The 58,490-nt window shown below is 34.5% G+C and overlaps 5 protein-coding genes, 2 non-coding genes and 2 pseudogenes across 12 annotated transcripts; 6 read left to right on the forward strand and 3 right to left on the reverse strand.

Moving 5' to 3' along the window:
* The first annotated feature begins 1,430 nt into the window (after positions 1 to 1,430).
* Positions 1,431 to 9,960, forward strand: LOC116116701 (nucleolar MIF4G domain-containing protein 1-like). 2 transcript variants are annotated; one of them, XM_031402750.1, is made up of 13 exons: positions 1,431 to 1,736; positions 1,848 to 2,327; positions 2,430 to 3,240; positions 3,328 to 3,395; positions 3,777 to 3,859; positions 4,736 to 4,835; positions 5,071 to 5,156; positions 5,605 to 5,687; positions 6,157 to 6,284; positions 6,376 to 6,477; positions 8,016 to 8,309; positions 8,392 to 8,514; positions 9,515 to 9,960. In XM_031402750.1, the coding sequence occupies exons 2-13, from the start codon at positions 2,250 to 2,252 to the stop codon at positions 9,896 to 9,898; spliced, it is 2,340 nt and encodes a 779-aa protein (XP_031258610.1). In that variant the 5' UTR covers positions 1,431 to 1,736; positions 1,848 to 2,249; the 3' UTR covers positions 9,899 to 9,960. The 2 variants fall into 2 exon arrangements, with proteins under 2 accessions (XP_031258610.1, XP_031258609.1); XM_031402749.1 differs by having other exon boundaries at positions 1,431 to 2,327.
* Positions 9,961 to 11,770: 1,810 nt separating this feature from the next.
* Positions 11,771 to 14,124, forward strand: LOC116116710 (nucleolar MIF4G domain-containing protein 1-like). Its single transcript, XM_031402768.1, has 3 exons — positions 11,771 to 12,376; positions 12,459 to 12,581; positions 13,600 to 14,124. The coding sequence occupies exons 1-3, from the start codon at positions 12,065 to 12,067 to the stop codon at positions 13,981 to 13,983; spliced, it is 819 nt and encodes a 272-aa protein (XP_031258628.1). The 5' UTR covers positions 11,771 to 12,064; the 3' UTR covers positions 13,984 to 14,124.
* Positions 14,125 to 14,722: 598 nt separating this feature from the next.
* LOC116116702 (double-stranded RNA-binding protein 1-like) lies at positions 14,723 to 23,729 on the reverse strand. 5 transcript variants are annotated; one of them, XM_031402753.1, is made up of 11 exons: positions 23,459 to 23,729; positions 22,530 to 22,589; positions 22,348 to 22,407; positions 22,114 to 22,173; positions 20,681 to 20,785; positions 20,505 to 20,564; positions 20,326 to 20,385; positions 17,559 to 17,794; positions 17,243 to 17,462; positions 15,887 to 16,054; positions 14,723 to 15,437 (listed from the first exon to the last, which is right to left on the reverse strand). In XM_031402753.1, exons 1-11 carry the CDS (start codon positions 23,694 to 23,696, stop codon positions 15,094 to 15,096), a joined length of 1,611 nt encoding a protein of 536 aa, XP_031258613.1. In that variant the 5' UTR covers positions 23,697 to 23,729; the 3' UTR covers positions 14,723 to 15,093. The 5 variants fall into 5 exon arrangements, with proteins under 5 accessions (XP_031258613.1, XP_031258612.1, XP_031258614.1 ...); XM_031402752.1 differs by having other exon boundaries at positions 22,530 to 22,634; XM_031402754.1 differs by lacking the exon at positions 22,114 to 22,173 and having other exon boundaries at positions 22,530 to 22,634.
* Positions 23,730 to 25,024: 1,295 nt separating this feature from the next.
* Positions 25,025 to 29,730, reverse strand: LOC116116575 (5-methyltetrahydropteroyltriglutamate--homocysteine methyltransferase 1). Its single transcript, XM_031402641.1, has 12 exons — positions 29,587 to 29,730; positions 28,711 to 29,064; positions 28,518 to 28,605; positions 27,885 to 28,012; positions 27,388 to 27,779; positions 27,132 to 27,295; positions 26,963 to 27,043; positions 26,697 to 26,863; positions 26,498 to 26,603; positions 26,102 to 26,352; positions 25,778 to 25,979; positions 25,025 to 25,691 (listed from the first exon to the last, which is right to left on the reverse strand). Exons 2-12 carry the CDS (start codon positions 29,058 to 29,060, stop codon positions 25,323 to 25,325), a joined length of 2,298 nt encoding a protein of 765 aa, XP_031258501.1. The 5' UTR covers positions 29,061 to 29,064; positions 29,587 to 29,730; the 3' UTR covers positions 25,025 to 25,322.
* Positions 29,731 to 37,617: 7,887 nt separating this feature from the next.
* LOC116116743 lies at positions 37,618 to 37,724 on the forward strand (annotated as a pseudogene).
* A 485-nt stretch (positions 37,725 to 38,209) lies between these two features.
* On the forward strand, positions 38,210 to 38,294 carry LOC116116746. Its single transcript, XR_004125858.1, has one exon. It is a non-coding gene; the product is annotated as a small nucleolar RNA snoR53Y (small nucleolar RNA).
* A 940-nt stretch (positions 38,295 to 39,234) lies between these two features.
* Positions 39,235 to 39,325, forward strand: LOC116116733. The gene has a single exon (XR_004125846.1). It is a non-coding gene; the product is annotated as a small nucleolar RNA SNORD96 family (small nucleolar RNA).
* A 3,104-nt stretch (positions 39,326 to 42,429) lies between these two features.
* On the forward strand, positions 42,430 to 47,001 carry LOC116116576 (annotated as a pseudogene).
* Positions 47,002 to 47,508: 507 nt separating this feature from the next.
* Positions 47,509 to 50,920, reverse strand: LOC116116574 (5-methyltetrahydropteroyltriglutamate--homocysteine methyltransferase 1-like). Its single transcript, XM_031402640.1, has 11 exons — positions 50,547 to 50,920; positions 50,349 to 50,436; positions 50,095 to 50,222; positions 49,598 to 49,989; positions 49,342 to 49,505; positions 49,173 to 49,253; positions 48,907 to 49,073; positions 48,708 to 48,813; positions 48,312 to 48,562; positions 47,988 to 48,189; positions 47,509 to 47,901 (listed from the first exon to the last, which is right to left on the reverse strand). Exons 1-11 carry the CDS (start codon positions 50,915 to 50,917, stop codon positions 47,524 to 47,526), a joined length of 2,328 nt encoding a protein of 775 aa, XP_031258500.1. The 5' UTR covers positions 50,918 to 50,920; the 3' UTR covers positions 47,509 to 47,523.
* Positions 50,921 to 58,490: the final 7,570 nt, after the last annotated feature.

The raw sequence follows: 58,490 nt of genomic DNA on the forward strand, positions 1-58,490 counted from the left end.
ATGAAAAGCCGCCATCGAGCTTGGTTTGTTTGAGATTATGGCAAAAACTAGCCCATCTCATTGCCTCTCTTCTTCTGAGATTGCTTCTTACTTGCCGGCGAAGAACCACGATGCCCCTCTAATAGTTGAAAGGATCCTTCGCCTTCTTGCTTCTCACTCTATCCTCACATCTAAACTTATCATCAACAAAGTTGGACACCCCAAAAGATTATAGTTTAGCACCAATTTGCAGATACTTTGTACAAAATGAAGATGGAGTTTCTCTTGCTCCCGCGCTCCTCTGAGAAAGTCCTCATGCAGTGCTGGTTTGTTTCCTATTGATCATCAATATCCATGAATTATATTACTTGCTTAATAGCTTGTAATGTAATTATAGTGACAAAATCTCTCTACAGTTATTACTTAAAAGATAGTGTATTGGAGGGAGGATTGCCTTAATAAAAGAGAGAATATTTTCAATCAATCCATGTACAATATTACTGCTTTAGTGATAAAAAGAGTTCTTGAAATCTACAAGGGATTTGAAGCCATTGAAGGGCTGAGCCAATTGGTGGAGGCTTAGGGGCAAACCTTTGCTTAATGTTCTAAGTACGCACAAATTAAGGCCATTAATTTTGACTCGCCTTATGTTTTAAAAGATGCACCATCATCTGGTAGCTTAAAATCAAATGTTGATATAACTTTTCAGTGGATACTTCATGATTGGGGTGACAATCATGCTTGAAGTTATTAAAGAACTGTTACAATGCGCTGTCGGATGCGAGGAAGGTAATAGTAGTTGAATCTATAATGCCAGAATTTCCTAAGACTGATGCTGTAACTCAAAATATTTCTGGAATTGACTTGAGTGTGTTTAATACAATTCCTGGAGCAAAGGAGAGGACAAAGGAGGAGTTCCAGGCATTGACAACAGGAGCTGGATTTGCAGCTATGGAAGTCAATATGTCGTGCTTAATGCTATTGGGTGATTGGGCTCCACAAAAACATGACTTTCATCTAAGCCTATATATACTTTGTTGTAAGATATAGTTAAGGTAAATGGCCTAAATCTAAGCTTTAGAATAAGGCTTCAAGAAGTAATATTAAGTACTTTAGATTTTAAAAGCATAAATTTTTATATGAAAAGATTCTCTGAACCCGCTAACTATAGTGATCCTACCACAAGAACCCTTATGATATCAGTAATTATCACGACCCCTATTGTTTGTCACAGTTACATGAAAAAATTCTCCAAGCCCGCTAACTATTGTTGTTTGTTGGTGTTGATTAAGCGTTGAGGTGAGTGTGGGGTGGGCCGTGGGCGGCTGTTTTGAGGTTGGAATAGTGGGGCGTCGGGGAAGGTAGAGGTGGGGGGCTGCTGCCGATTATAACAGATTTTATACCGTTCAGGACGGCGGGGCCCGTTTTACTAAATAGAAAACTCAAATCCTAATCCCCAAAACTTAAACAAACCCTAATCCCAAACAAAACATAATCCCCAATTCAGACCCAAGCCTTTATTCAAAGCAAATCAACAACCGAATTCAACAATAAAACCAATAAAGATCAATCTAAGTGAACCTAACGCGAGACCAACGCGCCGCCACTCTCGAGGCCGGAAACCGTGGCTTAGCTTCGTCGAGCAAGGCTACCGCTTTACGGCAGCAGAAGCGAAACGCATAAGGCCACAGCTTGCGGCCTAAATGGGCTCTAGTGGCGGTGGCTTTTCAAGCGGAGGCTGTGCTCTGTTGGAAAAGGTCGGGGTATTACGCTTTCTTCAGTTTTGAATTTGCTATCAACTTAAATTACCCTTTAACCCTGATTTTATAAACTTAACTGAAAAAATCTTAACGGTTTACTAACGGCAGGGCTTCGTGACTAGTACTGAACTACTGATACAACCGAGGGGTGCCATATAAAAGTTACTCAGTTACCTCCCTGCTCTCAGGGGTTTTTTGGGTATTTTATCAGATTTAAAGGCAAAAATTATATTCCCAAAATTTGCTAAACCCCTAATTCAGGTCTCATCATAATTGTACTATCACTCTACATAAGATCATCACCGACGGCCCCCACGCGACGGCAGTTACTCGCATTAGGAATTTTATGATTTCTTTTTCTTTCTGTTTGACAATTTATCAATTGAAGAAGCTTTATTGTTAAATAGGAAAAAAGGGTAAGTATATATTTACTGATTCTAATTATCCTTATTGTGTTTTTTGTTTCTGAGAAGTGAAAACATAATCGTTAATTGCGTGAGAGAGAAAAATATGGGTCGTCGTGACATAAGGAAAGAAGCTCGATTAGCTAAGAATCAAAGGAAACATCAAGCTTGGATGGAGCATCAGGTTAAAGAAATTATATTGTTCATCTGTTGTATATATTTTTTGAAATTTGTATTTACAAAATGTATGTGGAATTGTATTATATGATTTTAATGCTTATTACAGAAATCCCAGAAATTAAAGAGAACAAATGAGGATGTTAAGTTGAAACATGGGAAGAAATCGAAAGGTTCATACACGCAGATTAAGTCTGAGGAAAATCAGAGCTTGACGGAATTGATTTTGTCAGAAGAAGATGAAGTGAAGTTGAATTCTGTGGGACAAAATGAGTCTACTTCATCTAAAACAGAGAAACGAAAGAAGGATATCAGTAAGAGAGCTCGGAAAACAAAGTTTGAAGAATTTCTTCAATTGGATGTGCCAAAAGCTAGCATAAGTGCAGAGGAAGATTTGGAATTGGAGAGGAAACTTGCAAAGAGACTCAAGGTGAAAAATGGGAAAATGCGGGGAGAAGATGATGGTTTAAATGTGTTATTCGAAGGAGTTCCATCTGTTTTTGATTCATCAGGGGAAGAGGAAGAAATCCCCAATGCTGAAGAACAACCTGCCAAGAAGAAACCTAAGAAGAGAAAATCATTGGAGCAGGGACTAGAAGGTGAGAATGGTGGTGATTTAATGCCCAAGTCAGAAGAAACCAATGGTGCAGACGTGGGTTTGGAAGAAGTTCCTGCCACGGTAGCTTCACGAAAGAGGAGGAAGAAAAAGTTGTCAGAGCAAGCACAAGACAATGTGGTCTCTGATACTGCTGATACCGTCTCCAATCCTCAGGAAACCCATGATGCAGAGGTGGCTTTGGTGGAAAGTACTGCCAGGGCACCTGCATTGGAAAGCAGTGTAAAGTATGTTCCTCCTCACTTGAGATCACGTGCAGGAAATGAGTCAGAAGAGCATAGTCAAATCCGTAGAAGGGTTCGAGGTATGAAAATTGAGGTTTTGGATGAATTTAAAATTTCTATCTTGAAATTGAAACCTGACATACTTTATATTTTTCAAAATATTTCAGGTCTTTTGAATAGACTCTCTGAATCTAATGTGGAATCAATTACTGGAGAAATGTCAACAATCTTTCTTGTAAGTTGTAATTTTAATTTTATCTTTTTTTGTTTCTCTTACTTTTCTATATAATTTCATCTAGTAATCCAATTGGGAGGATTATGGAATTGTTGTAGTCGACTTACTCTGGAAATGCTATCACCGCTTAAAGGAACTTAATTTTTGAAATTATTATAATCATGTGATCCAGCTTTTTTTATCCATGAGACCAGCATAGGTAGAATACTGTTCTTTGGGTGGCTAGTTTGTAGCTGTGCTGAAGCCAAATAACTGATGTGTTTGTTTGTGGGTGCATTGAAACTTCTAGATCAAATATGCATTTCTATATTATTCAAATACATTGAATGAATTTGCTGATCAAGAATTATAACTTAACTCTTTCATCTTACCTGTTTGCAGTCGGTTGGCCGCAGTGTTGGTTCTAAGATTATCAGTGAGGAGGTGTTGGCTTCATGTTCTAGCGGTCCTCGTGGCAATGAACAGTTAAGAGATTACTTTATATTCTAATTTAATGTCTCCTTATCCCGTCTCTTTATCAATCTCACCTTTAGGAGCCATGAAGTAGATCTGAATATAAATTATTGTCATATATTATTTATTTCTTCTCTAGCTATTGATTTTCTCATATCTCCTGTTTTCTTAAACTGAAGACATATTGTTGGATTAATGACGCACTAATTTGTTATTTCTGCTGGTAACAGATCTGTTGAACTGTTTTATAATGACACCATGTTCTGATATTCCTGCGGATAGATTTTGGCTATATCATGATTCAGTTGAAAACCTTTAAATTACTGTGGTTGGTTTTGATGACATAATTTAGTTGACATCTTGTGGTTCTTTTGGCCTGTAGATAAGTTGTACCGTAAAAACACTTTCTTTTATTTCAAGATCATCAGTGACCACTGTTCTTCATTTCCCTTGTATATGGGTGAAAAGATAGATAGTTTATATGTGGAGAGTAATTTGCAGGACCATCTGTTAGTATCTGAAGTATCAGTAAGAAAATCTAATGTATGTAGATGTATGACATGTCAGATAAAGAAGAATTATCAGTTCTGTTCTACACCATGCACTATGGGATAGTGATGTAGAGAATCAGCCTATTTTTGTGAACTTCTATTTTCCAAATGTTATATGTGAATGTTATTTCAACTTATTTTTATTGGTGAAAAGATATTTTATTCTCGGCAACTGTTTGACAACACTTAGTTAGGCTTATAATTTCACTATGATTGTAACGTCAGGTTATTTTGGTGCATTTTTTGATGTAAAGCTGGACTGCTAATCTATTTTACTGTTTGCACTTGTTATTACAGTTGTACATGCAATTGACCTTTTGCGTGTTCTCTGTTTAGGTATGCTGCTGTTTTTGCAGCTTTTGTTGCAGGCATGGCATGTTTGGTGGGAATTGACTTCAGTGCAAAGCTTATGGCTTCACTTGCTCAGTCTTTTGAGGTTTGTCTTACAAATTTTAAACAATTACATGTCACTATTCAAAGTGGTTTCTTTTGATTTGTAATGATTCTGAAGATATATTAACTATTTTGTGTTTCAAAGGGGAAACCTTACAAGTTTATTATCAATTCAGCTGTTTGCTTGTCAAGAATCTCAAAGTTTTTGTTAGCTTGTTAACTGAATTCTACAAATTAACTGAAAGCAGCCTTTTCTTTTTTTCTTTTTTTTTCCACAGAATGAGTACCTCAAAAAAGACAATCTTTCCTTGCGAAATCTTACTCTTCTGCTCTCCTATTTATGCATATTTGGAGTTTTCTCAAGGTGAGTAATCTGCTTTAATAGGGTTGCCCAACTTTTCTTGGACAACATCTCTTCTTCATAAAGTGGCTCACCTTTGAAAATAGATCTTTAGGATGTGGCACCATGATCATGTTTCTGGCAACTGCTTGGAGTCTCCAACTCCAACAGTTTTAGACAGTGAAGATCTAACTGGAGGAGCATACCCCAGAACTGGTTTAGAACCTAGAATGTCCCCTTTGCTTCAAATAACCCCCTTAGTTAAGTGCCAACTGCTTGGTGTCTGCCACAACATTAGTAGTTAAGTGCCAGAATTAAGCTTCCTTTGGGCATTAATGTTGTACAGTATATATTATGAGCTTTGCCCCAGAATGTTGATTTCAATCTGTTTCACCTAGCATGTCCCTAAATACGGCTTTAAAGTGTTGGACAACCCTAGATTAATAGCTGAGCTTGTAATCTTATTTTTCAGTGAGTTGATATATGACTTTCTCATCATGTTGAGCAAGCGATTGGCAGAGATCGATGTCTCTACTATCTTGACAATTTTGCAATGTAAGCCCTGTTCTCTCTCTCTCTCTCTCTCTCTCTCTGTCTCTCTCTCTCTCTCTTTTCTATTTTTTAATAGAAGTAACAAGCAGAATATCATTTATCAGTTTAAGACCTGTTTTGATTAGTCTTTATGTATGTGGATTTGGCTTCTGTTAATTCTACTCAGCTTATGTTTAAGTTTTTTCTGATCCATGGAGATCCCCTATTGGTAGAGGATTTGCATTTTAAGCTGTAGACCTTCCCCAAACTATTATTTTTACCATTATTTATCCTTTCTACAAGTGGTTACTGCTTCTCATTCTTTCTTTGTTAGTATTATTATTCTTTTTTTGTGCATGAGCTAGTATTTGCATATCGTTATTTATACTAGTATTATGTTCCTCTACTGGAATGGCAGCTTACAAGATTATCATAACTGGTGAGCCAAAATATCTGCTTTTTTTTTTAATTGGAAGTGGTATTGTTTGAACAGGCTGTGGGATAAAAATAAGGGGTGATGATCCTACTGCTATGAAAGATTTTATTCTTAGTGTTCAAAATAGGGTGAACGAGTTGAAGGCTTCCTGTGGAGATGGCCCGAAAAATATAAATGGCAAAAGAGTAAGCTGATTTGGAAAATATCTATTTTTCAAAGTTTTTGTTATTATTTTTGTTGCTAATTTGTAGAAATCCTGCTTTGTAATTTGTGCAGATGGAGTTCATGCTTGAAACCATATGTGACATCAAAAACAACAAAAAAAGGCCTAAGGAGGATACTGTGCAGCACACACGGATAAAGAAATGGCTACAAAAGGTCTTGCTAGTTTGGAGTGGTTCTTTTTTTTTTTTTTTTTTTTTTTTTTTTTAAATCTCCTTTACTTGCTTTAAACTTCCTCTTCTTACCCCATTTCAAATGGCTTCAGGAGTGAGAGGATACTTTGCATTGACCCCTTTACCTATCTAACATTGATTGGGAAGAATTAGCTGTACTTAAGTGTCGTTAAGGGAAGTCAAACTCCTTGCAGACAATCATTCCTAAAAATTATGCCAGAGCTTCTTGTTAGTATTATTACTTACATCATACATGTCTTTGTGTCGAATCTGAAAACTTCAGTCAAGCTGAGCTTGATGCTAATTATTGCTCTTATGTACTTGATAATTTTTTATAGATATAGTTGATGACAGCAATGGAAGAAACAAACTATAAGGTCAATGAAATTACGTAGTGCTTACTGTCAGCTACAGTTTGAGTGAAACAATAGAACATAAATATGTTTTCAGCACTGGCTACTTACATTATGCACAAGGAGGGCACAAGCTCCCTCTTAAATTCAAATTTTCATCCTTAATATTTAAACCTCTTCACAGCTGTGCCCCTCCTCACGAAACTTAATTCACTTAGTATTATTATTTTTTATCATTTCAAGCATCAATTATCTCAATGATCTATCGTCTCTATATGTATTTAGATATTATGTGAGTTTAGCTTTTTTTTTTATTTTTTTTTTTTTTGTTTCATTAAGCTTCTATCAGTCTCAGAATTTTAAATTCTTTGGTGTAGGACATATGGGAAGGATGCAAAGGGTTATTTTAGTCCTTTATCTTTCTATATTTTAGGATTGAGTGTTTTAACTAATTTAGCCTTTCATTAGGATTAGATTAGAATTCTTATTTTATTAGGATTTGGTTTGTGAAGCTTGTAAATACTGTCTTGTATTTGTGGGAAACCTTACTGTAGTTTATTATAAAGAGTTGATAATTGAGAATCGTTTCTTGCTATCTTTTTAATCCCTCCTCTTAACCTATCTAATTTCTATCTATTTTCCTAAATTCCTCTATCATTCCTACTTTCAATATGACACAAATTCTAATTAATTAACTATAATTAACCGTTCGTATTTATGATTCAGTTTTCTTTTTCTTCTTTCTTTTTTAGCTTTATTCTCTTTATAATTATATGATTGATATCTCAATATTTACTAGAGAAAACAAATTTGAAGTCTTGTGGTGAATAACTATTATCTGTTTATACGACTACTAATGTCTTTGGGTCTAATATATAGAGTATGATTTTGATAGCGTCAGGATGTTTTTGAAATATTAACATTTTGAAGGTGCTCCTTTCGGTTTCCCACAAAAATTCCTAGATCTACCGGTAGTTTCAAGTTATTATAGTCTAATCTTTGGGGTAGGAAGGTGATGCTTGTCATTGTTTGACAAAATATTGAGAAACTGAAGTTTTAACTAGCTGCTATTTAAAGTTCTTAAATAATATTTCTCATTTAGTTTATTTGCTTTAGGTTTTGTCTTGCTTTTGTAGTTCTATATTGAAATATGCCTGGATATTTGCAGTTAAGAGTTGAGGGCATTCTAATAAGGGGACTAACGTGGAGCAAGCTTCTTGATCCTGACAAAAAGGGTCAGTGGTGGTTGTCCAGGGATATGGCAGCCCAAACAGAAAATGTGGTAGAGGTTGCTAGAAATATTGATAAAGAGGTTCTTGAAGCCCAGAATATGCTACAGCTTGCTTCTGCTATGGGAATGAATACTGAAAATAGAAAGGCAATCTTTTGTATTATAATGACTGCAGAGGATTACATTGATACAATTGAAAAGCTTTTAAGGCTGGATTTGCCTGCAAAGCAGGTGGGTATCTTGCGTTTTGTTTCTTCATTATTTTTCAACTCCATTTAAGTTTTTCCTTAATTTTGCTTTTCTGTGCCTACAGGACCGAGAGATTATACGGGTTCTTATGGTATGTTGTTTGCATGAGAAACATTTCAATAAATATTACACGGTACTGGCATCCAAGTTGTGTGAGCATGACAAAAACCACAAGTTTACTTTGCAGGTATAACTCTCTACATTCTTGAGTTGGGTTAGGTAACATTATACGGGGTAACAAGCCTATGTCGAAACATGCACAAATACTTTTACTTGTATGGAAAAAATAAATAAATATATATCTGAGTGAGTAGTTTTTGAATCTGCTTGTTACATCAGTTGATCACAAAAGAAATAAAGGAAGAGAATAAGAGGTAATAGAATGTAGGATACGCCCAACTTTTATAAATTTGTGAAGTATTCTTAGTACTGTGTCATTAAATATTACTGAGGTCTTGTCTTTAAATATACAAACAATACGCTATAATTTTGTCAACATATTTTATCTAAAATGAAGCAGACCAAGATATTAAGAACTCTTTATGGGGCCTGGGTCCATTGATATATGTTACAGAAGGTCAATCTATAATGATTAATAGTAAAAGTCATAATTTAATTTAATTTCCATTTACTATGGAGAAAACTCATAGTAGTGCAAATTTGAGGATCTTGGCCTAGCTCAAGTTCACCTCTCTATTGCTTCTACACCCAAGTTTTATACCTACGAAGTTAGACTTACCTGTTGGTTCATATCTTAACTCATGGACACTAGAGCATAATGAGGTATATTTATTAATTCATAAGACATCATTTTAGTTTTGTTGTGGAAGCAGATATGAGGTTGGTTTCTCTCCTTTTGTGAATGCTAAATCTTCTTTACGTTGGTGGGTGATACAAAATGTTTTATAGGGTTCTACCTGTTGGAAGGGTTGTTATTGGGAGGGGAAGGACTGCCTTCAATAGAGAGACCATCACCATTAGACTTTTCATTTTTTAAGAGATCAGAAATCCTTTTTTTTATTAACTTTACATGGTGTGAAGTAGTGAATTTTGGTTAGAAAAAATTCATGTTTTAAGAAAGTCATTGTTAATTACAGCTTTTGAGATTGTTGAGAATCTATTGTTGCGCTCCCATGTTAATTTTTATTTTTCTCTTTTTCAATCTTCCTTTTCTGCTATGATTACAGTATTGCATTTGGGACTACTTCAATGAGCTGGAGTCAATGCCGCTTATAAAATCAATGCACCTAGCCAAATTTGTGGCGGAGATGATCGCATGTTTTAATCTCTCCCTTGGAGTTTTGAAACCAATCGACTTCAGCAACCCCATTGTGCTAACCAACAAAAGAATTGTGCATTTTAGGATGCTATTTGAGTACATATTTGAGTGTCCTGATAATCTCGTATTGAAAATTTTCGATCGTATAGCTGTCAACCCAGATCTTGAAATTCTTCGAGATGGCATCATGCTTTTCATTAAAGAGCATGTTGTGAGAACTAACAAAGAACTGGCTAGTAAATTCAAGATCGCAAAGAAAGCTCTTAAGTATGTACAACCTGTCCTCATGTAAGTTTGATTACAGTATTATAATCATTTATGCCAAGCCTAAATTTTGTAGTTCAAATTTTGCCCATTTAGCTGCCAATTTCTTCCAGGAAGTCGTACTTTCCACAGAATTACCAGCAATCACCAATGGATTAGTTGTTGATTTTGATATAGAAAAATATATTTGATATAATTAATTGATTCTCTCTTTTCTTCTCATTTCATATTTCTGGTAAACAAGTTCATTTTCATCTTCAATATTATTATACCATTTTCCTTTATCATGTAAGATGAGAAAATCTTACGTAAGTTTTCTCCAAGGTGATAAATCCTGTTGGTGAAAATCACTGAGCTCCAAATCAACCCATCAACAAGGTTTTTCATAAAGATTGTGAGCGATTCCAATGGTTGATATGAGGCTTATATTTAAATTTGATTATTGCATTCTAGTGGTTGCTTGTGTCAAGCCCAAGGTTTGGAGTTCAATTTGTCCAGTTTTTTGCTATTTTCTCACACAGCATGACAGCAATGTGCCTTAATAAGTGATTACAAACAATCACTTGAGGATGAGTAGAAAAAAAAAAGATTGTTGGCTTTGGAGATTGGGTGGTTCAGAACCAATTGTCAAAAGCTTTGAATTTAGTTAAGGTTTGCTGGATCTACAAAAGGTCTTGCTAGTTTGGAGTGGTTCTTTTTTTTTTTTTTTTTTTTTTTTTTTTTAAATCTCCTTTACTTGCTTTAAACTTCCTCTTCTTACCCCATTTCAAATGGCTTCAGGAGTGAGAGGATACTTTGCATTGACCCCTTTACCTATCTAACATTGATTGGGAAGAATTAGCTGTACTTAAGTGTCGTTAAGGGAAGTCAAACTCCTTGCAGACAATCATTCCTAAAAATTATGCCAGAGCTTCTTGTTAGTATTATTACTTACATCATACATGTCTTTGTGTCGAATCTGAAAACTTCAGTCAAGCTGAGCTTGATGCTAATTATTGCTCTTATGTACTTGATAATTTTGTATAGATATAGTTGATGACAGCAATGGAAGAAACAAACTATAAGGTCAATGAAATTACGTAGTGCTTACTGTCAGCTACAGTTGAGTGAAACAATAGAACATAAATATGTTTTCAGCACTGGCTACTTACATTATGCACAAGGAGGGCACAAGCTCCCTCTTAAATTCAAATTTTCATCCTTAATATTTAAACCTCTTCACAGCTGTGCCCCTCCTCACGAAACTTAATTCACTTAGTATTATTATTTTTTATCATTTCAAGCATCAATTATCTCAATGATCTATCGTCTCTATATGTATTTAGATATTATGTGAGTTTAGCTTTTTTTTTAATTTTTTTTTTTTTTTTTTGTTTCATTAAGCTTCTATCAGTCTCAGAATTTTAAATTCTTTGGTGTAGGACATATGGGAAGGATGCAAAGGGTTATTTTAGTCCTTTATCTTTCTATATTTTAGGATTGAGTGTTTTAACTAATTTAGCCTTTCATTAGGATTAGATTAGAATTCTTATTTTATTAGGATTTGGTTTGTGAAGCTTGTAAATACTGTCTTGTATTTGTGGGAAACCTTACTGTAGTTTATTATAAAGAGTTGATAATTGAGAATCGTTTCTTGCTATCTTTTTAATCCCTCCTCTTAACCTATCTAATTTCTATCTATTTTCCTAAATTCCTCTATCATTCCTACTTTCAATATGACACAAATTCTAATTAATTAACTATAATTAACCGTTCGTATTTATGATTCAGTTTTCTTTTTCTTCTTTCTTTTTTAGCTTTATTCTCTTTATAATTATATGATTGATATCTCAATATTTACTAGAGAAAACAAATTTGAAGTCTTGTGGTGAATAACTATTATCTGTTTATACGACTACTAATGTCTTTGGGTCTAATATATAGAGTATGATTTTGATAGCGTCAGGATGTTTTTGAAATATTAACATTTTGAAGGTGCTCCTTTCGGTTTCCCACAAAAATTCCTAGATCTACCGGTAGTTTCAAGTTATTATAGTCTAATCTTTGGGGTAGGAAGGTGATGCTTGTCATTGTTTGACAAAATATTGAGAAACTGAAGTTTTAACTAGCTGCTATTTAAAGTTCTTAAATAATATTTCTCATTTAGTTTATTTGCTTTAGGTTTTGTCTTGCTTTTGTAGTTCTATATTGAAATATGCCTGGATATTTGCAGTTAAGAGTTGAGGGCATTCTAATAAGGGGACTAACGTGGAGCAAGCTTCTTGATCCTGACAAAAAGGGTCAGTGGTGGTTGTCCAGGGATATGGCAGCCCAAACAGAAAATGTGGTAGAGGTTGCTAGAAATATTGATAAAGAGGTTCTTGAAGCCCAGAATATGCTACAGCTTGCTTCTGCTATGGGAATGAATACTGAAAATAGAAAGGCAATCTTTTGTATTATAATGACTGCAGAGGATTACATTGATACAATTGAAAAGCTTTTAAGGCTGGATTTGCCTGCAAAGCAGGTGGGTATCTTGCGTTTTGTTTCTTCATTATTTTTCAACTCCATTTAAGTTTTTCCTTAATTTTGCTTTTCTGTGCCTACAGGACCGAGAGATTATACGGGTTCTTATGGTATGTTGTTTGCATGAGAAACATTTCAATAAATATTACACGGTACTGGCATCCAAGTTGTGTGAGCATGACAAAAACCACAAGTTTACTTTGCAGGTATAACTCTCTACATTCTTGAGTTGGGTTAGGTAACATTATACGGGGTAACAAGCCTATGTCGAAACATGCACAAATACTTTTACTTGTATGGAAAAAATAAATAAATATATATCTGAGTGAGTAGTTTTTGAATCTGCTTGTTACATCAGTTGATCACAAAAGAAATAAAGGAAGAGAATAAGAGGTAATAGAATGTAGGATACGCCCAACTTTTATAAATTTGTGAAGTATTCTTAGTACTGTGTCATTAAATATTACTGAGGTCTTGTCTTTAAATATACAAACAATACGCTATAATTTTGTCAACATATTTTATCTAAAATGAAGCAGACCAAGATATTAAGAACTCTTTATGGGGCCTGGGTCCATTGATATACCCCTAATACTGAGGTAATGTTACAGAAGGTCAATCTATAATGATTAATAGTAAAAGTCATAATTTAATTTAATTTCCATTTACTATGGAGAAAACTCATAGTAGTGCAAATTTGAGGATCTTGGCCTAGCTCAAGTTCACCTCTCTATTGCTTCTACACCCAAGTTTTATACCTACGAAGTTAGACTTACCTGTTGGTTCATATCTTAACTCATGGACACTAGAGCATAATGAGGTATATTTATTAATTCATAAGACATCATTTTAGTTTTGTTGTGGAAGCAGATATGAGGTTGGTTTCTCTCCTTTAGTGAATGCTAAATCTTCTTTACGTTGGTGGGTGATACAAAATGTTTTATAGGGTTCTACCTGTTGGAAGGGTTGTTATTGGGAGGGGAAGGACTGCCTTCAATAGAGAGACCATCACCATTAGACTTTTCATTTTTTAAGAGATCAGAAATCCTTTTTTTTATTAACTTTACATGGTGTGAAGTTGTGAATTTTGGTTAGAAAAAATTCATGTTTTAAGAAAGTCATTGTTAATTACAGCTTTTGAGATTGTTGAGAATCTATTGTTCCGCTTCCATGTTAATTTTTATTTTACTCTTTTTCAATCTTCCTTTTCTGCTATGATTACAGTATTGCATTTGGGACTACTTCAATGAGCTGGAGTCAATACCGCTTATAAAATCAATGCACCTAGCCAAATTTGTGGCGGAGATGATCGCATGTTTTAATCTCTCCCTTGGAGTTTTGAAACCCATCGACTTCAGCAACCCCATCGTGCTAACCAACAAAAGAATTGTGCATTTTAGGATGCTATTTGAGTACATATTTGAGTGTCCTGATAATCTCTTATCGAAAATTTTCGATCGTATAGCTGTCAGCCCAGATCTTGAAATTCTTCGAGATGGCATCATGCTTTTCATTAAAGAGCATGTTGTGAGAACTAACAAAGAACTGGCTAGTAAATTCAAGATCGCAAAGAAAGCTCTTAAGTATGTACAACCTGTCCTCATGTAAGTTTGATTACAGTATTATAATCATTTATGCCAAGCCTAAATTTTGTAGTTCAAATTTTGCCCATTTAGTTGCCAATTTCTTCCAGGAAGTTGTACTTTTCGCAGAATTACCAGTAATCACCAATGGATTACTTGTTGATTTGATATAGAAAAATATATTTGATTTAATTAATTGATTCTCTCTTTTCTTCTCATTTCATATTTCTGGTAAACAGGTTCATCTTCATCTTCAATATTATTATTCCAATTTCTTTTATCATGTAAGAAGAGAAAATCTTACGTAAGTTTTCTCCAAGGTGATAAATCCTGTTGGTGAAAATCACTGAGCTCCAAATCAACCCACCAACAAGGTTTTTCATAAAGATTGTGAGTGATTCCAATGGTTGATATAAGGCTTATATTTAAATTTGATTATTGCATTCTAGTGGTTGCTTGTGCCAAGCCCAAGGTTTGGAGTTCAATTTATTTTCTCACACAGCATGACAGCAATGTGCCTTAATAAGTGATAACAAGCAATCACTTGAGGATGAGTTGAAAAAAAAAAGTTAAGTTGGATTTCGAGATTGTTTGGTTGGTTCAGAACCAATTGTCAAAAGCTTTGAATTTAGTTAAGGTTTGAAGAACATGTCTATTACCTTAAACGGGCTGGTCCCCGAGTTCGGGCGGTGTCAAACTGAGGACGCTATGATGATATCAATATGACATAATAAAATTTTAAAACTATAATAATTAATAAACTGTTGACATTAACATGATATCATTTGAAATTGAAAATTTGAAACTACATTTTAGTAATCCGATTTAGCCACCAGTTCTCTGACCCAATGGTGGAATCGCAATTCAACATTGTTCCCACCAGTTCAACCCCGGATCAATCTGATCCAATGTCATACTTCATTATGAGAATACAAATAAATAACATTAGTATAGGCAGACTTCATTATGCTCTGGTGGGTATCTAATTCAATGTTCAAGAAAAGCATAATCCACCAGTATTAGCCATTCCTACGTTGAAATAATTAGTCACATATGCAGTACTTGGTTTCCACCCATAATGTGAGCTCCGAAGCCTCACAGTTAGCAATGAAGTATGTAAGCTAAGATATTTACTTCATTGATTTGATTGACATCCAAACTTTAAGGCAACCCACTTATCGTCACTTCGCAACAACGTGCTGCCTCTGGGAAATATCATGTTAGGCGTGCTTGGGCAAACTCTAATTCTTGTGCCGGTAGAGGTATCGGTAGAGGTATGTGTTCCAACTCCTGCTCCAATACTAGATTCAGGAACTACATTAGCAGAGCTATCAGAATGCAAAGAAGATGAAGGGGGGGTATTATCCGGCGTTGAAGGAGCAGATGGGAAAGATGGAGACGATTCTCTCTTCCAATTCGGATCAATCACTGGTTGTGGAAATGCATCGATGAGATGTTGACTGCTGACGTCACCGTTCACTGTAATCAATTTAGACCAGAACTGCTTTAAGATACATGAATGATATCAAGCAACAAAGACCATGAGATTTAACGAAATATATATTCGTTACTAAGCAACAACATTAATGTGTCAACTTACAAAAAAGAGATGGATTCATAATACTATTATCGTTGTCTAGAATTACATCACACAGTTAATTTCAAGCCAAAATATATTGCCTTATTTTGAAGCTGATAGCTCAATCTTTCCAATTTCTCACAATATCAGTTTTGTTCATTGTATTACTGACACAATGAATCATCAAATTTATTCTAAACATACATTCTGTGACCAGGCAATATATATTTATATAGCTAGCGTGACATCTTTTAGAAGACTGTATCCAAGGGTTGTCAGATTTAATTGACAGGCAAAATGATAATGCTATAATGGTATGTTCTATAAAGATTCACGAAAAAGTCCACACCTCTACCCTCTTCAGCTTCAACTGAACTTTGATTAAGTACCACGTGACCTGTAGGTTGGTTCTTATGATGAACATCATTAGTTAAATTTGATTGCAAGCTGGAATATTTGTAGTCAGCTTGTGCTTGGATGGCTGCTGAAAGAACTGTTGGCCTCTGAGTTGGTTTACCTGGACATTAAGGCATAATGAATAGTCAAACACTGTGTAATAGACTGACTTCACTCCTAAACAAGTATTAAGAACAACAATTTTCGTGTAAGCCAATACATTAACTTTCACTTCTAATATTTGTAATTTGGTAAGAACTAGAGGCTGATATAAGAGTATATAATTATTGTTGCATATATTTCTCAGAGGATTTGTTAAACAAGAATAATTTTTCATAGAACTTGCCCCCTCGGTGGTTATTATAATTTCAATCTGATCACCAGATGGGTATGTACTACAGAAGTTTGTTTAGCTCTAGTAATACAAATCTCTGCCATTTGTACATGAAGAGGCTATTTCGTTAAATTTTAAGTTCACCTAAACCATGAGACCAACTAAAGTCAACTCAAAATAGCCTCTTACCCCTATTAGTATTCAACTTCCCCTAGGCTTAACTTCAGCTGGATATGTCTTTTGGCACTAAAGTAGCAACTCGTCTGTGTTTCAAAATGTAACTCTCACACAGTCCTCTGTAATTCTCAATTCCAGTTCTTCACAATGCATATAATTTCAATTCACTATTTCACTTCACTGCAACACATCTAAAGCTACACCTCATTCTGACAGAAATCATTTATGGACAATAATATATCTTCATCCTGTAAATGCCTTTAAATTTTATTATACTGAATGCAGCTTCAATTACATATAGACCAACTAAATTCCAAAAGCCACAGTCAATTTGTGGCTTTTGTCCAGTAGAACTCTGTCTGCCAAATGGGCCCTTTGAGATTTGGTCATCTAACAGAATATTAGTGCATTACCCCCCTACACACCAAGGTAACTTGAACTACTAGATCAAACATTGAGCTCAATTCTATTAATTTAATATAATGTAGAACAGTATCACACAGCAATCAGATTTTTCAATGTACATGCATTTGTTGAGAAATGAAGTGAGCATATTTCTTGCCCTAAAAAAAAAAAATTATTGCGCATGAACCTACCTCTTGATATTCAAGCACTCAATCACTTATGCGCTCACTTCCAATGATTCAGTGTTTTACATGGGTCAATTTATTATGCATATACATATTTTAGATACAAGCATAAATTAGAAAAGAAAAGAAAAGTAACCCAGGGATGACATCAACCTTTTAATAAATAACTGCATAAGAAAGTGAAAAAGAAACATAAACATGCACATACGTTCTTTGAGAGTCAGGTAAGCAACTTTTGCTGCACTCATCTCAGCCTGCTTCTTCGTCTTTGCTTCCTGCCCAGTAAAAACTTCTGCTTCTACCTCAACAGTTGAAACAAAAGTTGGTGCGTGAGCTTCACCAGTTCGATTTGTATGATAAACAGGCAAAGCATAACCTTCTTTCTGAGCCAATTCTTGTAAAAGGTTCTTGTAGAAACCAGACTCATCCTGGAAAAGTATAAATAACATATATATTCACAAATAAGAAATATATGTATACACTAAAACCCCTAAATATGACATTTAAGTAACTAGATGACTTACCTCTTGAACTCCATCTGAAGACAATGACATTAGAGCAACTTTTGCTGCTCCATGCTCAGCTTCCTTTAATGTGGGGAAAAACTCCTGACACTCGTAACTCTGTCCACCAACTGTGACCTTACACTTAAAGCAACTAGCATGAGGAGGACCTTCCCGCTCACAAGAATATATAGGAAATGCAAGATTTCTCTTTTGCGCATAGCTTTGTAGCTGGTTCTTGTACAGGTGTAACGTATCTAGAATTCAAAAGAAAATGACTAAAAGTCACAATGTTAATTGTCACTGAAAATATAAATATGTAGTTCCTCAATTTGCTTTTTTATTTATCTATTGTTAGCTCAAAGGGAAACACAGAATTTGCATGTTCAATATCCAGGAATAGAGTGGGATGTCATATCAACCAAAATAGCAGTTTGGGGCAAGGGTCTTATCCTTCTTCCCACCCCATACCCCAAAAGCAGGGAGTCCCACCTTTACCAATACCTGCGGCATGGTAAAACAGAAATCCCCATCCTCAACCTGCCCCTGTCCAATCAATTAATCAATTCAACTACAGTGCAGCAACTAAAAATTGTGAAATTCCCTGCAGGAGCCCACCTTTTGCAGAGGTGAAAGTACAGAACCAGAGATAATATCTTGGCCCCTAAATTTTTTCGGGGCAGGGATGAGGAGAATGCTCCACATCCCCGCCTGCCACTAAAAAATTTCCAGAGCAGGTATTGGGAGAATGCTCCAAGTCCCAGCCTGCCCCAAAAGTATGAGAAAATTTTATTAAAATAGAAAAAAAAAAAATTTAGAATCCTAATTTCGAACTCTCATTTGACATAGCTCACAAAGATGTCTGTGAATGGTAAATTTATCAAGAAAATTCACACAATAAAACAAATGGCAGCCCAATCAAACTCCACAAAGAATTTGATAACGAGGATAGACTAAGGCAGTGAGGATGCATTTATCAATTTAAGGAATCCATGCCCCTGAGGGATCAAACTGAGGATGGGGTGGAGCCCCAACCACAAACAGCCTATTGCCATCCCCATACAAGAAAAATAAAGCAAAAAATGTTCATCAATAAGAATATCACTAAGTAGCCATCAAGTTCTGAACAATGCAAGCAAAGTACTCATATTAAACCAAATAAAAAAAATTGAACAGATGAACGAATACCAATCAAGCCAATTAAACCCCCCAAAACCACAACTGTTACACAAAACTGTCCATCAAACCACAAAATGTTGTGATAGTTGAAGTATAAATGAATTTGGGGAAGAGAAATTTAGGTTTTCCAGTGCCAAAGACACCTCAACATGAGAGATAAGAGATGAGGAAAGGGAGAAAGAGATGAAAACATAAAACTTAACTCTGTTTATGTGTCATTGTTTTAGATATTCTTAAAGGTGTTTATTACAAGTAAATCAAAGGCAGGGTAGGAACGAATAAATCTGTCTTTACCACAACCCCACCATGTTCCCTATTCATTAGATGAAATAGTTACCAGAATCAGCTCAAAGGCTCTAACTGTGCAGATCCAAATTGTCACTCCCAAACAGGGGCGAAACCAGAAAATTATTTTCGAGAGGGTTGAAGAAAATTTAAATATACATAAAAAAACTTATTAATGTTGTTGATATAACAATAGTACGTAATAGATAAAGAAATAAACAAAATTTATTTAAAAATAGCGAAAGAGTGGTGTAGCAATAAGAGAAGAGAGTACATGTTGAATTTTGTAAAAAAATTCAAAATATTAGAACATTATAATTATTTATTATGATTAATAGAAGTTTTAACATAATTAAAATAATAGGATGTAAAATTATTATGAATTTATATAATATAATACAAAAAAAGTTTCAAAAATGTCACCAGGGCTGGAGCTTGGGGAAGCACCCTCTGGCTCCGCCTCTGCTCTCAAACAAGAATGATTGATATATGGTTGTACAGGTACTGATAAATTCAAGTGTCAATACCACCTATTTCAAATATTCTTTCATCTATTTCTTTTTTTTTTTTTTTTTCTAAGATTCTATTACTTAATTTTGCTCTCTCGAGGCTCAATGTAGGCTCAATGTAGAGAAATTACAAATAAGGTGTGCATTGAAAGACCAAAAACCAATTATATTCTATTGTTCACATCCCAGATTAACTTAGAGCTCCCCAAAATTGCATGTTATTAATAATATTCTGAAATGGCATAACTATGATCAAACATGGCATTAATTCTTAGCAATTAATTGCTGTCATAAACACAATACAAATCACGGTAATTATTCTCAAACATGGCAGGGTCCAACCAAGTTTTTGTATATGCAACTATGTAGGCATTTGCTATCTGATACTTAACAAGCACAAAACATAAAAACTAAAGGCTAGGAAGAAAACAATCAAGACATTCAAACCAATCTAAACTTAATTGGAAAGTACAATACAGAAAACATACGAAACTCCAAAACAAATAAAGTTGTAAATTACAACTTCCCAGGACTATAAAAGGACCAGGAGCATATATCATACGGTAAGTTTGGACATTAACAAATTGGAAGTAGGCCTTCTCAGTAATTCATGACATACACTCCATCTTTCCCCTTATGCATGAAATCTAAGGCCTTTCTTCATAATCTTTTGACAGGGCCACAACAGAGAAGTTGATATATAAAATGCATTAATGAATAGATGACCAATCATTATTGTAACAGAACTAATAAAGTGACCCATCTTTAAAAGAAACCAAGGATAAGCTACAATTATTTTAAATTACTTCTCTGACCTCTTGATCTGCAAACATCTTTGACAACTGAGGAGGTTGCATTGACCAGAGGAGTTTGATCTGTTTCTCATATGTAATAATGGATGCATTAAAACTCAAATTTCTGTCCACAACTACTGAATCAAACAACAAATAGAAAAAATAAGAATAGAAATGATTATTTAAATTAACTATCTAACCTCTTGATCCGTAAACGTCGTTCCCAATTAAGGTGGCTGCATTGACTTGAGGAGTTTGACCTGATTCTCATACACAGTAATTAATGCATCATATTTATTGGACCATAACTAATGAAGCAAATATTTTTTCAAGAAATAAGCATAACAGATATGATAACTAAAGTTTCACTTCTAACCTCTTAATCTGTTATCATCTTTGATGACCGAGGTTGCTGCACTAACCTGAGGAGTTTGATCTGTTTGTTGTATATTCATTTGCAATGTACTAGCACTTGCTGACCCTACAGAAATTAAACAATACTAAATAAATTCAAGGTAAACTTTTCAAGACAAACATGGTAATCATGGAAACCTGTTTCAAGCCTATAATCATGGAACTAAAGGCATTATAAACGATGTTTGGACCTTATAAAAATGTTATACAATACAGAAACCAATGCTAAATGGAAATAGCTAAACTTGCAAAACAAATTGTATTAGAACACACAATTATCAGCACTCCTATTTACCAAAACACAGTAACCAATAATATCAATAATTTGAATATAAAAGGTGCAATGAAGAGGGCATAATTTACAAACAGCACTCAATTAATCAGGATATCAGTTGAAAAATGAGATTAAGATCCTAAGCATGTCATTCACCCCAAGAGCACTACATATTTCATCATTGCAAAGCCAAAACTATAAGCATCCAAAACACATACAGCTATGGCCTAGCAAATGTGACGAATTAAAACGCGAAAAGAAAAGCTATCATAGTACCTCTCTGACAATGTCAAATCCAAAAAAATTAAAAAAAGAACCCAAATGGAACTCGAAAATTCATGGATAAACCATGAATAACTTGAAACATAGCAACCATTTAACAATAGTACAATATACAGAATATCATACACAAGATTCAGATACACAACCAACAATATTATCAGAAGAAAAAGAAAATCAAAGCCATGTAATTTTTAATGAGTGATATCTTCCCAGATATATGCAATTTGTTTGGTAACAGAACCCTATAGTTAAATGGTATCATAAACACATGCAGAACAATATATGCTTATCAACCAAGCCCTCACACAGGGATACAAGATCAACTCCAATAACACGCTCCATCATTCCCAACCAAAACACCAAAAAACAAAACCAAACACAAAATTTTACCACTAATAACACTATCTTTTATCACAAATAATTTTTCTCATTCTCACAAAATCAAAATTTCACCACGTATTGAAAAAATAAAAAAGGAAAAAAGAAAACCACACCCAAATATAAGTCATCCGCCACCATTGGTCCAACCAAAGCAGGGTCAACTCTCAAGACTCAAACCTGTGCCCTTGCAGTTTAAAATTTTAGTCCTTTTTTGTATTATAATTAGATTTGACATTAACAAATTGGAAGTAAGTCAATTCAACAATTCATCTTTTCCCTCACATTACTGTCAAGGCCTTGTTTCCATTATCACTTGACAATAATATAACAAGAAAGTACACTGAATTCACTAACGACTAGATGACCAATCATTACTATACCAGAATTAATGTAGCAACATATATAATAAAGAAAAAAAGCATTTGAAAAGACATGATTATTTAAATTACTTCTCTGACCTCTTGATCTGCAAACATCTTTGACCACTAAGGAGTTTGCATTGAAAAGAGCAGTTTCATCTGTTTCTCATGCAATAATGAATGAATCAAAAATCAGTATCAGGCCAGAACTAATGAAGCTAAAGAATATTATAGCAACCTTCTATTAAAAAAAAATAAAATAAAAATAAATAAAAATAAAAAATAAAAAAAATTAAGGGCAAGGGAAGATGATTACTGAAAAACTTTTATTACCTCTTGATCCAAAAACATCTTTGCCACTTGAGGTGGCTGCATCAACTTGAGGAGTTTGACCTGCTTCCCATATGGAGTAATGCATGCACCATAAATCAATATTGAACCAATATAAATAAAGCAAATTACCATTTAAGAAAATAAGAAAGTACAGATAAGATAAATGAAATTAATTTTCTAACCTCTAAATCTGTAATCATCTTTGACCACTGAGGTGGTTGCACTGACTTGAGGACTTTGATCTGTTTGTGGCACATTAATTAGCACTGAGCTAGCACTTGAAGATCCTACAGAAATTATTCCAACTCAACACAATGACAGGGTAAACTATTCAAGCAAACAAGGTAATTAGGAAAACTGATGCAAAACAATAATATTGGGTTCTTCTTCAGTTCACAAAATATCAACACTCATTACTACCTAATTGTTTTGTCAATTTATCCATATTTTAAATGTCATAATATGGTACAGCAACCTAATGCTGCATGGAAATATCTAAATTTGCAATACAAATAGTATAAATAGACAACAAAATATCAATCAATCAACTCTGTTGAATAAGAAATATCTAGAAATCATAATATACATTAATTCACATCACAGTAATTAATGATATCAGGATTTTCCATTACAAAGATGCAATGAGAAACCATAATTGAAAAAAAAAGCAATCAATTAATCATGTTATTAGTTTAAAATGAGGTTAATTCCAGTTATTTAAGCCCAAGGCAATATGTATTTCATCAAAATTTCTAATGCCCAAATTACAAGCATCCAAAATACATATACAGCTATTGACGGGTAGGCGTTGGCTACTAGCAAAACCATGTTACCTTTAACAAGAAGTGAAATCTCCCAACAAACGTGCAATTGTCTTTAGAACAGCAACATAAAATTAAACGATATCCTAATTCCATGCATTACAACAAAAGAAACGTAACATTCACACTTCTATATTTTACAACAAAACCTTAAACACACATTTACACAACAATCCTCAACTCAACTCCATAATTTTCCAGCGTTTTCTCGCCAGCCAAACAGAGTCCAAAACACAAATTCTTCAAAACACAATCAATCCATTCAGTTAATCATTAACATGCAACATTACCAGAAGAGGATGAAACGGCGGGCTGAGAAGAAGAGAAGTGTTCAAAAGCGAGTCGGGCGGCGGTGTTTTGGGCCTCCTTGGATGATCTGCAGAGATTGGGAGTGGTGAAAAGGATGTCGTTGACGGTAACAGTAGCTTGAAAGCGAGGGTTGTGGTCCGGGCCCTGTTTGGTTGACGTGTATTCCGGTAAGTTGAATGATCGCTGGTGACAGAGCTCTTGAAGCCGTGACTTGTACATTATTTTTCACTGTTTTTGCTTCTGGTTTATGGAGACAGTTTTGGTTTTGAAAACTAGTTCTAAAATATTTATTTATAGAGAGGGAATGTTGGTAAGGACCGTTTGGTAATTGCGCCAGTTATTAGATTCAAATTTACAAATTAACTTTAGATCTTGATTTAATTAATTAATGGTTTTTTTATTTTTTTTTTATAACCGGACATCTAACCAGCTTATCTGCACTTCAACTAATCTCCAGGTCTATTGAACACTTTACAAGGTCAAAGAACCAATAAGTCATAATATTATTATAATAAATGATTTTAAAGTTTAAACCTAAAAGATAAAAAAATGGAACAAACCTTCTTAACTACTTAGTCAACCCTTAAGGTTATTAATTAAAGATATTTTTCATTGGAGAATTACGTATTATAAAATTTCTTATTTATATAGAGGACATTTAACAACCTCAAGAAAACGTGAAATTATATGAATATTTACATCTTATTTTGTTTTTTTACATATTAGTTTAATATTGATTTAACGAATTTTAAAATATTGGTAGTCAATATAAATTTTATTATTAATACATCTAAAAAGGGGAAAAATTAAATTTCAATTTCCATCGATCAATTACATTTATTAATTTAGAAACTTAAAAATTATGTCAAATTTTATGTAAAACATTGAGTTGGGTTACAAAGCATTAAAATGAAAGATAAAAAAACCATTGTGGTATAAATGGACTTCCAATGGGCGGACTTTACATACTATGTCAACCCCGAAATGAGGACTCATCTCATACTTTCGGGTGTGGGTGTGGGGATAGCTCGGGCTTGCACAAAAAAAAAAAAATAAAAATAAAAATAAAAACTTCTTTTGACCAACTATGATGAAATTGATTGATTGACCAAGAAACTAAAAAAGCAATTATTCATATAAAGAAATGGTTATAATAAAAGAGAATTTGTAGAAAAATATTAATTCAAATTCAATAATAAATAATTCACTTTTTGAAACATCATATATATACAACAATTCTAGAATTTTGCTTTTCTATTTTTACCTATAAAATTATGTGTTGATTGAATTGATGTTGTTTATGGCTTCTTAAATATGATGGGATTGTTTTGAATTTTTATTTTTTAAACTGTTTTTCAAAATATATAATTAAACTGATTTCTTATTTCAACAAGGTTAGTTAGGAATTAAAAGTTATTATTTGAGATTTAATTAAGTGCTATAATTACTAATGGATGGCATTTACTAGAGATGCTTATGGAAAAAGCTTGATTCCAAATTTCCAGTACACTTTAAACTTCACCAAGAAAGGAGAACAGAAATGCACGTAATGAAGTAAATGCACAAACTGGTAAAGCAATTCCATTAATTTTTCATCCGCAGAGGTGCACTACGCAATTTGGGCATAGTCGCAGAATACAAAATATTATAAAAACACAAAAAAAAACCAGCCAAAAAAGAGAAATCAATAGCCCCCAACTCCCAAGGGCACATTATATGCCTACTAAAACTTTTTTTCATCATGAACCAGTTATTCAAATATTAAGGCAGGAATTTCTTTTTCTTTGTTTGGAGTAAGAATCGACAATCTTGGGGAGGGGATTAAACCCCTATCTCCTGAACCATTCACTTGGCGCTGGCAAGCTGGGTGCGGAGGAGCTTGGCAGCAGCAACCATGTTCTTCAAGGCAGGCTTCACCTCAGAGTACTTGCGAGTCTTGAGACCACAGTCGGGGTTCACCCACAAGATGTTGCTTTCAAGCACTGCAAGCATCTTGTTGATTCTGTCGGCAATCTCTTCAGCTGATGGTATTCTAGGAGAGTGGATGTCGTAGACACCAGGGCCAATTCCAGCACCGTACTTAACTCCCTCACGGAAGACTGAAAGGAGCTTCTCATCAGAACGAGAGTTCTCAATGGTAATCACATCAGCATCCATGTCAATGATGGAGTGAATAATGTCGTTGAAGTGAGAGTAGCACATGTGAGTGTGGATCTGTAAGTTGTTGAAAAAAAAAGATGAGATAGAAGTTCCAGAACTAAATTTGAAATATGAAATTTTGATAATGGGGGGAAACCAACCTGGGTAGTGTCCTGGACACCGACATTGGTGATCCTGAAGGAGTGGACAGCCCATTCCAAGTAGAAAGCATGTTCTGATTTCCTAAGAGGCAATCCTTCTCTCAAAGCAGCCTCATCAATTTGGATAACATTGATGCCAGCCTTCTCAAGATCCTCAACTTCATCCTTCATAGCCAAAGCAATCTGGTAGCAGGTCTCAAATCTGGATAATTGGCAGAGATTTATGTTAAACAATATAGCAATTACAGAAGTCTAACAAACATAAAATTTCATTTTTCTTCTTTTGTATCTTTTATCTCTTCTACTCGTTTTCATTGTCTATACCTGGGCTGGTCATTACGGACAAAGGACCAGTTGAGAATAGTAACAGGGCCAGTAAGCATTCCCTTCATCGTGCGAGCAGTCATGCTTTGAGCCATTGAGGACCAGAAGACAGTCATAGCTTTGGGGCGGCTCACATCACCATAGATGATTGGTGGCTTCACACAACGAGATCCATAGGATTGCACCCATCCATTAGCGGTGAAGGCAAAACCAGACAACTGCTCTCCAAAGTACTCAACCATATCGTTCCTCTACAAAAATAAATGTCTCAGTAGGAGATGCAACAAAATTACTTGTGAATAGAAGATGAAAGGACCGAATGTAAGAAATTCCTTGAAAAATCAAAACCAAGGGAAACATCTATTGCTTTTCCTCCACAATCAGAGGGAAGCTCACCTCAGGCTCTCCGTGAACCAGGACATCAATATCAAGGTCTTCTTGGAGTTTGACAACTTTGCTGATTTCCTCCTTGATGGCATTAACATATACCTCCTCAGAGATCCTAAGCACAGCATGATCAGGGCATCAATACATGCAAGGTTGAACGCAATTTCACAAATAATGTAGAATGATGAAAATTTTCATATTCACTCACTTCTTAGCCTTGTATTCACGGCGAACTCTCCTAAGTTCAATAGTTTGTGGGAAGGACCCAATGGTGGTGGTTGGGAGGACTGGAAGATTAAGCTTCTTCTGTTGAGCATCCAATCTAGCACTAACATTGGTAGCACGTCGGTGGTCTGAACCCTTCAAAGCAGCAGCCTGAGAAAGCAATAAAGGTGAATTAATATCTACAAAATGCTACTCTATGGATCAGTCAATTTAAAAGCACAAAAATGGCAACATAAATGAAGCACTTACAGCCTTTTGAACTGCTTCATTGGTCACCCTTGGGGAGGATTTCCTTGAAGCCTGAGCAGCAGCATTGGAAGAGAAGAATGCCTAAAAATAAGGCCACAAAGAGTGAGTAATGACACATGATAGTTAAGTATCTGGTCAATTCTTATAACATTTTGAAAGAGAATGATACCTCATCCTTCTGACCAGCCAAAGCCTTGGCCAGTGCATTGACTTCAACAACTTTCTGGGCAGCAAATGCGAGCCATGACTTGATTTCCTTGTCCAGCTTAGGCTCGTTAACTAGATCAACAGCTGTGTGGAGAAGCGAACTGGAGGTGGAGACAACAAGCTTGTCTGCACAGTAAAAGTAACAATTATATATCAAATTCTTATTAGAAAATATATTTATCACCATGTAAAACAAAATGCAAGTAAAATATGAATACCTTTGCCCACAATGCCCTCAAGTTCCTGCAGGGTGCTCAGTGAAGCAGCAAGATCATTGGCCCAAATGTTCCTTCCATCAACCACTCCAGCAAAGAGGTATTTTCCATGAGGGAATCCACCCTTGATCAGGTCAAGGGTCTTAGTTCCACGAACCAAATCAAAACCATAGGCAGTGACACCCTTCAAACCAGTGAGGGTCTTGAATGCCTCAGCAGGAATGTCAGCAAAGTAGGTCTCAACGAGAACGTTCAAGCCAGAGAGAGTTGATTCCAATTCAGCATAGGCCTCAGTGAATGCTTGCAATTTGTGAGATTCAAGATCCATAACAAGCATGGGTTCATCAAACTGAATCCATGTGGCACCAGCAGCTTTAAGCTCAGAAATAACTTCCCTGTAGAAGTTTTTATTATTACCATGCAAATTAAATAAGTTAAAACATATATACATACAAGTATTTATAGGTTTAAATATTTTTAAAAAGGTTAAATTTTCTTACTTGTAGACAGGAAGGATTTTGGGGAGAAGGGAGAGAAGAGAGAAGGACTTCTCAACACCCTTGCTTGGTTTAGAGAGCAACAAGTAAGACACAGGGCCAACAATGACTGGAACAGTCTCTACTCCAAGCTGCATGGGAGACAAGTAATTCAGTATCTTAAAAGCTTGACAATCAGATGTAAAGTTAAAAGTCAATCATAGTAAAAGACAGAACATCAAAACCATTTTGCATTTAACTTTATATCAACATTCGGTGTAAGAAGTACAAGTAATCCTCCATGAAAAAACAATAAATCCTAATGTACAACTTCACAATCAATAACTACTTTTCTTTTTCTACAGGGCAAATAAATACTAAGGTATTCAAAACCATAAACTTTATGTGACAGATCTAAATTCAAAATAATAAATCTAAACATCATATAATTTTCAAGGTTATATGAGAAATCTCTTGCACCTATAAAACTAAATCCTTTCAGCTTTGAAATAAAATTGAATATCTAATTTTAAGAACTTAGCAAAAGTCTCCACTTCATACTTAACAAAATATGCTCACCTTAAACTTAATTTTAACACCTAAAAAGATAAATTGCCAACATAAATAAACAAAACAAAGTTGGAAGAAAATACTGACCGCCTTAGCCTCCTTGAATTCACAAACAGCCTTGTGAGACGCATAAGAGAATTTGGTTTCCGGTGCCAATTCAGGGACAATGTAGTGGCTACATCAACACATAAAACTCAACCACTTCAGTCAAAAAAAATAATAATAAATTAAATAAACCAGCCAGATCTTAAATCCCAATTTGAAATCTGCCGCCACTTACTAGTTTGTGTCAAACCACTTGGTCATTTCCATGGCGGGAACAGCGGCATTTCCTCTGGCCATAGAGAAGTAAACATCGAGCCCAATCTTACCACCGTTCCAGTTGTACCTAGCTGGAACAGCGCCGAGCATTGCTGTAGTGTCGAGCACTTGGTCATAGTATGAGAAAGTGTTGCTGGGAATGTACTTGATCCCGGCCTCAGACATCTGTTTCCAGATAGCGGATCTGAGATCAGCTGCAACCTTCTGCAAATCCTCTGCGCTGCTCTTGCCATCCCAGAATGACTCCAAAGCAAACTTGAGCTCCCTCTTGGGGCCCATGCGTGGATATCCAACAATGTGAGACGCCATTTTTTCTATCATCACAACACATCCAAATCAGGTTTTGACTTCCATTAAAACAAAGAAATTAAAATTAACACCATTTGAAATTTACTTTAAGCAGATCTTTCAAGATCTAAGACATTCGAATATAACTAATATCAGATCTGATGAATCAACATCAGATCTACACATCAGAAGTTATGACAAGTATCAGTAGGTCCGGTAACGCTAACCGAACCGTGTAAATGATTAGAGATTAGACTTAGATTCAGATTCAAACAACTGACACGGTACACCTTTTGGTTTAACTGACCGGTAACGGTACCATGCCAGCAAATTAACAATACATTTACTAAAACACTTAGAATCACTAAGCAGTATAGTGAAGATCTCATGAAATCGAATAAAAATCATTAGTAATTTTACCGAAAACTCACAGATTTTTGGTTTTTTTTTTAATTTTTTTTTTTTAACAAAAACTTGATTTAAGATCTGAAACTTGCAGAAACCAAGCGACGATTAACATCATGAGAACACATGAAAGGAACCGTACCAAACGGAGATAGAACCGAAGAGAAATGAGAAAAGTCCGGTGAAAGAGTGTAGAGTAGAGAAGAGAAGAGAGCGGCACGAGTTCTACGCAGTGGAGTTTAGGTTCATTTATAGGCAAAAAGAATCATATTACTTTGCTGAGCAGGCACCTAGATCTGAGATTGGCTTGCTACATTTCTTTTATTAGATTTATTAAATTTATGATTTTCAGTGAAGTGGATGTCCCGACGCGCGCCTTTTGGCGCTTGTAGCGTTTGTTGTGGTTTAGTTGCTACTTTTGTTGAGTGTTAGATATTTGTGGGGTCTACTCTGTTGAGAGATAGTCTTCGTGCCAGATAATACTCGCTGTGTCATTTTACTTCCATAATACCTTTTGGTCCTTAAGGTTTGGCTCAAGAATGTAATGTCCAGTAAAATCTGAAAATAACACTTAAGCCCTTATCAGTTAAGCTATTCGAAGAATTTTTCATAAAGTCTAAAATACCCCTAATCTATTAATTTCTATGTTTTATGTACAATTAAACCTCGATAAATTAATAAACTCCATCAAATAATATTTTGGCCAGTCCCAACTGAGGACTTTAAATTAATAATTTGTTAAATTTATAAGATAATATATTTAAATATATATATATAGGTACCACTTGATAAATAAATTAAAAATTTTCTTATACATCAAAACTATACATATGCATGACTCAATTGGAAAATCTTTGTAAAATATGAATCCAATGTTATTTTTTTCCTCTTTAAATTGATGTCTTCTTATACCGCATCTTTAATTTTTCTTAGTGAATTAAAAAGCTTTGGTATAGTGTTCTCATATTTATATATAATAAGAATAAATACAATATGATATTTACTAGGAGAAAACAATCTTCTATAGACTAACTCCTATGCCACATTAATTATGAGATATTCTCTATACCACAATAACTATACACAATATAATATGCATTAAGTTCAATATTTTGAAAATAAATAAAGAATGTCTTGATAAATTAATAATTATATGATTAAATATTATATCAATTAATTGATAAATTTTTATAACCCAAAGATATTAAAAATCGATAAAATTCCCATTATATTAAAATAATAATTCAAAATTTATATGATATGCAATCTAAATGGTAAATAATATAGTAGATTTTAATATGCTACTTTACCTTAAATAATTAGTATAAAAACTGACAAAGTTAAAACCCAAAAATAGAAAGTGAAGGAATGTTGTCTTTGAAAAAGTTAAAAAGTCCATTTGAGGCTGAGATGTGTTCAAATATCAGTGGTAGGGGTGTTTACGAGCCGAGTTTTCAGCTTAACGAGCTGGACTTGTGAGAGAGGATTATTAATCGAGCCGTAAATTTCATGGCTCCACTCGACTCGGGAAAGGGTTGGGAATGTTTCGAGCTGGCTTATCGAGCCGAGTTTGAGCCGGCTCGCTAGCCAACTCTCAAAAAATATTCAATTTTTTAAAGAAAAAATCAATTTTTTTCGAGCCAGGCTCAACTCACGAGCCTAACAAGTCGAGTCGAGCATGACTCAAACTCGGCTCATTCTATCTCACGAACTGAGCCAAACCGACTCGTTATCTGACGAACTGAGCCGTTAACAAGCCAAACTTGAGCCGAGCCGGCTTGCGGGCTGCCCGTTAAGCACCCCTGTTCAGTGGTATAGATTTGAGGATGGAATTACACAGCACCACTTTCTTTGAAAGTGTTATCACGCGCCGTAGTGACGGTAGGACTTAACACTCAATTAGTCAAAAAAATAAAAATATTTTCATAAATTAATTAATGAGAACTGAGAAGTAAAATTTGTGAAGAAGAAGTAACACAGAGAGAGTTGGTGGCCGAAGTTGGTGGGGAATTGGTGGCGGGGCCACGTCTTTTGCACTACGGTAGGTTAATTACAAATGTTTTTTTTCTAATGAATTCACTTTGTGAAGTTACCAAAATGGTCCATTGTTTGTGTCGAGAGGCTGCAACGTAGACAATGGGTTTGTTGCGTGAGGGTAGGTGTTGTGGGTCCACTCTTTTACTTGATCGTCTGATGAAATTTAGGTCCTTGATGCTGATGGCAGCATGTATCATGATTTCTTTTTATTTTTTCTTTGTTTGGAAGAAATTAAAGTAATAATTCTAGGCATAATAAAAATAAATAAAATAATATTTTAAGAATTAAGGTGGAACCGGTGTCAAACTGTTTGACTTCAAATCTTTTAAGTTATGATATATCGATCATGTATTTAATTAAAAAAAAACCTTAATAATATATATATTTATAAAGTATAATATATTAGGATCATATTAGTGTCATTATACGCAAGACACACCTACCTACCCTCTAATTGATACCATCGGAAAAGCCATATGTTAATTACAATTAGGAGATCAAATTTATGTATTTACTTATTTTCTAAGTTTTCGGGGTTGGTAGGTGGTGGTCCACAACAATGGTTGGCCCCACATCTATCCCACGGGCTTCGAAAGGCACACATTGAACTTTTATGTCCAAGAAACTTGTTCACCTTTTTTTTTTTTTTTTTTTTAATCAAGTTTTTATGGTAATTTATTTGCACATCAATTAAATTTGTTTAGATATTAAAATTATTAATCAGATAAAAATTTTAGTGATCATTTCTATTAACAATTTAAGAGGGATTCAAACTCAAGACCTTTTAAATAATTTATTCAATAATCTTTATCAAACCATTCGACTCCCTAAGATTTGATTGCTCTAGTTTTTTTTTAACGAGGCCAATTCATGCTTCACCTTTGTAATTAAAGGTATAATTTTGAATCTAAACACTATATTAAAATTAATGTTACTTTAAATAAAAAGGTTAGAATGTAATAAATCAAAAACTATTTTATATATAAGAGTGTTTATGGTAATTTTAGTTAATAATATTATTGATTATGAAATTAAATAGTACGAGTACGAGCTACTTAACGCTTCGCAAGATTCGAGTGAAACAACAAGTACAGCAGGTCAGGTTTTTGAAAGAATATTCGAGGTACCGTTGCATGAGGTTGGCTAAAATGACGGCTTTGTGCCTTTGTGGGTGAGCCTGTTTTATAAGCAAAACGTAAAGAATAAAGTTTTTATTTTATTTTCATGAAAGAGACTTAATAAAAGAGATAATTAATACATAAAATGCGTAAAAGATTTATAGTTTATTAATTAAAATTTAGATAGAGAGTAAAATATAATTCTTTAAACATAAAGAGTCAAACTCACTCTCTAATTTATATTTAAAGAATAAAGTTTATAGATAGATTTTTTATAATAAAGAATTTGAATTTATTCTTAATATAAAGAATAAAGAATGAGATGCTCTAAAAGCATCTCCAATTATATTCTTTATTTTAAAGAATATTTTTCATTTAAATAAAGAGTATATTCATTATTTTTTAAATATAAAGAATAAATTTTTTATTAAAATCTAATAGACTTTTTAAATTTTAAGAGAGGAAATATATTTTTTCAAGAAAAAAAACTTAATAGGAAAGATAGATCATAAATAAAATACATAAAAACTTATAATTTATTATTTAAAATTAAGATAGTGAGTAAAATTTAACTTTCTAAATATAGAGAGTTCAGATTCATTATTTAATTTATATTTAAAGAATAAAAATTTTATTAAACTTTTATTTTTATAGATAAATTCTTTATAATAAAAAATTTTAATCATATAAAAAGTCATTTACATAAATTGCGCTAAAAAAAAAATAGGCATAAAATTTATTATTGTAAACAATAGAAGCTTTTACGGGAATTGCCATTTACCAATCACTGAGCTCAGTAATTGCAACTTATCGACCAACCATTCTGTCCAGACTGTTTAAAGCAAAGGAGTGAAGGTCACTTCTGTATTAAATTATTAATACTGTACCCATTTTAATTCCCATTCCCCACCGCATAAAGGTCTCAGATTTGGAGATACTTCTTTCCAACAGAGAATATAATAATGTTGGTCATTAAATAACCCAATTTTCTTTTTCTTTTATATTTTTTAGTGCACATGCATTGCATGTTACAATGATTAATTAGACAGAAAAATGCACTCAAAAATCTTAATCACTGTCTTTACAACCTATAGTAGCCTACCCAAATGCCAAAAGTACTCTTGGGTTCATGGGTTGGTCGTGTAAGTGGGTTTTGAGGACCAATTTTTAAGCACTTTTTCTTTTTTCTCATCCATATAGAATGTAAAGAGCATGAAAATATAAGATGAAGAAAAGGATAATTCATCTGCGATTTAAGTAGGGGTCGTGGCTAAGGGTGAAATCGAATTGAGTAGAGTATATGTCTACTCAAACTCGACTCGATTGCTACAGTATCAAATTCGAGCCTAACCGAGCATGAGGAATTGAGTTCGAACTCCAAATCGATTCTTGAAATTAGAATTCAAGTTCGAATTCGAGTTTTAATCGAACTTAATCAAGTTTTTCGAGTTGAATTGTATTGCGATCAAACCCGACTCAAATTAGTATTCGAGTTATGTCGAGTCGAGCTTGAGCCGCTCGACTCAATTTTCACTCCTAGTCTCGATAGTGGGTTGTTGCATTAGTCTTCCCCAAGGATTAGTCAGGATGTGCGTAAGCTGACCCAAACACCTTAGTTAAAAAAAAAAAAAAAAAAAAATTGTTAATGGGCATTAGGATCCTTTTTTTTTTTTAAATAAAAAATTATATTATAATTATATGGATTAAGAGCATTATAGTTTGGATATTGTATATGTATTGTTTTAAAAATAAAAATAGATTTTGGTAGAGGAGTACACATGGCATATACTAGAAGAGTAACATGTCTCCAATATCCCAAGTGTATTCCATTATCAAAAGTGTTCATTATCTAAATATTAGTATAATAGGAAAAAATCATGAAATTACTTTCTTATTATCCACATCAAAATAAATTCCTAAGATTATTTTAGAATTAATAATTAATTTTAACATAATTAAAATAATTAATACAGTAGTAGTGATTTAATTTAACCTGAAATTAGTTAGAAATCAAAATTCCAGTGGGTGAGAGTATTGAGTATAATGCATTAAATAAGCATTTGCAACCGTCGGTGGTTGAGTGACACGCGCAGGAGTACGATCCTCCCAAAAAGATTGAACATGTATTATAAGGAGGACCAGATTCGGTGTGCAGTGTGGCACGCATGATAATACGGTGTCGGTGATTCACCTTCCATCACGCACATCCACACGCCTTACTGTTTCCTATTCCCACGCGGCAATTACTCCCGCAGACAGATAGACAATCACGGGTACGTCAGGGTAGCCCCCGCCGTGTGCCCTTTTGTCTTTTCCAAAGTCTGAAATGAGATTCCCAAAAAATGATTTTGACTTATTTATGAAAATAATAGAATAATTTTAAACTTATATCTTAGATCGAGATTTAAATTTGATTATTTGTATTTCTTTCACTAATTATTTATGGCTTTTTTTATTTTTAATTAACCTATATATATTTGGACTAATTTGTATTCATCTCAACTAATTTCTCTGAGGCCTTAAAGTGAATAATCGCATAAATCCCTTCAATAGTCACCTTATTAGTGCTTGGAAGAATTCTAATTAAAAAACTCATGTTAGACCATTTTACTTTTTTACCATCAGACCATCCAATGAGAGTCAAGATATGAAATGCATATTACCTTTTGTGTATTTCACTTTGTTGTAGTAAAACACTTTCGAAAAATATTATTAATTGATTTAATTCAATCTTCAAATTCATTAATAATTTCTTGAATTTAATCTTCAAAAAACATATTGATCTTTTAACAGTGTTGATAGTTTTTAGATATTAGATTTATTGAATTTTTATGAAAAGTACGTTTTCCTTAAAATTAAATAGAATAATCAACGGTTTGTATAAAATTGAGGGTTAGAGTTTTATTTCCCGAATTTTTGTTTTTCTAAGTTCTATTTCGGAAATTAGCGGATGCTTACTACAAAAAAGGTCAAACGCTTGGACGTTTGATCGTATTTTTAAAAACCAACGGATTCTCATTATAAAATCAATTTTTATTTTTATGTTTTTAATTTCTGATCATATTTCAATAGTTTTATCAAAATTAATTTAATTAAAAACTATCAAGTATATATATAATTGAAAACATTTACAGCAATAAAAATTAAAAACATTAGGAGGCGTATATTAATTTTAATATAATTAAAAAAATTGAAGCTACCAACCAAGCTTTGAAATATGTATGGCGTGGTTGGCCAACTATTACAGATGATGAGACGGCTTTCGTCACCAACCTTTGATTGTTACATTATCCTTCTTACTAATCTCTTCATTTTCACTCTCTACTTCACCAACCCCCCATCTATTCTTTCATCCTATTGCTTCCTCATCAAAACTGATTTTATCATTATAATCGTTTAATTTATTAATTTAATTATAGAATAAAAATCCAAAAGCAAGTTTAATTGAATATCAAAACTCATAGAATATAAACTTTTAAGTGTTTTATTCTAGAGGTATTAATTCAAATCCCTCATCGACGGTTAATAGGAGTAGTCACTAGAATTCTTACTCGACTAATAATTCCAAGATCTTGAGAGATTAATTGAGATGTATGTAAGTCAGCTCGAACACCGTCAAGTCATTAAAAAAAAAAAAAAAAAAAAAAAAAAAAAAAAAAAAAAAAAAAAAAAACAGTGAGGCTCTTTTAGGCTGTCTAAATCTCCCAACAAACCATCTTTTTGCATACAAAACAATCAAATTAGCTTGTCTCCTTCCACACCATTATTGTGCATAATCCTGATTTTCTTTTGTGTTAAGGAGATAATCTTTGACCTAATTATGTGATGGTTATAAAACTGTCACATATATATAAAGTATTTATATTCTATGTTAAATTATGATAAGTTCGGAATAAGGAGTACAGACTACGTTACAAGATTTGATAAATTATGCAAACCTCCATGTCTAAACTAGAAGAAAGTGATACTTTGTAATATAATTTGGTTGGTTAGGGAGGAAACATGTGGCATGCCTGCCATTCATTAATGTTCTCACAAAGTCACAAAATTTGGTAAGTCAATCTTGATTTAACCAACTTCGCCTAATCTCTCCTATTTAATCACATCTTATTACATTATAAAATTAAGGGCATTTTACTCTCTTAAATTAAGCACTCAAAACTCCTTCCACTCTCAACACTTCTACTCCCACAAGTCCTCCTCCTCCCCCAATTCAACATTGCCTCCCATGCTTTACACATATGTCCAATTCATTACGAATGACCCTCCTGTTAGCTCCATTAAATACTGGAGTTCTGAAAGCTTGCCATGTTGTGTCCATGGAGATGGTTCTACTTCAATTCTTTGCACTTTCACCCTCTTTTCTTGGTTCCTTGTAGAACCCCATTCCGTTGTAACACAGCCCGATGAAGCTAGAATTCTAAGAGGTCCAAAAAAATGGACCATTATATGCATGCTCAATGCAATCAATTAATATACATAAATTCAGAAAACCTTTATGCAAAGCAGGCATACAGTCATGTAAGATACATAAGCACATCAGACGTGGTTATGTAATTCACGCTATTGGTTGGACATACATAAACTCGTCTCATAGAAGAATCATCTGAAACAAAATGTATTTAAATAAATATACCAATCCCAAACCTAGGCCCACTATTTTGTATGAAAGCCTTTTCTCTGGGCAGCCCATGAGCAAGGCCCACAGAGAAATTCACCTCCCTAGACAAAATTGTAAGATAATCTAAGTTTAGGGTCATAATTGACAAAACCCGTTTTGCCCCAACTCCAAAACCCTAGCCCTAGGTTTAATAAAACCCTGACATTCTCACCGTCGGCATACCGCCCTTAAGCGGTCCATCCAGCACTCTCTTTTTTTCTCTCTCTCTGTATGTCCTCTCTTCCTTGATTTGTTCATAAAGTTTCAATTTTTTTGTGTTTGATTTTAATTCATTTGATTTGTGGTTTTGTAGCTCTGATTTGGTTTTAGGTGTTTAATTTTGTGTGTGATAAAGATAAATTTCATCAATGGCGATAAATGTGTAATCCCAGCTCATTATGAGGCCTTTGTTAGTCAATGGTCAGGGAATCGACTCTTTCCAACGTTTATCTGAGCAACATAATTTTTTTTATTTGTACCAGTTTAATGAAACGTTTGTTTTTGTGCTTTTAATTTTTTTATCATATGATTTGATGTGTTTGTGTATCCCGGGTATTATTTATTTTGTGTTTGTTCATCTGGGTTTGTTTCATATTTGTTCCCACTTCCCCGTCATGCTTCAAAATAATCGTGCTAATGTATATGTGATTGTTTTATGACTGAAAGATTTACTTTTTTCTGAGGGAACTTGGATGATTTGAATGTTCAGGGGTTTATTTGAAATCTTGAAAAAGTTGTTTTTGTTTGCTCACAATTGAGCTTGTTTCTTAGTTTGGTTTTATTTTGTGTTATAGGTATACTGTTGCACAATGTGAACAGAATCTGGAAAATTGAATGTAGGTTGTTACATGGTTTTGTTCGTCATTGAGTGTGAAAAATATTTCTATTTCCTGTGAAGATTTATGTGCTTATGTTGTTGAATTTTTGCCTAATCTCCAGTAAAGAGAGCTGTTCCCAGTGATGTTTTATTACTGACCATGCTAATTCTGAAAATTAGATGACTGAATACTTCTTTTGTTATGTTCTGAGGGAACTATTCTTTTCTTATGTGATTACATTTTGTTCCTTTTTGAGTTTTGTTTAAGATTAAGTAAGACAACATTTTGTAATGGAGGTGTTATTATTGATTAAATTTGTTGCGTAGTTGTGGCAAGCACTCTGACACTTAGTTGTGGATATTCCTGCATTCACGTATACAATTTATGGTATGTTTACAAAATCTTAATTTTAGTACACAACTAAGTTTACTAGCTTATCACATTGTGATTGAATTTCTAATTATGAATGTTTAGTTTATGTTGATTGCTTAGTACTTGGTGATTACTTTAAGTTGTTTAATAAATGACTTTTGTGTAATGATGCAAATCTTCTCTTAAAATACTTATAATTTGATGGGGATTTCTAAAGAATTCCAATACTTGACTGGGGCAAACCAGTTATGTTTGTAGATTCCTAAGTAACCGTCATAAATAAATGCTCTGGATGTTGATGGTCTTCCATAATAGGAGCTCTTCCATCTGTGGGCAGGTCTCATATTCCATCGCCTAGTGGAGTGGCGTTGCTGCTTTTACCATTTGGGACTGGCCATGAGACATACATTTGTTATATCATCATAGAAGAATAGATTTTACATATTCTTTAATGCATTATTTAATGTTCTAGTTATGTAATTTCTGTTATATGTTTAGTTGTGATGATGAATTCTATTTTGTATTTTTGTGACGAGGGATTACTCAAATCCTTTACTTTATTGGGGCAAACCAGCTATGTTTGTACATTCCAAAGTAAACGTCACAGATAAATGTCCATTGACGTTGATGGTCCTCCCTCTGTGGAGTTCCTCCGTTGACGGGTGGTCTCATATTCCATCGCCTTGTGGAGCAGCGTTGTTGCCTTTACCATTTGGGACTGGCCATGAGACAAACATTTTCTCTGCATTTTTCTATTTTTTTTTTCTTTGTGTGAAGAAGAAATGTGGCCAAGGAGGAAATCATTCATAAAATACACCATCTTTCGGGACTGAATGGCTTGTTTAGCCTTGGTGACATTCTGCAATTCTGAGGCCGTATGTTTGTTTTGCTTTATTTGTGTTAGTTTTCGCCTTTCAAATGAGAAGAAAGCGTTTATCGCAATTGGGTATTTGGTACTAGTGTTTCTCAGCATATTAATCTCATTGTTACTCTTAATATCAAAAACACATTACACCTTCAACTATTGGCAATAGGTATATATGGAAATGTTTTTAATTTCTTCATTAATTCTCTGAATTTTACTTTTACCTTTTTGTTTCAGAAGTGGGACTTTAAGAATATTAAGTTTTAAATTACTTTTCCTTTGTGTGGATTTCCACCGGATTTAATCGAGGTATGTATGTTTATTTATCATTTTCATTATAATTGTAACACAATTTCTTGACTAAAAAAGATACAAATTAGTCATCATCTATCTAAATCTAATCCATTGGTTTAGAAAAATTTGGACACAAAGATATTACATATAACTCACACTCTATTATTACTTTAGTTTAAAATAAATATAACTTTAGATATTTTATTTTCGCTACCTATTCGGCCAACAAAAACTCCAATTCAACAATGGAAACCTCAATAAAAGCTTCATCTCGTATCGTCACCAGCATTCATCTTGCTGGTATTCATCATCTCCGATCATCACATCATCACCTCTCCTCCACACGACAGTCCACCACTCAACTACCAATTTGTTCATCTTGCCAATTTGTTCTTTGTTTGGTAAATCATTTTTATGGCTCTTAAGCATTTCAGTTATAAAGACGTGGATGTAGGATGTGTTAATGATTTTTGATTCTCAATATGCTCTTGAAAAGGGAAAAAGTATCAAACAAATCCCGGGTTTACTAACCCAGTATTATTAGCCCAGCCTGGCATAATAAAAATCGTGTATTTATCCGCATCCAGGTTCACTGTCAAATATCCGGGCCGGGTCTAGACCTGGACAAACCCGGCCTGGCCAGACAATTGACATCCCTGCTCCCTGTCTTATATCTTGCTCTTACTTGGTTTATAACAAATCTAAAATATAGATTCTGCGTAATCTATTTCAAGATTATTCAAGTTTGTGCAGCAGGAGTTCTAGCCCTTCTTTATTGTAGAAAGGAAGACAAGAGACAGATTACATGGGTATGATAGGTTTAGGTGTGAATGTTATAAATGTTTTGAGTCCAAAATTGAAGAAATTTTCAATGGCAATTTCTTTGTCAGAGGTAAAATAATGGCCATGGATTTTAAAATTATTCTAGTCTGTGCACCAGGAGTTCTAGCTCTTCTTTATAGCAAAGAGGAAGGCAAGAGAGTATTACATACGTATGATAAGTTTCTTCTCGTCAGGCCTTTATGTGAACTGAAAATGTAAATTGAATATTAACTAGCTTATTACTGTTTAGTCTTTGAATATTGCATTTGTTTTTTGACCATAGAAATGGTGATCCCAGGCAGCTCGGTTCTTTTGCCTTCCCTTGATTGTGGGTAGCCTACTTTAGAGGAGGCAATATTGGAGAGAGACATGAAGCTGCTATACAACTAACAGCGTTTAGTTTTCTTTGTTATATGGGAATGTTTACTGCTTTACACATTAAGGCTCTGTTCATTATTGTTGTATTAGATGTTATATTTTTTTTACTAGTCTTTTGTTTTTCATTCTCACGTTGTGATATTTGTTTACTGTTTCATTATAATATTTTCATAGTCTTGGAGTTGGTGAAGAACTTGTTTGGTAACTTTTTTTCATTTTTTTCATGTTGTGTTTAGGTTGAATAATTAAATTAATTTTTGTTAAGTTACACGTTTATGGTGGAATAAGATTGAAATTAAGAAGCCTAACAACGGTTACAATGAATTAAAGAATGAAAAAGTCAGTTGAACACAAACTCTATGTGGTGCTGAATATGAAATGGTGACTCACTGGAGTTGTCTGTGTTGCCTACTCAGCTTGGTATCTGTTATTGAAGTATAAGTGTCTTTTGATCCGTAAAACATGCTGATATTTTGTTGTATACATCTAATATATATACATATATATAGTCATTTCTTTGTTAGTGAGGCTGGTGATGTTTTTCTGTTTCCCTGATTTTTCAAGAGATTTGCTGCCCAAGTATTTTTCAAGCTTTGCAAGGCAGCTCAATACGTAGGTAAGTTCTTTTTCTGTTTTCACTTTGCTTTAGATACACATTTATTCTATTTAATTTTTGAAATAATTGTTGTTTTTAGAGGAAAACGATTTGTTTCTTCAAACTCTACTTAGGATTTCATAATTTTTTTTATAATTTATAACTTTTGTGTACTAATGATTATGCTTAAAGACAGCACATATTTATGTTTATACCATGATAATTCATTTTCATTTGCTTCTCTTTCCAGTATATTTAATCATCTTTCATGGTTTGGCTTCTGGGTTTTCAACCTTACTTTGATTTTCCTAAAACCCACTTTCAGTTGGATGAAATTTAATACAAGTTAAGCTATGGAAGAATCACATGGACAGGGTAGTTCAAATACGCCGGCTTCTTTTCTCTCAAAGACATATGAGATGGTAGACGATCCAATTACCAATTCATTGGTGTCCTGGAGTTATTGGTCAACTCATTACTCATTTGCCTGAAAATGTTTTTCTGATCTATTTTATAAGTAGCACTTCCTCATGGTTGGTGAGGAATGAGGTGCTCCGACAGTGTGGATTGCATTATATTTTCAGGTTTTTTTTTTTTTTTTCTTTTTTTTTTTCTTTCTTCCATTTATTTTTTTGGTTCTTGGGATTATTTCTTTTTATCTTTTGATTGCATAAATGAATATTATTAAGTAGGAATAATATTCATATATATTATATATTAGTTGTAAAATCTAAAAATATTTGAAATATAACAAAGTAAAATATGTTTATTTTTCCTACAATTTTAATCAATTTTTAATGCATATATAGTATTCTCTTAATAATACCTTTACAAGATTTACTCTCATTCTCTCTGATATTTCTAATCAAATGAACTGTTTACAGAATCTTTCGAGGTTTTTTATTTAATTTCATGAATGATCCTTCTATTTCTGTACTTCATTTCTTCATTTTCGTTAATTAATTTTTAATTGAACTTCAGATCCTCAGCTTTGCCTCTGCAAAGCTTCAAATTCAATCAACGAAAGGCTCCTCTTTCTTCTTGCTCTTTCAATCCACTGGAATACACTTTATACTTCAATCTGGTTTTACTTTTACTGTTTTGTGTTCATGTGTTTGTGTTTTATGGAGTCTCTGATTTGTTGCAGAGAATGATGAATTATTTTGATCTGTCTCCAAGTATAGCCATCAAGGTGACTTACCGAAATAATAATTTCAGTTCTTTTTTAGGAAAAATATTATTTGGTTTGAATCGCTATTATAGTTCATGTTTTAGGTTGTTTCGTAACTAAGACTGCTATATATATTTTATATGTAGATTTCACTCACCTGCCCTGTAGCAGCAGGTCTTAGGGGAAATGAATACATCTCTTTTGACGATTTCAATTTGTCTATATTGTCCAATCATAATGGAGTCTGTGTGGAATATCCATTCGTTTGTTTGTTCTGTTTTGTTTATTCTGTTAATGTTTTCGTCAAAATGACTGTACTTTTTGGTCTTAATTCTTCATTTATGATTATACAATGTCATTGAGAGAGTGAAAATTGGACATTTTTAAGTCAAGTATGGAAAAGCATGTTAAATGGGAAACTTTGCTCAGTAGTGTTTATTATTTTGTATTAATATATGATTGACGAAAATTGTATGGCAAAGACCAAAACCTGCAGTGCTGTATAGCTGTTGTTTGCCAATAAAATAAGTCCATTATTGCAGTTTTTAAGTCCTTGTGAAGGTTGGTGAACATTGATTTATACCAGTGCCCTTGAAGAGTAGGCTAGGCAAGGTGGTCAAGTCTGTTGCTTGATTTTTGTTCTGAATTATTAGTTGTGTACGATTTTGTTGACTCTTGATTATGTATGAACAAATTCCTGTAGAAGATTGCTGACAATTTTCATTTACAGGCAATTTCAGGATCTACGCCAAGTAGAGAGATGAATGACTCTCAAGTGGAGGAGGAAAAATCTGATATCTATAGTAATAACATGACAAAAGTTATGGGTGCAGGTAAGTTTACACATAAGCTTTAACCTTGACGTTGAGGAAGTTGTGGAGACTTTAAGGTATACAGGACATGTTCCATGTAAATGGCATATCAATTGTGGATTTACTACATATATAGCCAAAAATAAAAAAATATAAAAAATTTGAAGATAAGTTTGCGCTAATTGTAGAAATTTTTTCGCATCTGATTCTTTGGATCATTATTTCATATGCTGTTCTGGCAGCTTATTTAATATGGTGTGCTATGGATATATGTAAAAGATTGATTACATGTGGATTGTTTATTACAATGGACATATTCCTCTAATTCCTTTTCTCTTACAAGTCTAGATTTCTTTTATTAGCGTCTCTGCATGTTGCAGATCATCTTCTTTGGTGTATTTTGATACAGTTTTGACCTATAGGCATGAACTAGGAATGAATTACAACTTCATTCGACTAGATTTGATTGTAGGATAACTGTTGTTTTTAATTTCTACGAAGGAATTAATTATATTCTCTCGAGGATGATCATCTGATTTTCACTTTTCTTTATCATATCTGTAGACTCCTGAAGATGTTGACAAGCTTCGTCAAAATGGAGTTAAAACCATATTTTGCGTGCAACAAAATCCAGATTTGGAGTATCATTAAATTTGTTTTAGAAGTTATATCTCAATGTATGTTAACAAAAAATTAATCCTTATTTTATGGACCTTCATTTGTTAACATGATTTTTTTAGCATTTAATGCAATCTATTGAAATGATTACATGACCAAACAAATTGCTATAATTCCTTCACCAATTCCAGATATTTTGGAGTTGACATTAGTGCTATTCAGGAGTGTGCCAAGACATATGATGACATTCAACACTTGCGTGCTGAAATAAGGTTAGTCATTAGAGAGTGGTCACTTTATCATTATGACTGTGCTCCAGCAGTGTGGTTATTTAAATTTTTTGAAATGTAGTGATGTGAGGGCTCAGGTTGAGGATGAGGATGCAGCGGTGATGAACCTTATCAGCTCTGATGATTGGGTATGGTCTCAAACTTTGTTGTTTTCTACTTCTAAAGGCTGTTGTGTTTTGGGTACAAGTTTTGTTTTGTTCATGTAATTGTAGGTTGTGTTGTTGGATGAGAATGGAGTAAACATTGGGTCTGAACAGATGGCTGAGTTATTGGGGGGTGCAGGGAATACAGTGAGGAACTACTTTTTTTATTGTTTTTCAAAAGTATTTAGTCTTCTGTATGCGTATGAGCGGATCAAATTCATTATAAAATGGTATAAAACCATAAAATCATGTCTCTCAGTTCACAAATCATATATGCAGTTGCAGTTGTTAATTACTTTTCTATCGTACAAGAAATACTGTAAGAGAATTTTAATTTGTGGAATGCATCCTGGCATGGTGTGCATATTTGTTTCTGATCTCTTTTAGTTACCATCTATCAGGCGGTGATAGTATAGTACACCAAGTATTAGAATGGGAACAGAATATTTTTTCAATCTTTGGTTGCAGATAAGAAGTGGGGTAAAGGCAGGGATAAGATTGGCGATGAAGACATCACCTTTCAACGAATTGTTGCCAAGGTTAGAGCCCAATATTGTCACAGGCGCCAATGTTCAGGTAATTACTCATCATCCCATTTATGAATTATCATTAATTAATTATAACATAAAGTCTCTTTCGTTAGGTGTGCTGGGAGAAATTTGCTAGGTACTTTGAGGTGGAGCTGAAGGAGGTGAAGCTAAAGATGGATACAATGTAATGGACCCTCAAAAAGCAGTTTAAATGGTAGATGAGAACACTATTTGTTTATTCGATTCTGAATCTGCATATTTTGTCTGTTTATATAATCTTATCTACTAATTTTGAAGATTAAATAACAATGCAACTATTAGATTATTAATATAAACATAATAGCAAAATTTAAGAACTCTCATGCTCATATAATAAATTAATCTGAACTTTATATAGGTCAATATTAGAAAGAAAAACCTAGACCATGCTCACAGATAGCTAAATAAAACACAATAAGTTTCCTTATTTAATTGAATATGCCTTTTGGATGAGCTAATAGCTTGATATCCAATTAATCTAAATTTATTGTGATGTCTGTATAATTCACAGTATAAAATGATGGAGGCCCAAATTGTTTCACATTCTGTCAAGTCTCATGGAGTTAAGAGTTGCAAGGACACACATGCATGATTGGCTGATACTTTTGCTTCTTGTGGTGATAATTGCCATCTTCTTGCTCATGTAACCATTTTACCGTTTTGTTGGGAAGGATATGATGATTGATCTTAGATACCCCTTGAAAAGTAATACAGTACCCTTTTGGACAATTCCAGTAAGTTTCCTGCATGGTTGTGCCTACTTTTCTTAAAATAAACTCTTTGGTTTTAAGAATTTAGTATTTGATTAATGATGGCCCTTCCTTTCCCTGGGATTATTAGTTGTATGCAGGTGTCTTGCCCTTGGTGACATTCCCTATTGTCTATTACCGTAGGAATGATGTATATGACCAGTTTTTAGCCACTCCAAACTTAATGTTTGTATAACACCTCAATATCTTATCCATGTTTCAGGAAAATGAATATATATTCCCTTATGAGTGTTTGTAGGAGTTTTGACATGGGTGGTCATGAGTGTTGTGTATGCTAAATTTTTTGATAGAAGCGCCCTACAACTCATAAATTATACAACTTCTACCATTCCCTCATTGCAGGTTGCCAATAAAGAAGACATTGAAAAATTTAGTAAATGGACTGTGAAGGTCGGTCCTTTGCTTGTATGTCTTGCTTCTGGTAATGATTATCATCTTATAGTCTATTCTCTCTTATATTAGAAATGATCTAGGTCTGGATAGAAAGGAATGTGTTCACTTGTGCTAGATTTTGAGGCCATATGCTCTCTATTATTGCAGGTGACAAAGCAGCACAATGAAGACTGCAAAAGACTTTCTAAGACTAATGGGAGTGCCTGTAGTTGATTGCCTTGCAATGGAAAGTAAGCCAGGGGAAGTTAGTTGTCCATCTCTCATGGAGTTATGCATATATAAAATATGTGAGGTACTTGCTTGCATTCCCTGGGTGTGTTTGGTTGAGGATTTCTCTTTGCTTGTACTTTTCTCACATGTTTCAACCTTGATAGGATATTGACAAATATACTTCATTCTCAATGCTACCAAGAGATATAAGCCAACAAATCTTCAATGAATTGATATTTTCGCATGGTCTTACTGATGCTTCTGTGGAAGCTTTCCGAGATTGTGCTTTACAGGTAAGACTTTGTTGGTGGTTTGAGCATTGAAGTACTGATTATAATTAAAGCTTCTCTACTTTGTTTAGTTCTTGATGGAGGCTTTCAGTTATAAAGTATCCGCGTTATGTTTGCAGGTTGTTTTGTTGGGTGAATATCCTGGAGTGAAGGATAGTTGGATGGATCTTTGTGGTTCTGATGTCACAGATACTGGGATGGGTCTCTTAAAAGATTGTACCAACATCCAAGCATTAACCTTTAACTATTGTGACAAAATTTCAGAACTTGGGCGTAAGCACATCAGTGGTGATCCTTTCTATTTTTTCCTATTACACGCAGCTAGCTTATTGTAAATTGTTGTGTTATAATATAATTTTATATTTTTATTATGATGGCCATTTCCATTAATTAGATATTCTTTGTTAATGAGGCCGGCGATGTTTTTCCGTTTCCTCGATTTCTGTATGTTTATAAACTTCATCCAATCATCAGCCATGCTGCTTAGGTTTAATGTATGGGAATTTATATTCGTAAATTTTCTAAAACAGTTAAATTAAGAGTTGCTTCTCAACGAAGATTAATGCTCGAATGCAAAGTAATTATTTATGGTATGTGCTTGTTTATGTATTGCAAGAAGAGTATGCAATGTGATTAAATTGGTGGTCTGTTTTGACCCTAATGTAAAACTATACATAATTTAAACATGATTTCACCAAAACAAACTTTATAAACTGATATATCACGGTATGCAGCAAACAACAATCCACATGGAAACGGGCCTTACATCTGGTTCTACAATAAATAGTTAAATACTAAACGTGTAGAGGCTATGCCTCATTATCTACGACAATCCCCCCAAAAATATCTCTGCTTTACTCTGTTTTTACTTTCTTAAACTTGGTGCAGACGCAGAGGCTCTTGGCGGCAGCAATCACGTTCTTTAAGGCAAGCTTCAACTGAGAGTACTTGCGAGTCATGAGACCATAGCCGGAGATCCTGTCCATCCAAAAGATGTTGGTTTTGAGCACTGCAAGCTTCTTGTTGATTCTGTCGGCAGTCTCTTCAATTGATTGTATTCTAGGATAGTGGATATCATAGACAGCTGGGACAATTCCAGCACCATACTTAACTCCCATACAGACTGAAAGGAGCTTCTCATCAGAACGAGAGTTCTCAGTGGTAATCCCATCAACATCCATGTCAATGATGGAATGAATATTGTCGTTGGAGTCACACACGTGAGTGATGATCTGTAAGTTGTTGAAAAACAAGATGAGATAGAAGTTCCAGAACTAAACTTTGAAATATAAAATTTTGATAATGGGAGGAAACCAACCTGGGTGGTGTCCTGGACACCGACATTGGTGATCCTGAAGGAGTGGACAGCCCATTCCAAGTAGAAAGCATGTTCGGATTTCCTAAGAGGCAATCCTTCCATCAAAGCAGCCTCATCAATTTGGATAACATTGATGCCAGCCTTCTCAAGATCCTCAACTTCACCCTTCATAGCCAAAGCAATCTGGTAGCAGGTCTCAAATCTGGACAATTGGCAGAGATTTATGTTAAACAATATAACAATTACAGAAGTCTTAACAAACATAAAATTTCATTTTTCTTCTTTTTATCTTTTATCTCTTCTACTGGTTTTCGTTGTCTATACCTGGGCTGGTCACTACGGACAAAGGACCAGTTGAGAATGGTAACAGGGCCAGTAAGGATTCCCTTCATTGGGCGAGCAGTCATGCTCTGAGCCATTGAGGACCAGAAGACAGTCATAGCTTTGGGGCGGCTCACATCACCATAGATGATTGGTGGCTTCACACAATGAGATCCATAGGATTGCACCCATCCATTAGCAGTGAAGGCAAAACCAGACAACTGCTCTCCAAAGTACTCAACCATATCGTTCCTCTACAAAAATAAATGTCTCAGTAGGAGATACAACAAAATTACTTGTGAATAGAAGATGAAAGGACCGAATGTAAGAAATTCCTTGAAAAATCAAAACCAAGGGAAACATCTATTGCTTTTCCTCCACAATCAGAGGGAAGCTCACCTCAGGCTCTCCGTGAACCAGGACATCAATATCAAGCTTTTCTTGGAGTTTGACAACTTTGCTGATTTCCTCCTTGATGGCATTAACATATTCCTCCTCAGAGATCCTAAGCACAGCATGATCAGGGCATCAATACATTCAACATTCAACACAATTTCACAAATAATGTAGAATGATGAAAAATTTCATATTCACTCACTTCTTAGCCTTGTATTCGCAGCGAACTCTCCTAAGTTCAATAGTTTTTGGGAAGGACCCAATGGTGGTGGTTGGGAGGACTGGAAGATTAAGCTTCTTCTGTTGAGCATCCAATCTAGCACTAACATTGGTAGCACGTCGGTGGTCTGAACCCTTCAAAGCAGCAGCCTGAGAAAGCAATAAAGGTGAATTAATATCTACAAAATGCTGCTCTATGGAACAGTCAATTTAAAAGCACAAAAATGGCAACATAAATCAAGCACTTACAGCCTTTTGAACTGCTTCATTGGTCACCCTTGGGGAGGATTTCCTTGAAGCCTGAGCAGCAGCATTGGAAGAGAAGAATGCCTAAAAATAAGGCCACAAAGAGTGAGTAATGACACATTACAGTTAAGTATCTGGTCAATTCTCATAAGATTTTGAAAGAGAATGATACCTCATCCTTCTGACCAGCCAAAGCCTTGGCCAATGCATTGACTTCAACAACTTTCTGGGCAGCAAATGCGAGCCATGACTTGATTTCCTTGTCCAGCTTAGTCTCATTAACTAGATCAACAGCTGTGTGGAGAAGCGAACTGGAGGTGGAGACAACAAGCTTGTCTGCACAGTAAAGAATACAATTATATATCAAATTCTTATTAGAAAATATATTTATCACCATGTAAAACAAAATGCAAGTAAAATATGAATACCTTTGCCCACAATGCCCTCAAGTTCCTGCAGGGTGCTCAGTGAAGCAGCAAGATCATTGGCCCAAATGTTCCTTCCATCAACCACTCCAGCAAAGAGGTATTTTCCATGAGGGAATCCACCCTTGATCAGGTCAAGGGTCTTAGTTCCACGAACCAAATCAATACCATAGGCAGTGATACCCTTCAAACCAGTGAGGGTCTTGAATGCCTCAGCAGGAATATCAGCAAAGTAGGTCTCAACGAGAACGTTCAAACCAGAGAGAGTTGATTCCAATTCAGCATAGGCCTCAGTGAATGCTTGCAATTTGTGAGATTCAAGATCCATAACAAGCATGGGTTCATCAAACTGAATCCATGTGGCACCAGCAGCTTTAAGCTCAAAAATAACTTCCCTGCAGAAGTTTTTATTATTACCATGCAAATTAAATAAGTTAAAACATATATACATACAAGTATATATAGGTTTAAATATTTTTAAAAAGGTTAAATTTTCTTACTTGTAGACAGGAAGGATTTTGGGGAGAATGGAGAGAAGAGAGAAGGACTTCTCAACACCCTTGCTTGGTTTAGAGAGCAACAAGTAAGATACAGGGCCAACAATGACTGGAACAGTCTCTACTCCAAGCTGCATGGGAGGCAAGTAATTCAGTATCTTAAAAGCTTGACAATCAGATGTAAACCTATTTTTAACACCTAAAAAGACAGACTGCCAACATAAATAAACAAAACAAAGTTGGAAGAAAATACTGACCGCCTTAGCCTCCTTGAATTCACTAACAGCCTTGTGAGAAGCATAAGAGAATTTGGTTTCCGGTGCCAATTCAGGGACAATGTAGTGGCTACATCAACACATAAAACTCAACCATATCAGTAAAAATAATAATAATAATAATAAATTAAATAAACCAGCCAAATCTTAAATCCCAATTTGAAATCTGCCGCCACTTACTAGTTTGTGTCAAACCACTTGGTCATTTCCATGGCGGGAACAGCGGCATTTCCTCTGGCCATAGAGAAGTAAACATCGAACCCAATCTCACCACCGTTCCAGTTGTACCTAGCTGGAACAGCGCCGACCATTGCGGTAGTGTCGAGCACTTGGTCATAGTATGAGAAAGTGTTGCTGGGAATGTATTTGATCCCGGCCTCAGACATCTGTTTCCAGATGGCGGATCTGAGATCAGCTGCAACCTTCTGCAAATCCTCTGCGCTGCTCTTGCCATCCCAGAATGACTCCAATGCAAACTTGAGCTCTCTCTTGGGGCCCATGCGTGGATATCCAACAATGTGAGACGCCATTTTTCTGTCATCACAACACATCCAAAACAGGTTTTGACTTCCATAATAAACAAAGAAATTAAAGTCCACATCATTTGAAATTTACTTAAAGCAAATCTGTCAAGATCTAAGACATTCGAATTCAACTAATATCAGATCTAATGAATCAACACATCAGAAGTTATGACAAGTAACAGTAGGTACGGTAACGTTAACCGAACCGTGTAAATGATTAGATTAGATTATGATTTGAGTAAACGACTTTTCTGTCTTTTTCACCCACAGAATTTTAAAGTACCCTTTTCACCCAAAAAATACTTTTCATGACACTTTCCCACCAATCCTGTCAATCGTCGACCGATTCTGGCATTGTTGTAACCCCAAACCACACCACTCTTTTCCTTGATCATTACTCACCAAAGCCCATCAAACTTCACTCCCGTCGACTTCGCCAATCGTCAACAATTGAACTATTAGGGATTGCGTAATCACCCTTTCCATGTCAAATTCAGACCAATCAAGACATCCAAAATCCAATCTTCCACCACCAAAAGACTCAACGGTGCCCCCTCTTCAAAAGCCCCAACATGATGGATAGAGTTTGGCCTCTGTTAGGTGCCGAATCAGAAAGTGTATTTTTTGGGTGAGAAAGTTAGTATTTTTAAAGTTTATGGGTCAAAAAGTAATTCACCTATTATTCGGTTGGAAAAAAAGTCGTTTAATTCGTTGAAACAACTGACACGGTCCACTCTTACTGACCCGGTACGACACCATGTCAGCAAGTAAAGAATACATTTATTGAAAAACTTAGAATCACTGCTTAGTAAAAGTGAAGATCTCATAAAATCGAATAAAAATCTTTAGTAATTTTAACAAAAAATCAGATTTTAGGTTTTTTAATATTTATATTTTTACCAAAATCAGGTTTTGATTCCATAATAAACAAAGAAATTAAAATTAAAACCATTTGAAATTTACTGTGAGCAAATCTTTCAAGATCTATGACATTAGAATTCAACTAATATCAGATCTAATGAATCAGTTTCAGATCTACACGTCAGAAGTTATAACAAGTAACAGTAGGTCCGGTAACGTTAACCAAACCGTGTAAATGATTAAAAATCAGATTTTAGGTTTTTTTTTTTAAACGTATATTTATATTTTTTCAACCAAAATCAGGTTTTGATTCTATAATAAACAAAGAAATTAAAATTAAAACCATTTGAAATTTACTTTAAGCAAATCTTTCAAGATCCATGACATTCGAATTTAACTAACATCAGATCTACTGAATCAGCATCAGATCTACACATCAGAAGTTATAACAAGTAACAGTAGGTCCGGTAACGTTAGCCAAAACATAACGTCTGCCGCTTAGAATCACTGTGCAGTATACTGAAGATCTCATAAAATCGAATGAAAATCTTCAGTAATTTTACCGAAAAATCGCAGATTTTAGGTTTTTAAAATTTTTTTTGGGAACAAAATCTTGATTGAAGATCTGAAACTGGCAGAAACCAAGGGACGGTTAATTTCATTAGAAGACCTGAAAGGAACCGTACCAAGCGGCGATAGAACGGGAGAGAAACGACAAAAGTCCGGTGAAAGCGTACGATGTTGGAGAAGTCACGAGGAGCGGCGTTTAGGGTTGTTTTGCTATATGCGTACAATACAGGACATTTGCTGATATTTATAGGCCAAAAATACTTTTACTTATCTGAGTCGGTTGCTATTTTTTTATAGTTTATTACTCGCGTTTATTTAATTATGTCCCCAATGTCCTATCCTTATTCCAAGTACAAACGCGCATGTGTTTCTTTCTTTTCAAAATCATATCCTAAAGTGGAAAACTTTTTAAACTTTATATCTTTATTAATTAACAAAAAATCCCAAATAATTTTTTTTATAAATTAACAAAAACATCATCACCTATCCATAATTATCAGATTTTAGCAATAACTATCGGTAGTGACCAGAATTTGTCACAACAGCGCACTACCGACTAGAATTGGCTGTTAATGCAACGGTCTGATATTTTCTAGCTAAATTGACGAACGACTGGCCAGATCTGACTGGTTATGCGTCATAAAACTAGATTTCAATGGTAGTGACTGAAATTTGGCCACTGTGGGTAGGTGGGGGTATTTTATAAAAAATTTATATATTGGGTTTTTTAGTTAAATTGACAAACTTAGGGGTTTTTTTTTATAAATTTTTAAATTCTACATCGTAATAATTGCCCGATTCTACTTATCAATAATATTTCAAAAATATTATTCAAAATAATAAAATAAAAATACCCATAAACTTTCTTCGACAACTCTAATATGACAACTTATAATAACTCTAATATAGTTGTTCACCATTAATTGGTTCGTAATTAGATAAATAAGATTCATATGAACTGATCAATTATGAATTATCACATTAAGATTGTAAGAAAAAATTTATAAAATTGAGATATAAGTACAATATTATTACATCTAATAAATTTGAATGATATTGCACTCACGATCTCATATCTTTATCTTATCCATTTTCTCTCATAATTTGAACGTTACAGCTCATAAGTACTAAATCACTCAACGACGCCTATTATGAATTGATCAGCTGCTACCTTTTACGGAGTTGGGGAAAATTTATCGGAAGCGATCTAAGCATCTTCCATTAAATTTATGATTTTCAGTGAAGTAGATGTCCCTACGCGCGCCTTTTGGCGCTTGTAGTGATGTTTAGTTGCCACACTTGTTTCGTTTTCCTGCCAGGTAATACTCGCTGTATCACTTTACTTTAAATAAAATATTTCTTGATTCATTAATATCCAGAGTTAAAACACCTTTTGGTGCTTAAGGTTTGGCTCAAAAATAGTAATGTCCAGTAAAATCGGAAAATAGTACTTAAGTCCTTATCAGTTAAAGTCTAAAATACCACTGATCTATATAATAATTTTTCTAAATCTTTAATAGAACTATCAATTAAGAGCTATTTTCTAGTTATTAAATAATTTTTAATGTCAATTACATAAGACAATATTAGGGGTATTTTAGACTCTTAAAAAAATAAACAGTAGTTAATTTAATAAGGACATAAGTTTTACATTAAAATTTTACTAGACCTAAGTTACTTAGAGCAGACAACATGGGTGGGTTTCATTTTTTATAAAATTCTATATAATGAAAAATAAAATTTTATTGAAAAGTCAAAATAGAAATTTATTCCATGTTTGAAGTGTTGTCACGCGCTGTCGTGACGCTAGGACTTAACGCTCAAGTAGTCAAATCGAATAAATTAACCAACTATGTCTCTCTTCTTGATGTAGGAATATCTCCCTTCGTAATTGGGATGAATGGTGACGCATCCATTGCCGTCATTGAAAAAGTTCAAAGAGAAAGTCCTAATTGGCAGTGCCCCGTGCCAGCATGCATACAAAATAATCAGTTTTATATGCATATATATATTTTTTTTCTTTATGATTTTGAAAAAATCTCAGTCCTTAGATTCTTCTTCATCCTAGACCTGAACTGGAATAGCATCTTCATCGGTACAGTAATCTCATTTGCATATCCCTATTTGTAACCATATATTCAAAATTAATTAACATTTTTACTTTCACTGTTCTTATTAATTCATCCACTTGGACCTAACACGTTTAGAAAATAGGCATAAAGTTAGCTACCAACCCATTTTGTCCAAACTCTTTAAAGCAAAGGACACTCCTGTGTTAAATTATTAATACTGTACTGTTTTTAATTCCCATTTTCCACTGCATAAATGTCTCAGATTTGGAGATACTTCTTTCCAACAGAGAATATAATAATGTAGAGAGCATGAAAATAGAAGATGAAGAGAAGGATTATTGTTAATGGGCACCAGGATCTGAATATATTTTTTTTTACAAAATTTTATATTATAATTATATAAATTAAGAGCATTAAAGTTTGGATATTGTATATGTCTTGTTTATGAATACATTTATTAAATAAATGTGCAGTATTTATAAATAGTTTTTGGTAGAGTACATTAAATAAGCAATTGCAGCCTTCGGTGGTTGAGTGACACGCGCACGAGTACGACCATCCCAAAAAATTGAACATATGTTATAAAGAGAACCAGATTCAGTGTGAAGTGTGGCACGCAAGATAATACGGTGTCGTTGATTCACATCACGCACATCCACGCGCGGCCTTACTCTGTGGCTCGTAAGTAACGCATCTTGCCATTAAAAGAATTAATAAAGTAACAGAGAATGTTCCTGATTGGCAGGGTGCCGTGTTTGGCACTATGGTCGGCTAATCCTCTTGTGAAGTTACTAAGTTGTCCTTTGTCCTTCACCAACTCCCACCCATTCAGCTAGACCTGGCAAACGGGCGGGTGTACCCGCGGGTCAACGGGTATCCGTACCCAACGGGCGGGTACGGGTAATACATATCTCGACCCGTAAAAAATTAACCCGTACCCGGCCCGCCCGTGACTTTTACGGGTGGACCGGGTACTACCCGCGGGTACCCGCTGACCCGCAAATTCAAAATTTAAAAAAAAAAAAACTGCTGAATCAGAATGACTTGTCTCGTCCTCTCACTGTGACACTGTCTCACATTTCACTCAACTCAAACCCTAATCTAAANGTGACCGTTGCCAGCCAACGGTTAAAAAAAATATATATATAACCGTTGGCTGCTGCAAAACTTTTTTTTTTTTAAATAAATTTTGTAGAATTTCATTTTAACCATTGTAATTTATGTTTATTTTAAAATTGATAGGGGGTTTTATGTAATTGTGCAGGGGACTACATTGCAAAAATCCAAAAAAATTTGGGCCCAGGCCTAGGACCGGTCCCAGGCCTGGGCCTTGGAGGAGGGCCCAGTGGAGGGCCTTGGTCCTAGGACAGGGTTTTGGGACTGGGCTTTTGGGCCCAGTCCCAAATGCCCACCTCTACCAGCGAGTACCCACGATTGAATTTAAAAAAAAAAAAAATTTTAAATGCAATTTAATTTACTAACAAATATTCAAAATTCAAATCAGTAATAACAATTTACAAAGAACAAAACAAACCCTAAAGTCAAACTCACAACGTAACTCTTAGACTACAGTCATAGTACACACTCAACTCTCTTCTCTCACGCAGTAGCAGCATGCTCACGGCTCCTTCACAGCTCACTCACGCAGGACGCAGCCACTGTCGGAGCTCTTTGTCGCCGACGAACGGTAGCTCCCAAACCCAGGAGTACACACTCAACTCTCTTCTCTCACGCAGCAACAACACACTCACTCATAGCTCACTCACACAGCCATGGGCAGAGCTCACTGTTGCAGATGAACGGCAGCTCCCAAACCCAGGCTATCGTCAATGGAACAACATCAGCTATAGCTCTCATCTCACTGTCATTCTGCTCCGACGACTCTAAGCTCAGTCTCAACTCTCTCGAGCTCACTCATGTCGAAGAACAGCGGCTCCCAAACTCAGGCCATCACCAACAAAACAGCAGCAACTATAGGTCTCCTCTCACTCTCATTCTGTTTCGACGCAACTCTCAGCTCAGTTTGAACTCTCTCACCTTGTCACGTCGAAGAATGGTAGCTTTTGCTCGCCTTTCACTCTCATTCTCTCTCACTCCAATGTTGCCTAACTCTTGGCAACAACTGTCACTCTCAGAGGTAAATGCTTTCACCAAGTTGGCAAATGCTTTGGGCAAACAAGACAATATATTTAACTACCATTATTTGCACTGTGAGAATTGAGTTTTGATTCATTATTTGCATTGTGACTTTTAAGTTGTGAGCATTGAGTTTTTGTATGATTTAGAATTTCTATTAATGTTAGAATCATTATTTGCATTGTGATTTGTGAGCATTGAGTTATTGGAGCTGAGGAGTATTGACTGTTGAGTTGGAAAAATCCAGCCATTTGGTAGGGTTGGTTTGCTTGTAAAATATATGAGAGTGTTTTGTTTTTATTTTGGATGAATTGTTATGATTGGTTAATTAATTTAAATATAAATACTCCGTTGTGTTCTTTAGATTGGCTTGGCATGAAGGAGTCTACAGATTTATTTAATGAGGCAACAGAAATGGCCCGTAATGTAGCCGTAGGTCAACCCCCTTCTAGTGGTAGTACTATTTGTCCAAAAAGACGTAAAGTTTCAGATGTTTGGGGTCAATTTACAATATATATGGAAGACAATGGGAATGTGAGGGCAAGGTGTTTGATTTGTAGTAAGTCTTATGCATATGGTAGTTACACTCATGGGACTAAGAATTTAAGGTGCCATATGGAAGGTTGTCCTAAACATACCATTAGTAGTATAGATCAAATGATGATGGATTGTGATACTAAATTGAGACATTTGAGGATTTCTCTAGAAATTTATCGTGAGAAGATGGTAATAGGAATCATAAAACATAATTACTCATATTCAATAGTGGAGTATGAAGGAATTAGGGATGTCTACATGTATTTGAATCATGAAGTTAAGCCTTATACTAGAAACACCGCTAAGGTGGATTGCTTAAAGATATATTATAGGGAGAAGGAAAAGATTAAGCTTGCTTTAGAAAGGGTTCTAGGTAGAATATGTTTGACTTCTGATATTTGAAGTTCTTGTACTACTGATGGGTATATTTCTTTAACGGCTCACTATGTTGATGAAAATTAGGAGTTACAAAGTAGAATTCTTAATTTTTGTCGTATTCCTCCTCTACACTCAGGGGCTCTTTTATCAAAAATAGTGTATGATTTCTTAAAAGATTGGGGGATTGAAAAGAAAGTCTTCTCTCTTACTTACATTAGACAATGCAAGTAATAATGATAAAATGGAAGAAATTTTAAGGAGTCAACTTTGTGTGCAAATTGCTTTATTATGTGGTGGTTCTTTTTTGCATGTGCGATATTGTGCATATATCTTGAATCTTATAGTCCAAGAAGGGTTAAAGGTTAGTAGCATGACTTTAAATAAGATTTGTGAAAGTGTGAAATATGTTAAAGGAAGTGAGGCTAAAAGAATCAAGTTTAGAGAACTTGTTAAAAAATTTGGTGTGATAAGCTCATGGGAATTCCGCTTATTTAATGCTTGAAAGTGCGTTAATATACCGTCGTGTGTTTGTTCATTTGTCACTGATAGATCCCAATTTTAAAAGTTGTCCTTCAGATGAAGAATGGGATATGGGGTGAGGATTTGCAAGTTCTTGCAACCATTTTATGACATCACTACTTTTTTTTCGGGTTCCCAATACCCCACAGCAAACCTGTACCTCAGAAATGTGTGAAGAGTTCAAGTGCGTTTATACAAAGAGATGGAAAATGAGGATGAAGTTGTTAGTACCATGGCAAGTCAAATGAAAGTAAAGTTTGACAAATATTGGGATTCTTATAGCGTTGTGTTAGCAATTGCAGCATTTCTGGACCCACGTTTCCAGTTTGAGTTTGTTGAATTTTGTTACAAAAAAGTTGATAGCCCAATAGTTGTATCAAGAAAGTTGGAGTTGGTCAAGCAGGAGTTGGTCAAGCTTTTTGCTGCTTATGAGGGTCTAAGTTACAATGAGGTTCCCGGCGATCCTTTGTTACAGACTAGTAGTCCTAATATCCTTGGAGATGATATTTGTGTAAGTCACTACTCCC

Source organism: Pistacia vera, unplaced genomic scaffold (assembly GCF_008641045.1).
Source record: "Pistacia vera cultivar Batoury unplaced genomic scaffold, PisVer_v2 Contig78, whole genome shotgun sequence".
NCBI lineage: Eukaryota > Viridiplantae > Streptophyta > Magnoliopsida > Sapindales > Anacardiaceae > Pistacia > Pistacia vera.

Bases quoted from the DNA above. Each gene is read 5' to 3' on its own strand.
- LOC116116701 (XM_031402749.1), top strand. From the start codon at position 2,250: ATGGGTCGTCGTGACATAAGGAAAGAAGCTCGATTAGCTAAGAATCAA. The intron at 2,328-2,429 runs GTTAAAGAAATT...TGCTTATTACAG, and splicing joins AAGCTTGGATGGAGCATCAG to AAATCCCAGAAATTAAAGAG. The intron at 8,310-8,391 runs GTGGGTATCTTG...CTGTGCCTACAG, and splicing joins TGGATTTGCCTGCAAAGCAG to GACCGAGAGATTATACGGGT.
- LOC116116710 (XM_031402768.1), top strand. From the start codon at position 12,065: ATGCCTGGATATTTGCAGTTAAGAGTTGAGGGCATTCTAATAAGGGGA. The intron at 12,377-12,458 runs GTGGGTATCTTG...CTGTGCCTACAG, and splicing joins TGGATTTGCCTGCAAAGCAG to GACCGAGAGATTATACGGGT. The intron at 12,582-13,599 runs GTATAACTCTCT...CTATGATTACAG, and splicing joins ACCACAAGTTTACTTTGCAG to TATTGCATTTGGGACTACTT.
- LOC116116702 (XM_031402752.1), bottom strand. From the start codon at position 23,696: ATGTACAAGTCACGGCTTCAAGAGCTCTGTCACCAGCGATCATTCAAC. The intron at 17,463-17,558 runs GTAAGTCATCTA...ATACTTTTCCAG, and splicing joins CTTCAGATGGAGTTCAAGAG to GATGAGTCTGGTTTCTACAA. The intron at 15,438-15,886 runs GTGTGGACTTTT...AATTGATTACAG, and splicing joins TGAAGCTGAAGAGGGTAGAG to TGAACGGTGACGTCAGCAGT.
- LOC116116575 (XM_031402641.1), bottom strand. From the start codon at position 29,060: ATGGCGTCTCACATTGTTGGATATCCACGCATGGGCCCCAAGAGGGAG. The intron at 27,044-27,131 runs GTATCATTCTCT...CCTTATTTTTAG, and splicing joins TGGCTGGTCAGAAGGATGAG to GCATTCTTCTCTTCCAATGC. The intron at 26,864-26,962 runs GTAAGTGCTTCA...TTGCTTTCTCAG, and splicing joins ATGAAGCAGTTCAAAAGGCT to GCTGCTGCTTTGAAGGGTTC.
- LOC116116574 (XM_031402640.1), bottom strand. From the start codon at position 50,917: ATGTGTTGTGATGACAGAAAAATGGCGTCTCACATTGTTGGATATCCA. The intron at 50,437-50,546 runs GTAAGTGGCGGC...GTGTTGATGTAG, and splicing joins AAGTGGTTTGACACAAACTA to CCACTACATTGTCCCTGAAT. The intron at 49,074-49,172 runs GTAAGTGCTTGA...TTGCTTTCTCAG, and splicing joins ATGAAGCAGTTCAAAAGGCT to GCTGCTGCTTTGAAGGGTTC.